The 72089-nt window shown below is 44.1% G+C and overlaps 1 protein-coding gene across 1 annotated transcript; it reads right to left on the reverse strand.

Annotated features, from left to right (window-relative positions):
* Nucleotides 1-12175: 12175 nt before the first annotated feature.
* Nucleotides 12176-43141, reverse strand: LOC143817161 (uncharacterized). The gene is made up of 12 exons (XM_077298324.1): nucleotides 43103-43141; nucleotides 26754-26904; nucleotides 25045-25078; nucleotides 24577-24664; nucleotides 23874-23919; nucleotides 23715-23785; nucleotides 22836-22878; nucleotides 22608-22739; nucleotides 22036-22165; nucleotides 20868-21075; nucleotides 19776-19942; nucleotides 12176-12536 (listed from the first exon to the last, which is right to left on the reverse strand). Exons 2-9 carry the CDS (start codon nucleotides 26888-26890, stop codon nucleotides 22150-22152), a joined length of 567 nt encoding a protein of 188 aa, XP_077154439.1. The 5' UTR covers nucleotides 26891-26904; nucleotides 43103-43141; the 3' UTR covers nucleotides 12176-12536; nucleotides 19776-19942; nucleotides 20868-21075; nucleotides 22036-22149.
* Nucleotides 43142-72089: the final 28948 nt, after the last annotated feature.

Raw genomic sequence — 72089 nt, forward strand, 5'->3', positions numbered from 1 at the left:
AGCGTTCGTGGCGGGGCAACATAGTCTCATCAGGGTCTGATTGTGGATCTGTACCCTGAGAGGGCAATGTGGTGGTCTGAGTCAAAGGAGCAGCATAGTACTCTGGCTGTGGCTGTGCATCAGTGCACTCCATGTCAGAATATACTTGTAATGGGCATGGCCTGTTAAATGTTTCACTTTCTAAGCCAGGGACGGTATGTGTAAAGAGCTCCATGGAGTGACCCGTTGTGTCGCCTGCTGCATCCTTCTCTCTTGTTGTAGTTTTTGCTGAGGAGGACAAGGAAGCGACTTGTCCCTGACCGTGAACATCCACAAGCGACGCGCTGCTTTTACATTTACCAGTTTCGGAAGAGGAGGCAAAAGAGCTAGAGGCTGAGTCTGCAATGTAAGCCAAAACTTGCTGTTGCTGCTCCGCCTTTAAAAGCGGTTTTCCTACTCCCAGAAAAGAGAGCGTTCGAGGCCTTGTGTAGCCTGACGACGAAACTGGCTCCACAGCTCCAGACTTAGGTGGAATATTTTTATCCCCACGACCACCTGATGCTCCACTACCACTACCATCATTACCAGCTGACAATGAACGCCCACGACGACCTCTTGCACCAGACTTCCTCATTGTTTTAAAATCTTAACCAAAGTAACTTTATTTGTTGCTATCAAACAACTTACACGGTGAGCTATAACTTCAGTATGATTTCAATATCCCTTAACAGGTTGGTGAGACCACAAGGAAAATCAGGCACAATGTTACACACTCTGTTTTCTGTGGCACAAAATCACAGAGATGACACACACGCAGGACTGTCACTCAAGCACTAATGTCAATATTAATCTCCCACCTAATTTATTTATTTTTTTTTCTCAGGGAGACTTTAGAAACCAAATAATATTAAAAAAAAAAAAAAAAAAGGCTTTCTATGGCCCACAATTAGAGAGAGAGAGGTGGCACAACCAGGAGTCAAGACTGGCGCACAAGCTGAAAGGGCAATATTACTCTCCCACTGTTTTTTATGTTTTTTTTGTTTTTTTCAGGGAGACTTTAGAAACCAAATAATATTAAAAAAACCAAAAAAAAAAAAGGCTTTCTATGGCCCACTGAATGAGAGGGAGAGAGGTGGCACACCCAGGAGTCAAGACTGGCACACAAGCTGAAAGGGCAATATTACTCTCCCACTGTTTTTTTAGGTTTTTTTTTTTTTTTCAGGGAGAATTAGAAACCAAATAATATTAAAAAAAAAAAAAATAGGCTTTCTATGGCCCACTGAATGAAAGGGAGAGAGGTGGCACACCCAGGAGTCAAGACTGGCACACAAGCTGAAAGGGCAATATTACTCTCCCACTGTTTTTTTATGTTTTTTTTGTTTTTTTCAGGGAGACTTTAGAAACCAAATAATATTAAAAAAACCAAAAAAAAAAAAGGCTTTCTATGGCCCACTGAATGAGAGGGAGAGAGGTGGCACACCCAGGAGTCAAGACTGGCACACAAGCTGAAAGGGCAATATTACTCTCCCACTGTTTTTTTAGGTTTTTTTTTTTTTTTCAGGGAGAATTAGAAACCAAATAATATTAAAAAAAAAAAAAAATAGGCTTTCTATGGCCCACTGAATGAAAGGGAGAGAGGTGGCACACCCAGGAGTCAAGACTGGCACACAAGCTGAAAGGGCAATATTACTCTCCCACTGTTTTTTTATGTATTTTTTGTTTTTTCAGGGAGACTTTAGAAACCCAATAATATTTAAAAAAAAAAATAAATAGGCTTTCTATGGCCCACTGAATGAGAGGGAGAGAGGTGGCACACCCAGGAGTCAAGACTGGCACACAAGCTGAAAGGGCAATATTACTCTCCCACTGTTTTTTTAGGTTTTTTTTTTTTTTTCAGGGAGAATTAGAAACCAAATAATATTAAAAAAAAAAAAAATAGGCTTTCTATGGCCCACTGAATGAAAGGGAGAGAGGTGGCACACCCAGGAGTCAAGACTGGCACACAAGCTGAAAGGGCAATATTACTCTCCCACTGTTTTTTTATGTATTTTTTGTTTTTTCAGGGAGACTTTAGAAACCCAATAATATTTAAAAAAAAAAATAAATAGGCTTTCTATGGCCCACTGAATGAGAGGGAGAGAGGTGGCACACCCAGGAGTCAAGACTGGCACACAAGCTGAAAGGGCAATATTACTCTCCCACTGTTTTTTTAGGTTTTTTTTTTTTTTTCAGGGAGAATTAGAAACCAAATAATATTAAAAAAAAAAAAAATAGGCTTTCTATGGCCCACTGAATGAAAGGGAGAGAGGTGGCACACCCAGGAGTCAAGACTGGCACACAAGCTGAAAGGGCAATATTACTCTCCCACTGTTTTTTTATGTATTTTTTGTTTTTTCAGGGAGACTTTAGAAACCCAATAATATTTAAAAAAAAAAATAAATAGGCTTTCTATGGCCCACTGAATGAGAGGGAGAGAGGTGGCACACCCAGGAGTCAAGACTGGCACACAAGCTGAAAGGGCAATATTACTCTCCCACTGTTTTTTTAGGTTTTTTTTTTTTTTTCAGGGAGAATTAGAAACCAAATAATATTAAAAAAAAAAAAAATAGGCTTTCTATGGCCCACTGAATGAAAGGGAGAGAGGTGGCACACCCAGGAGTCAAGACTGGCACACAAGCTGAAAGGGCAATATTACTCTCCCACTGTTTTTTTATGTATTTTTTGTTTTTTCAGGGAGACTTTAGAAACCCAATAATATTTAAAAAAAAAAATAAATAGGCTTTCTATGGCCCACTGAATGAGAGGGAGAGAGGTGGCACACCCAGGAGTCAAGACTGGCACACAAGCTGAAAGGGCAATATTACTCTCCCACTGTTTTTTTAGGTTTTTTTTTTTTTTTCAGGGAGAATTAGAAACCAAATAATATTAAAAAAAAAAAAAATAGGCTTTCTATGGCCCACTGAATGAAAGGGAGAGAGGTGGCACACCCAGGAGTCAAGACTGGCACACAAGCTGAAAGGGCAATATTACTCTCCCACTGTTTTTTTATGTATTTTTTGTTTTTTCAGGGAGACTTTAGAAACCCAATAATATTTAAAAAAAAAAATAAATAGGCTTTCTATGGCCCACTGAATGAGAGGGAGAGAGGTGGCACACCCAGGAGTCAAGACTGGCACACAAGCTGAAAGGGCAATATTACTCTCCCACTGTTTTTTTAGGTTTTTTTTTTTTTTTCAGGGAGAATTAGAAACCAAATAATATTAAAAAAAAAAAAAATAGGCTTTCTATGGCCCACTGAATGAAAGGGAGAGAGGTGGCACACCCAGGAGTCAAGACTGGCACACAAGCTGAAAGGGCAATATTACTCTCCCACTGTTTTTTTATGTATTTTTTGTTTTTTCAGGGAGACTTTAGAAACCCAATAATATTTAAAAAAAAAAATAAATAGGCTTTCTATGGCCCACTGAATGAGAGGGAGAGAGGTGGCACACCCAGGAGTCAAGACTGGCACACAAGCTGAAAGGGCAATATTACTCTCCCACTGTTTTTTTAGGTTTTTTTTTTTTTTTCAGGGAGAATTAGAAACCAAATAATATTAAAAAAAAAAAAAATAGGCTTTCTATGGCCCACTGAATGAAAGGGAGAGAGGTGGCACACCCAGGAGTCAAGACTGGCACACAAGCTGAAAGGGCAATATTACTCTCCCACTGTTTTTTTATGTATTTTTTGTTTTTTCAGGGAGACTTTAGAAACCCAATAATATTTAAAAAAAAAAATAAATAGGCTTTCTATGGCCCACTGAATGAGAGGGAGAGAGGTGGCACACCCAGGAGTCAAGACTGGCACACAAGCTGAAAGGGCAATATTACTCTCCCACTGTTTTTTTAGGTTTTTTTTTTTTTTTCAGGGAGAATTAGAAACCAAATAATATTAAAAAAAAAAAAAATAGGCTTTCTATGGCCCACTGAATGAAAGGGAGAGAGGTGGCACACCCAGGAGTCAAGACTGGCACACAAGCTGAAAGGGCAATATTACTCTCCCACTGTTTTTTTATGTATTTTTTGTTTTTTCAGGGAGACTTTAGAAACCCAATAATATTTAAAAAAAAAAATAAATAGGCTTTCTATGGCCCACTGAATGAGAGGGAGAGAGGTGGCACACCCAGGAGTCAAGACTGGCACACAAGCTGAAAGGGCAATATTACTCTCCCACTGTTTTTTTAGGTTTTTTTTTTTTTTCAGGGAGACTTTAGAAACCAAATAATATTAAAAAAAAAAAAAAAAAAAAAAAAAATAGGCTTGCTATAGCCCACTGAATGAGAGATAGCACACACAGCAGTGGCACACAAGCCCTGACTGAGGCCAATATTTTTCTCCCACTGATTGATGTAGTGTTTTTGTGTTGAGGTAGAATTTAGAACACAAATCACGGAAAAAATAAATAGGCTTTCTATGGCCCACTGAATGAAAGGGAGAGAGGTGGCACACCCAGGAGTCAAGACTGGCACACAAGCTGAAAGGGCAATATTACTCTCCCACTGTTTTTTTATGTATTTTTTGTTTTTTTCAGGGAGACTTTAGAAACCCAATAATATTTAAAAAAAAAAATAAATAGGCTTTCTATGGCCCACTGAATGAGAGGGAGAGAGGTGGCACACCCAGGAGTCAAGACTGGCACACAAGCTGAAAGGGCAATATTACTCTCCCACTGTTTTTTTAGGTTTTTTTTTTTTTTCAGGGAGACTTTTGAAACCAAATAATATTAAAAAAAAAAAAAAAAAAAAAATATAGGCTTGCTATAGCCCACTGAATGAGAGATAGCGCACACACAGCAGTGGCACACAAGCCCTGACTGAGGCCAATATTTTTCTCCCACTGATTGATGTAGTGTTTCTGTGTTGAGGTAGATTTTAGAACACAAATCACGGAAAAAATAAATAGGCTTTCTATGGCCCACTCAGTGAGAGATGGCACACACAGGGATGGCACTGTAGCAGAAATGCCAATCTTAATCTCCCACAAAAAAAAAAAAAAAAAAAAAAAAAAACTGTCCTACAATTACTATCTCCCTGCAGTAATGTAAGCCAGGTATGGCAGGCAGCAATAGGAGTGGACTGATGCACAAATTAAATAAAAAGTGTGGACAAACAAAAAAGATAGCTGTGCAGAAAGGAAGGAACAAGAGGATATGTGCTTTGAAAAAAGCAGTTGGTTTCCACAGTGGCGTACACACAGCAATACAGCTATCACGGAGCCTTCTAGGGCAGCCCAATGAGCTACAGCGCTGAGGGGAAAAAAAAAAAAAAATAGCTTCCACTGTTCCTGCACACCGAAGGTGGTGTTGGACAGTGGAAATCGCTGCAGCACAAGCGGTTTGGTGGTTAGTGGACCCTGCCTAACGCTCTCCCTGCTTCTGATGAAGCGGCAGCAACCTGTCCCTAAGCTCAGATCAGCAGCAGTAAGATGGCGGTCGGCGGGAACGCCCCTTTATAGCCCCTGTGACGCCGCAGACAGCAAGCCAATCACTGCAATGCCCTTCTCTAAGATGGTGGGGACCAGGATCTATGTCATCACGCTGCCCACACTCTGCGTTCACCTTCATTGGCTGAGAAATGGCGCTTTTCGCGTCATTGAAACGCGACTTTGGCGCGAAAGTCGCGTACCGCATGGCCGACAAGCACAGGGGTCGGATCGGGTTTCATGAGACGCCGACTTAGCCAAAAGTCGGCGACTTTTGAAAATGATCGACCCGTTTCGCTCAACCCTAGCGGCGGCTGCTTGACATTTTTTGTTGGATTTGCATAAATCACTTAGCAAATAATCAGATTCTAGCAAATCAGATTTTTTTTTTACAAAATGCAAAGTGAATTTAATTTGCATTGAATTGATTTGCTCATCTCTAAAAGATTTACATGGTGGTCATTCAAATTAGCCAGGGACTGAATCCACCGGAACCATGAAATATGTTTGTTTTCTGCAGTCCTATGGTCTGACCAGGAGTCTGTGCATATGATGTCTTTACGGTAGGTGCTGGTGTAGCTGCCGAGTTTTGCAAAAGGAAGATACTTCAGGAAATCGCCAGTGATGTTTTTCCTGAATTGTCTTCTTTGCTGTCTCTACAGTCATCAAGTGATGAGCCAGATGAAGAATGGTCAGGGCACTACTTTTAACCATTTCGCAGCTATGGAAACCTGAAGCTACTAAAAAAAAACCCTGAATAGGCCCAGTCAATCATTTTTACAGTGCAGTGCATATGTTCATTCTCTTTAGAGCTTTTTCAGGCAACTTTCGGAGGGTACACCCCTGAAAAAGCCATCATATACACATACCCTAAGAACCCATATATGTGAAATGTATGGCTGCTGATGGTTTTTTTTAACCCCTTTACGACCAATGACAGGCTTCAGTTTCCGCATCATGGCATACCATGTCCATCACAGTGACAGTTCTGTGTCGACAGCTGTCACTGGCATATGAGCAGCATGGGAAGAAGTGCGGGGACCCATGCCGTCGGTCCCCGCACTCAGTGAGTTGGGATCGGTCACCGATCACAGCATAATCACTCAGGAGATGCTGAAAAATGGGTAATGGTCGAGCTCCTGCAGTTTCTGGGGTGGCTGGGGGCAGATTTTTTTTTAGCCGAGGGGGGGGGGGGGCAATAACCATGGTCCCTCTCTAGGCTACTAATGTCCGCCCTCAGTCACTGGCTTTCCTACTCTGGCAGAGAAAATTGCGCGGGAGCCCACGCCAGTTTTTTCCGTGAATTAATACTTTAATTTAACACCTACAGCTCCAAAATTTTACACACACACACTACTAACATTATTAGTGAGGGACATAAATAAATCTAACGGAGATGCAATGGTTTACTGTATGTAAACCATGTCTCATATCCTGTCGGGTTCTGCAATGATTTAGCAAAAGCCGACAAATGAATTACCGGCTATTCTGCTATCTAGCTCTGTATGAAATATAAATATATCAATATATATATATATATACTGTATATATATATATATGTGTGTGTGTGTCTCACTGACATATATATAGACTGTATATATGTTTTCACGAATATTTGAGCCCATGTACCCATTATATGTCCATTTTGCAAGCCGGCGAGAAAATCTCGCCATATGGATGCCATACGGATGTCACATGGATACTTTGATGAGAAAAAATCGCATCCTCGCATAGCACACGGATGACATACGGATCACTGTTTGGGAACATTTCTGCAAATCTCGGCTGTAAAAAACGGACCGTATTTTTATACATTGTGTGTGACGCCGGCCTTACAGACACAAAATATGTCTGTTATTTGCTGATTTGTAATGTTTATTATTTTTTTTTTTAAAAAATGTGTTAATAATGACATTATTTCAAGTGTTTTTCATTAATTTTTAGTAATTTTATAGGTTGAAAAAAATCGTTTTTATTCTCCCCCTAGAATACAAATACATAGAAATACCGGAGAGACTCACAAAAAAAAAAGAAAAATTACATTTTTTGGAATTTCTTTTTATTATTTTTAGTAGTTTTATAGGAATAAACAAAGCTGACTTTTTCTTCACCTCTAGTATACAGTGAACATAGAAATACATTGTTATATACAATGTAGCTCTATGTATAATCTGCTTCTGGTTTCACTGTCTGCCAAACAGGTCAAGACTATCAAATTCTCTAAAGTTTATCAAAGTAACCTGTAGCTCATATATACTGTAGAGTAGCAGACTGTGAACATGGAGATGCAAGTTTGAGTCGCTGGGAGACCAGATCACAGAAGAAATGAATAATTTAATTTATGGACTGAGCAGAGAGATGCAGTCCCAATCCCCGAGGAGGAGTAATGTAGCGATGAAGATGTCAGAGAGGTGAGTATTAGAAGTCGGGACAAAGCCTTGGCATGGCGGGACTGAGTCCTCAAATTGGGACATAGCTGTCTGTGTCGGTTAGCAGCTATGCCTAATGGAAAAGAGAATAATTAGCTGGGTAGAAAGGCAAAATGAGTAATTGTAAGTACACAGTGCTATATAATATGATGATTACAATATATTAGAATTATGAAAACTTTGATGGGAGGAGGATTGCTTCTTTAAGGGGGCGGCAGAGGCAGAAGTCACCCAACAAGTAAAAAATTGACCGATTTATAAATGACACCTGGCAGGTTGAAGATCTTGCTAAAGGTGTTATCCTTGACTATTTAATTTATTTACTATGGGCCTAAGAAGTAGCAGGCAGGTAGGTATTTGCAGCCTGTTCTACACGATGCCGGCTCAGAGCGGTCATAGTCTGTTCCTGCTGATGATTCTGCAGCTTCACGTCAACAGAGCAGCTCTTCCTCTTCAAGCTGCTCTCCCTGCGATCAGCGCAAGCAAGGTTCAATGTTGAGTGTTGTAGTCTGCTCCTGCTGTCTATATCAAATGTAAAATAAAGAATAAAATAAAAAAACACATTATACTCACCTTAACCTAATCGCCTGAAGCCATTTTCCCCTGTAATAAAGCAAAAATAAAAAACAATATCACTCACCTGTCAGGAGTTGAAAGAATCCAGAGTGTTCCACGCTGTAATCCATCTGTGCAACATTTGCTCTTCAGCATGAGTGGTGGCCAGGGGCTACCGCTCATGCTGAAGAGCAGGAGAGAATGACTCGCTGCAGGGAAACCAAGCCCATGAACTGTGTTGACCTCAGAGAGATCATCGCAGTTCACTGCTCACTGAGGTCAGTGCAATTCATTGGCCTGCTCTCGCTGAAGCGAGTCATTCTCCAGTGTTCTTTAGCATGAGCAGTCGCCTCAGGCCACCACTCACACTGATAAGCAAATGTCGCACACAGATGGATTACGACAAAGGGACAATCTGTATTCTTTCAACTCCGGACAGCTTAAGGATATTGTTGTTTTTATTTCTGTTTATTTACAGGGGACACTGGCTTCAGGGGATTAGGTGTTAAGCTAAGTATAATGTGCTTTTTAATTTTATTCTTAATTTTAATCTTGATGTAGATAGCAGTGGCTGACATTGTGCCTTGCTGATCTCAGGGAGAACAGTGGACAATGAGGAGAGCTGCCTCCAGCAGCCGGCAATGGGGATCAGCGTGAATAGTGCTACTAATTCCAAGGTGCTGCTATGTGTCACACAGATGACACAAGGATGTCATCTGTGGGTCATCAGTGTGCATGTCTGCATGACGTTTTTCGGCCCATGCAGCTGATAAAAAATGGATATGTCAATTTATTTTGCCTATAGACACACAGTCCATGTAAACACACTGGCATGTGCACAGACCCATTTAGTTGAATGAGTCTATGTGCCTCCGTTACTTGTGAAAACTGTCACCACACACACTGGAGATACTGACCTGTGAAGGAGGCCTAACACGAAGTGAACTGAACAATCTTGTTAGGTTCCAGGCTACACCAATAGAATTTCCTATGGAGCGTTCAGATTTTTTTTGTTCCACAACCATGATAAATACCATCATAAATATCTTGCCCAATACTTCTTCATGGAATATTATATTGTGGCATGCAACAACATCAACAGTTTAATGGCAGCTCTGAACATAAGTCATAATCAAGAAGAATGGAGGCTTTATATCGATTCATCCAAAACAAGCCTAGAAGTCGTCTTGCTGCATAATGGCAATGCGTTACCTTCAATTGCAGTTGGTTATACAGTCCACGTGAAAGAAATCTATGACAACATGAAACAGCTGTTGAGGTGCCTGAACTATGACCAACATTTGTGGCCCCTTTGTGGTGACTTAAAGGTGGTTGCCCTCTTACTTAATCTCCAGGGTGTATACACAAAGTACTGTTGCTTTCTGTGTGAGTTGGAGAGTCATGTAAGAGAATATCACTACAATAATGTAAACCGACCTCTCCGACATTCACTTTAGTCAGGGAGGAAAAATGTCCTGCATCCAGGACTTGTTGACCCAAGTAAAATTTTGTTTACTTTTTGGTATTTTGAAGTGTTCCAAGAAGGACTCCTTGGATTTGACAGTGCTTCAGCCTTGGGTAATGTTAACCCTACCCTTCCATGAGGTGCTGTGAGCTAATGTTTATTTAATCGAAGTGCACCTCTGTTTCGTCATCCTCTGAGATGTACTGCGATGATCTGCTGACCGTGTGCACTAGCTCTGCCACGTATACAGTGGGTACGAAAAATATTCCTACCCCTTTAAATTATTCGCTCTTTGTTTCATTGCAGCCATTTGGTAAATTCAATAAAGTTCATTTTTTTTCTCATTAATGTACTCTCTGCACCCATCTTGACTGAAAAGCCCCCCCCCCCTCCCCCCAGCCATGCAGTAGCATGACGTGGGAAAAGGTTGAAAAGTTCCAGGTGGCCGAATAATTTCGCAAGGCACTGTATATCTTTATGCAATATAAAGATATATATATATGTGTGTGTGTCACTGATTATATATATATATAAATATATATATATATTCACTCTTTGTTTCATTGCTGCCATTTGGTATTTTCAATTAAAAAAAGTTCATTTTTTTCTCATTAATGTACACTCTGCACCCAATCTTGACTAAAAAAAAACCCAGAGATGTAGACATTTTTGCAAATTTATTAAAAAATAAAAACTGAAATATCACATGGTCATAAGTATTCAGACCCTTTGCTCAGTATTGAGTAGAAGCACCTTTTGAGCTAGTACAGCCATGAGTTTTCTTGGGAATGATGCAACAAGTTTTTCACACCCGGATTTGGGGGATCCTCTGCCATTCTTCCTTTCAGATCCACTTCACTTCCGTCAGGTTGGATGGTGAATGTTGGAGGACAGCCATTTTCAGGTCTCTCCAGAGATGCTCAATTGGGTTTAGGTCAGGGCTCTGGCTGGGCCATTCAAGAATGGTCACAGAGTTGTTCTGTAGCCACTCCTTTGTTATTTTAGCTGTGTGCTTAGGGTCATTGCGTTGTTGGAAGTGGAACCTTCGACCAAGTCTGAGGTCCAGAGCACTCCTGGAAGAGGTTTTCATCCAGGATATCTCTGTACTTGGCCGCATTCATGTTTCCTTCAATGACAACCAGTCATCCTGTCCCTGCAGCAGAAAAACACCTGCATAGCATGATGCTGCCACCATCTTGTTCCACTGTTGGGATTGTATTGGGCAGGTGATGAGCAGTGCCTGGTTTTCTCCACACATACCGCTTAGAATTATCACCAAAAAGGTCTATCTTCGTCTCATCAGACCAGAGAATCTTATTTCTCATAGTCTGGGAGTCCTTCATGTGTTTTTTTTTAGCAAACTCTATGCTGGCTTTCATAAGTCTTGCACTTCCGTCGGGACACACTGTCATAAAGGCACGACTGGTGGAGGGCTATGGTGATAGTTGACTTTGTGGAACTTTCTCCTATCTCCCTACTGCATCTCTGGAGCTCAGCCACAGTGATCTTGGGATTCTTCTTTACCTCTCTCACCAAGGTTCTTCTCCCACGATTGCTCAGTTTGGCTGGACGGCCAGGTCTAGGATGACTTCTGGTGGCCCCAAACTTCTTCCATTTAAGGATTATGGAGGCCACTGTGTTCTTAGGAACCTTGAGTACTGCAGAAATTGATTCTCATTTAGTCTGACATGCACTATGCGCTGTGAGGTCTTATATAGACAGGTGTGCGCCTTTCCAAATCAAGTTATATCAGTTTAATTAAACACAGCTGGACTCCAATGAAGGAGGAGAACCATCTCAAGGAGGATCACAAGGAAATGGACAGCAGCATGTGACTTAAATATGAATATCTGAGCAAAGGGTCTGAATACTTACTATCATGTCATATTTCAGTTTTTCTTTTTTAATTAATTTGCAAAAATTAATACATTTCTGGGGTTTTTTTCAGTCAAGATGGGGTGCAGAGTGTACATTAGTCAGAAAAAAATTAACTTTTTTTGAATTTACCAAATGGCTGCAATGAAACAAAGAATAAAATATTAAAAGGAGTATGAATACTTTCCGTACCCACTATATATCATCAAACATAAAAAGTGGTTGGGCATCAGTGCACTTAGTCTCTTCAACTTCTGGGGCAGGGACAGTTGGATGGGCCATGGAACCCCAGCTAGTAGAGTCATCAAAACGCAGAAGAGGCTGCTGTATGACTTTGGATTCAGACTGCCTGGCTGATTTGCAAGGAGGAAGTGGAAAATAGATGCCCATGGTCCTCAGGCCCAAGGATGCCCATTGACTGCACTGCAGCCTTTCAACAAACTTTATTAGGCTGACGAACCTGAACAGTAAAACTAAATTCCGATTGGGAGTCTGTGTTCGGTATGTAAACTGTACTTTACTGTACGGATTCACTAATCCCTACTCAGCAGTTATGTGATCAGCACACTGAGCAATCATGGGAGCAAGGCTTCAATGTTATTTCCAATATGTTGAATAAGACTATCATGTTCCAAGACCAGAGTTTGGATGGGTTCCACCAATTGTGGGAACTTTGTTGCAGAGAATTATTTTTGATGTTTTCATCAACCTTGCTGGGTGATGTCCAGGCTTGGACTGGCACACAGGAGAACAGGAGAATCTTCCGGTAGGCCCCTGTGAAGAAATGATAATGTGTAGTGCAAAAAAAATCATCTTATCATTGATTAACAAGCTAGCCAAATTAATATTGCATAGTAACAAAAGTAAATATTTTTTCTAGAGTCAGTATATTTTTTTCTAGGGTCAAATATACAATATTTGCATTTAGCTGAACAGTGGGTCCCAAGAATCACAGTTACTGGTGAGCCTTTGCCCATCCAGTCCAACACTGGTGATGCCTGATGCCGAGTTACTCAATGCTGGGAAGCTTTTTAAAAGCTCGGTGTCCACCTGCTAGAAGGTGATAGGAATTTATGATCTGTGTCACCCTGATGTTGTTGTCCAGCTATGTGAATATTTTTTGCAGTCAGGGGGAGAATGGTAAAATTGTAGAGCACCAGGTTCAGAAACTTAGGAGTTACTCTTATAAATGATAAGTTTTCTGTTTGCCTTCTGGAACAGATGAGCTCTAATCATCATGAGATTGGTGGGAAAGTAATGAATCAGGTCGTTTAATACTTCATTCAGCTCAGATGTTAAACTTTATTTTATTTTTAATACTAAAAACCAAGAGAACCAAGAGTCCAAAATACGCCAAAATTAAATGATTACATATAGTTTTATTTAGAATATTACCAAAAAAACAAGTATTACAAACAGGTAGTCAATAAAAGACAAAAGTGAGTGATCCACAAGTACAAACAATGATCCGGGATCAGGGATTAATAACAGCTAGAACATTACTAGACATGCCAGGAACAAACACACCTGACTAAATGCAGTCAGTATATCGCCAATCTGTAAGGCTGTATAAGGCAGGTGGTGATTTTAATCGTAGGTTGCACAATCGCTACCAATATTGTCACCGCATGTCTATGCAGTACTAAAGCATAATGTAAACATGGGATTAAGGTTAATTACCCATATGTGTAATAGGTCCCGTCCAGATCCCGGTCAGCTACCCCAACGCGCGTTTCGCGTGTAATGAATCCCGCTTCCTCAGGGGGCGTGGCCTAATAGTGATCTCCGTCCGGTTTAAACATAGGTCCCCACCAATCAGGTGATGAGACTAAAAATTACAAGTGCGCATGCGTGGAACGCAAGTGAACGTCAATACTGCGTTCCAGCCTTCATGACCAGTCAGCAGGTCGCAGTCACATGAGCGGGTGAGCGCTACACCCACACCACGGAACTTACGACCGCCCCCGGACCATGAGCTGGAAGTGCAGAGATATTCATAACAGTGAATAAATAAGATTAAAGTGACGTGTGCCAAGAAGGTATATATTATGCAGAATATAGTGCAGAGATAACAGAAATTTACCATTGCCGAGTCCTGACACAATGGGGCACATCTCCACCCGCGGGGTCCAGTCAAACCCATACCCCTTAAGACCGAAACCCCGCAATGAGCGGATAATGCCCCAGGGCAGAACAATGGTAGGCTAGATGCATAGTGTTAATAAAGTGACAAAGTGCAAGGTCGACTAACTGTAATGGTAAAACATAAGACAACTACAATATATATAAAACATAACTAAGTATATATATCACAGTCTAAATGCCGTTATCCGACGTATAGGGGTAATGATGAATAGAGTAAAGAAATGTTATATACAAAAAATGAAGGAATAAAGGTTAATATATAATTGCATTAACAAATAAATCACTGAGGCGACAAAATCCATGAAATTCATCCGCATCAAATTATATTTGACTGCTTCTTTATAATTGTCCATCATGTTTGCTGTTGTTTTTATACACTTCAAATTTCAACGCCAAATAATTCCTCCATCAAAGATGATTGGTGTTTAGATTCTTGTTTACTGGTCACATAAATCACCTCAACCTCGGAACGCGCACAGACTGGATTATGATACTAGCACACTAAAAACAACTAAAACAGATACAAAATTAAAACCGATGGTCAAAGGCAGGGATAAGAAAAAGAAAATCCCCAGCAACAATCAGAGAAAGGATGAGAAGCCTTGTGTCTCATTCAGGCCCATGGGGGTCATGGTACCCAAAATGGTGATCCAGCGACATTCCCTCTGTGCTAGTATCTGTTTAACATTTCCCCCTCTTATACCACATTGGACATGATCAATTCCTCGTGCTAGAAAGGATTTAGGATTGCAGTCATGGCACTGTCTGAAATGACGTGGTATAGTTTTCAGAAGTGCCATATCAGTCACACTTTTGGCTGCCACTATGTCGCGCACATGTTCTCGTATGCGAGTACCCAAGCGAAGTGAGGTTAATCCAATGTAAATTTTAGGGCAACTGCAAACCGCATAATATACTACCTGGGTTGTGTTGCAATTTATATGATAGTTGATGGAGTAGGTCCTTTCTCCACCAACTGAATCAAAAGTAGCAATGCGACTGATGTTCGGGCATGTTATGCAGTTGCCACATGGAAAGCAACCATTGGGTGGTCCACTAGAACTAAAGTTATACTTATTCCCCCTTGGGGCATAATGGCTTGAAACCAAAAGGTCTTTCAAGTTTTTGCTTCTTCTAGCAGTCATTGCAGGGTGCTCAGTGAGACATTTAGAAAGCAATGGGTCACTCTTGAGGATGCCCCAATGTTTTTGGAGACAACTCCTCATAGTGGCCCATTCACCATTATAGGTGGAAATAAATCGAATGATGTTCTGTTGTTCCCCATTTTTTCGATTTATGAGACCGGGGCAGAGTAGTTCATCACGTGAGGCATATTTGGCTCTCATATATCCCCTTCTGATGCTCCTATTACTATACCCCCTTGTTTGAAACCTCACTTTAAGATCTGCTGCTTGGGCCTCAAATTTAGTGGTGGAGGAGCAGATCCGCTTCAACCTGAGGTGCTGTCCAATTGGGATGGCTTTGATGGTACTATATGGGTGGCCCGACTCAGCATGCAGAAATGAATTGACCGAGGTGGACTTCCTGAAGACATCGGTCTGCAGATATAGATTCTCGTCTACCTCGATTTTTATGTCCAGAAAGTCCACCTCGGTCTTACTTGTTTGATACGTCAGTTTGATATTATAACCATTATTGTTTAACTCCTGCATGAATTCCTGCAAAGTATTATCGGGCCCTTGCCATATAATGAAAAGGTCATCAATATAGCGCAGCCAGCACTGCACATGGTCCGCGGCCTGCGGCCCCCCCCACCAAATACCTCACTCTCCCAATAACCCAGGAAGAGATTGGCGAAGGAGGGCGCACAGGCCGCGCCCATGGCAGTGCCGCGCTGCTGCAAATAAAAAACATCCTTAAAGACCAAAAAATTTTTTGTCAAAATAAATGTCAAAAGTTCCATGACCAGATCACAAATGGCACCATCCCAATTGCTACCATCAAGGAAAAAGCGGACCGCCTCCAAACCATCCCTATGGCCAATATAAGTGTACAGCGACTGCACATCAGCAGTCACTAGACACATATTTTCCTCAAGTTGTATCCCATCGATCCGACGGAGTACGTCCGACGTGTCCCTGACATAGGAGGGAAGCGACTCCATAAGTGACTTTAGATAATAATCAACAAATTTGCATATAGGGTCATGCCAGAGACTATCGGGCGGCCCGGCGGCCCGGCGGATCGATGGGATTTTTGTGAATTTTTGTGATAAAGTAAAGGGTAGGCACCCTCGGGAATTTGGTAAGTAAACCACCGCTCACCCGCTCATGTGACTGCGACCTGCTGACTGGTCATGAAGGCTGGAACGCAGTATTGACGTTCACTTGCGTTCCACGCATGCGCACTTGTAATTTTTAGTCTCATCACCTGATTGGTGGTGACCTATGTTTAAACCGGACGGAGATCACTATTAGGCCACGCCCCCTGAGGAAGCGGGATTCATTACACGCGAAACGCGCGTTGGGGTAGCTGACCGGGATCTGGACGGGACCTATTACACATATGGGTAATTAACCTTAATCCCATGTTTACATTATGCTTTAGTACTGCATAGACATGCGGTGACAATATTGGTAGCGATTGTGCAACCTACGATTAAAATCACCACCTGCCTTATACAGCCTTACAGATTGGCGATATACTGACTGCATTTGGTCAGGTGTGTTTGTTCCTGGCATGTCTAGTAATGTTCTAGCTGTTATTAATCCCTGATCCTGGATCATTGTTTGTACTTGTGGATCACTCACTTTTGTCTTTTATTGACTACCTGTTTGTAATACTTGTTTTTTTGGTAATATTCTAAATAAAACTATATGTAATCATTTAATTTTAGCGTATTTTGGACTCTTGGTTCTCTTGGTTTTTAGTATTATTATTGGAGTCGCCAATGGTAATTATTAAGAATTTATAACTGATGTTTGTTGTATAAATATGTTTATTTTATTTTTTATGCTTTGCATATATAGGGCCATGAGGGTCATACTGGCCCACCGGAGAACCGGAGGATTCTCCGGTGGACCCAGGCACTGACACCTGCTGGCATACTGGCCAGCAGCTACCTAAGGCCCTCACTGCTCTAGGGGCCCCCAGCCAGTGGCTATGGGGCCCTTGAATCAAGGGGGCCCACCCAGTGCCAGGTGACAGGAAGCCACGCCTGTCTCCGCTGCTAAAGGGAAATGAATATTCATGCTTCCCCACACCCCCATGGGCGTGTAGAGGAGTGAATACCATTTAACTTTAATAACGGGCAGCGTTAGTCGCAAACTGCAGCTAACACTGCCTGCATGTAAAGCCTCACCACAACCGCACCACTCTCTCACACTCACACACAAAGGACCACACCACATACGCACACGCACGCAGAGAGACACACAGCACCACTCACCTCTCGCAGCACATCCCGGCGTCCTGCTTCCTGCCCGGCGCTTCCTGTCTGAGACAGCACAGCTGGATGACATCATCATTCAGCGCGCAGCTGTTTCAGACAGAAAGCTGCCGACGGGGAAGAGGCTGCCGGGATGTGCTGCGAGAGGTAAGTGGTGCTATATGTCTGTTTGTGTGCGTGTGTGTATGTGGTGCGATGCGGTGCTTTGTGTGTGTGTGAGAGAGTGGTGCAGTGGTGTGTGTGTGTGAATGTGGTGTGCTGCTTTGTATGTGTGTGAGTGTAAGAGAGTAATGTGGTGCTGTGTGTGTGTGTGTGTGTATGTGTGCGTATTGGAGATGTGTGTATTGGAGATTGGCAATGATGGGGTGGTGGGGAAGGACAATGGGGGGGGTGGGGAAGGAGGCAATGATGGAGGCGGTGAAATGGGCAATGATGGGGGTGATGAAATGGGCAATGATGGGAGTGGTGGAGGAGAAAGCAATGATGGTTGTGGTGTAAAGGACAATGATGGTAGTGGTGGAAGACAATGTTGGTGGTGGAATGGGCAATGATGGGGGTTGAGGGGGAGAAGGCAATGATGGTGGTGGAAAGGGCAATGATAGGGGTGGTGGGGGAGAAGGCAATGACGGCGGTGGAGGGGAGAACAATGATGGAGGTGGAAAGGGGCTGCATTATACCGTATAAGGGGGCTACGGTATACTCTATGGGGGCTACATTATATTCTGTGATAGGGCTACATTATTCTCTCAGGGGACTACATTATATTCTGGGGGGGACTACATCATACTATATGAGGGGGGCAGCATTATGCCCCATGAGGGGGCTACAGTATACTCTATGGGGGGCTACATTACACTATATGAGGGGGGCTGCATTATACCCTATGAGGGTGCTACATTATATTTTATGGTGGGGACTGCAGTATACCTTATGAGGGGGTTGCATTATATTTTGTGGGGTGCTGCATTATATTCTATGAGGTGAGCTGCATTCTGCATTATATTATATGAGAGGGGCTGCATTATATTCTGTGAGAGGGGCTGCATTGTATTCTTTGAGGGGGGCTACATTATTTTATAAGGGGGGCTGCATTATATTCTATGAGGTAGGCTACATTATATTCTATGAGGGAGGCTACATTATATTCTATGAGGGGACTACATTATATTCTATGAGGGAGGCTACATTATATTCTATGAGGGGGGCTACATTATATTCTATGAGGGGGCTACATTATATTCTATGAGGGGGGCTACATTATATTCTATGAGGGAGGCTACATTATATTCTATGAGGGAGGCTACATTATATTCTATGAGGGGGCTACATTATATTCTATGAGGGAGGCTACATTATATTCTATGAGGGGGCTACATTATATTCTATGAGGGGGGCTACATTATATTCTATGAGGGAGGCTACATTATATTCTATGAGGGAGGCTGCATTATATTCTATTAGAGGGGCTACATTATATTCTATGAGGGGGCTACATTATATTCTATGAGGGAGGCTACATTATATTATTTGAGGGGGCTACATTATATTCTATGAGGGAGGCTACATTATATTCTATGAGGGGGCTACATTATATTCTATGAGGGAGGCTACATTATATTCTATCAGGGCGGCTACATTATAATCTGTGAGGGGTCTACATTATATTCTACGAGGGAGGCTACATTATATTCTATCAGGGCGGCTACATTATAATCTATGAGGGGTTTACATTATATTCTATGAGGGAGGCTACATTATATTCTATCGGGGGCTACATTATATTCTATGAGTGGGGCTACATTATATTCTATGAGAGGGCTACATTATATTCTATGAGGGAGGCTACATTATATTCTATCAGGGCGGCTACATTATATTCTGTGAGGGGTCTACATTATATTCTATGAGGGAGGCTACATTATATTCTATCGGGGGGCTACATTATATTCTATGAGTGGGCCACATTATATTCTATGAGGGGGCTACATTATATTCTATGAGAGAGCGACATTATATTCTATGAGGGGGCTACCCCAACCCCTGCTACATAATTAAGACGTGTACTGCCTTATATTATACCCTGATATTAGCTTGCTTTACCACACAATTGGTGGTCTTGTATTTATTTTTATGTAGCTACATAGTGGGCCCCAAGAATTATTTTCTCTGGTGGGCCCAAGGTGCTCCAGTCTGACGCTGAGGGCCATCATGTTACACATTGTTGTTCACAATGTTAATTCCCTATCTGTATGTCTTTGGAGTGGTGAAGGAAACCAGAGAATCCGGAGGAAGCCCACACAAACATGGGGAGAACATACAAACTCCTTGCAGATTTTTTTGGCAAGATTGGAACCAAGAACCACAGAGCTGCAAGGCTGCGGTGCTAACCACTGAGCCACTGTGCTACCCCGAACTTGATTGAAGTAAGTTGATTCTGTTACAACATATTCATTCCTCACTTGTTCAGTCTTGTACTGTACAGTAAGGTGAGCGTTTTTCCTTGACTCTTCACCCTGAGTTACTCTTGTTGCTGTAACATCCTTACATGGCGGCCACTTGATGTAGTCGGCCACCACAGCAGCGGCAATAAGATTTATTATCATGTATTTTTCTAAAACGCCCGAATCTAGGAAGATAGAAATAATATTGGTTAACAGACTGGCAAGAATGTTGGTTGGTAACATGGATTGTATCAAAAAGAACAAATTGTAACAATACATTAAGAACAGGCCCTAATATACAAAATATAAAATGTAGAATCCGTAAAGGGGTGCGCCACTACTAGGATAAAACATTTTGATCAAAATGTTTGGCCCTCATAAAATAATAAAGCTTATACTCCCCTCCCATGCCGGTGCCGGTCCCACGGTGTCGGCACTTACTCTCCGCGGTGTTGTGACGGCTTCAGATGATCTCGGACTTCCTCTTCCTGCTCAGTTCCATATGTTTGGTCCTCATAAAGTAATAAAGCTTATGCTCCCCTCCCATAACGGTGCCGGTCCCACGGTGTCGGCACTTACTCTCCGCGGTGTTGTGACGGCTTCAGATGATCTCGGACTTCCTCTTCCTGCTCAGTTCCATATGTTTGGTCCTCATAAAGTAATAAAGCTTATGCTCCCCTCCCATAACGGTGCCGGTCCCACGGTGTCGGCACTTACTCTCCGCGGTGTTGTGACGGCTTCAGATGATCTCGGACTTCCTCTTCCTGCTCAGTTCCATAGGAGGTGGGGACAGTGGCGCCAGCACTGATTGGGCATCGGTGTTACATGTCACAACACTACACAAGGGCCCCGGGGAGCGCGAGTGCCGACACCATGGGAACTGTGCAAGCCCAGGAGGTGAGTATGAGCTTTATTATTTTATCAGGGCCAAGCAAGGAGTATGAGAAGAAGTTATCCAAGTAGCGGACAACTTCTTTAACCCTACTGCTTCCAGACGTTAGTCTATACAGAAAATAGTAAAATATAAAAGCATAATACCAACAGAACCACATCAGTGTCATTCCACAGTGATTGTGTTTCATGAGAAATTGAATGATCAGATTGACTTACCTGTTATCACATAAAGTACAATGATAGTAGACGTTATACTTTATGGTATAGTTGTGATACATCTTCACCTGTGGCAGCTCAGGATGGATATAAGTAATTCTTTTTGCATAAGCCTGCCATAACGGACCATGGTTGTCACACTGTTCACCATCGATCAACCAGCAGGCCACATGACACATCTTGTGTGCAAGTGTGGATCTTAATCGCTCTGAAAATAGAAGTGTTTATACAGACATGAGAAAAACTAAGTGCACCCTGTTTGTATTCTTTGCTTTTACATATCCGGACATAATAAAACAAATCTGTCCCTTAGAAGATCTCCAAGGCAGGGAAATACGACCTCAGATAAGCAAAACCGTACAATTATTTCTTTATCAAAAACGGTTTGAAAAGTTAAGTATAACATAAAAATCAATATTTTGCAAAGGAAGCAGGAGCTGCCAGCTTTCGGCCATGCAGGCAAGTCCAGAGCAATTACAGACACCACTTAGAGCCCTGGGAGCAGAGGCTGTGAAAACCCTGCAGCACCGACTGACAGCCACACTGAAATGTGTACTGTAGAGCTGGCTGTCAGTCACTGCTCTCAGTTGCTGCTCTCAGTACTGTGAGTAGTGACTGTAATTGCTATGAGTGTGACTGCATCACTGAGAGAGGTGGCTCCCGGGTAAAGTAAAATTCATTTTCTTCTAGGTGCCGCACTTTCAGTAAAGAGGCCTGATAGATTCATAACGTTATTAGCCTACATATTGACCCTATATCATGAGGCTAATACCACTATCGAACCTGATAGGTTCCCTTAAAGTCTATATTATGGGCAGAACATGACTGCTAATTCCCCTATTAATTCCTATTAAAGCAGAAAAGGTGTTCTTAATATTTCACATACAGGATTTGCATGTTGGCCTACTTTTTGACAAATAATGACACAGTGTTATTTATCATGAGTTCTTTTTGAGGTTGTATTTACCTAATTTTAAGACATTCTAATGCCCAATTATTTTTTATTTTGAATTTTACATAGAATTCAAAGAGGGTGTACTCATTTCTTATCATGAATGAATGTACATTGAGTATAAAACATGTATTACAACACAAATAGCAGCTTTTTACCATGTACATACGTTATTTTATGAAGATCCTATAAGCGAATTAGTAATATCAAACCTACCGGCAGAATCCAAGACTTTAACGGAAAGTTCTATCTTGGACGCATGTTGGTTATTCTCCACCAAGTTAGTGGTCTGAGCAGATGTTTTGGTCAGCCCCTTATTCCACACTATTTTTATTTTTGTAGGAAGCTAAAAAGGGTAAATAAATTCCATTATATCTGTAAACTCTTAGGTGCCAATCTAATAAAGTACCCAACTATCATGTCATTTACATTACTGGTCTTCATATATGAGGCATGGGGTATTTTGAGAAGTCCAAGTTGTGAGAGCAACAATAAAAGTAAACTTCATCTAAAATATCCAGATGTCAACTAAATTATTTTATTTATAAAAGTAAAAAATCCTTTGAACTTCACGCCAAAAATCGAGAATGTCTCTTCATGGTGGATCTCATGTAAGGTCTCCACTGATTCCATAGATAAGAAGAGGGTTTTCCTGACATTTTAAATAACGACATTTCAGAACAGTGACAAGAGGGTTAGGGTGCTCTCCAGAAAGCTAAAGCCACTTTTCTTGGACATAATTGTGGGAGGAGGGAGAAGATGGATAAATCTTGTATAACCCAGACAACCTTATTGCCGAAGATGGTTGGTACAGTCGCTCCACAAGCTCCACTTTATTCTTCTGGAAGTTGGTCACGTAGATGGAACCTGGTGATAAGATGCCTTCCAGGAAACAGGCAAGGAACTTGCACATTGGCAAACTGGGAAAAATAAGGAATCATCTATAAATTCACAGGAAACATTTTTTTCTTAATTCACGGTTTTATATATTGATCAATATGTGCAACACAACTCACCTCTCCTCAGTATCGGAGCTCTCCGTACTATCAGATGGTCCATCTGTACAAAAATATGAAAGAGTGAAAAGACTTTTCTAAGTTTTAAGCTCAAAATTGATGATTCTGCTGAGACATGTCAGTATACGGGTCCATGCTAGAGGAGCATCTATAAATATGGAGTTAATAGGACTACAAATATAGGATCAAACCAGAGTGGAATATGATGCTGATCAGACTGCAAGAGAACCATAGAATCCTACATTAGGATCATGTTCTCGGACATTTTAATGAGGTCCAAACACAATAGGACACTGAAGTTTTAGCAGATGTCTACCCCATCTATTGCTCAGTTATACTGTCCTGATTAGAAGTGAACATGTCCTAAGTAGCCGGAGGGTGGAACCTCAAAAACCTCAACCTGGTTGTCAGGAAATAAATGCAAGCTGAGATTATATGATCTCCAACTAGATATGGAAAGTTAAGTCACTTAATGTGTTCTTCACTACAAATGCAGGTAATACTCTCATATTAATTATTATTTATGGAAGAGTAAAAGGAAACGTAGAGATCTGTCCACTGGGTCCTCCATCTAACATGAAAACAAACATCCCATAACCTTATTTGCTGTGTCATGGTAGCTTCCATAGGTTTTTATGGAGATGTGGGAACAATTGTATAGGACTCTACTGATCTCTACGTGACTTACAGTAAAACTTAAGCAAATTCATTGCACTGCTGTAAGAAATTCTATAGAGACAACAGTAGCCATAAGTCAACATGGCGGTCAAGTATTTTGCCAAAATGTAAATGTCCATGACCTGAGACAGCACAGAAAACAAAGAATTGTTCTTTATAGAAAAACATAAACCAGAATTTTATCTAGAAATTTTTATTTACTTTTATTTGTGGAAGTTTCTCCTTCACTAAAATCCTCATTATCACTAATAATAATGGTGTCATCATCGGTTCTGTGAAATAAATGTAAGAAAATATGAGTCCACCATTAATCATTAATCCCCATGAAGTATCTAGTAAGAGATAAGATGTATGTCTTACCTGGTGGTATTCTCCAAATCACTATCTGAAGATAGTACTTTCAGATCTGTGGAAGCAAAAAAGAATAAATCTCTTTTTAGAATATTGTATTAGTAATGATGGACAGGATGGCAGCCAAGATGGAAGACATTAGTACTGGACGGGGCAGAACAGGGACATTATTGCAGGATAAGAGCCAGAATGATGGACTTTAATACTGGATAGAGGTCAGGATTGGGAATGTTATTACAGGATGGCAGTAAGATGGAGGACAATATTACAGGATGGTGTTAGGATGGGGGACATTATTGCAGGATGGTAGCCAAGAGGAGGGGAATTATTACGAGATGGGGGCCAAGATGGAGTACATTATGACAAGACAGGGATGAGGAATACATCATTACATGATAGGGGACATTTTTTCAGAACAGAGGACAGTATTATAGGATGAAGGCCAGGACGGTGACATTATTACAGGATGGGAGCTAGAACAGCAGACAGTATTACAGAGGCCTGTATATCTGACCAATATGCTTCTGATGTAAGACCTCTAAATTTTATCCCAGGGCCCTTTGGACTCTAATTACATCGCTGCTCATTATCATAGGCATACAATATAGATATATCCAAACCCTTACTAAAATGTGCACGGAAGCTGCACCCGATGATGACTACAATGACAGCTATCAATATATCAGACCCTTTTCTGTATCAGAGACAGTACCTGGTTTACTCGATGATGAACTGCAATTGAAGCCCCTGGTATCATTCAGGCTTGGGGACCTGGGAATTGGCCGCTTCCTTGGATGAGACTGGAATAATATCAAACATGTCAAATAAACTCAGTAAATATGAATATGCCCAATTTATAATCTTATCCCATATTCCACTGGTTTCCATTTAGACACCTATATGAATGTGTTCACCATTGGCCTTGGCTTATTTCATGTCCAGAGTCTGACAGATGTAGGAAATACTTGTGATTAGGATATAGATAGGGATGGTGATGACATTTACTTGTCTTCATACAATATTTTTATGTATCCTGTACATGGACAAATTGTCACAAGTACCACAACCGAGGGCAATCTTTACCCTGCAAACTAATCTAACCTGTCACCCCAATGTAGTTGTTTGGGATGTTTATCCTAAGTGTATTCTAATTAATTAACAATATCAAATTGGAAGTTACCTGATGGAAGTCTTCATCATCATGACTGTCCTCGCTGTCAGAGAGAACAGTTATTCGCTTAAAGCGCTTTTTTTTCATCATATTTGAAAAAACTCAAGAACTCACTTAGAACACTCCTTTCTCTACAAACTCCTACAAACACCCTCAACGGAACTTTGGATGATGGCGTGTTCTATATCGTTCTGTCCTTTGAGACATCATTAGAATGACATTTTTCTTTTATCTTCTGCTAACACTTTATTTAAATATGTATTTAAAACAACGAACAAAAATAAACCAGACAAAAAGAACAATCCCTTTAATTTTCCCGATCCCACACATTTTCAATTGTTAAGAAAAATAAACATAACCAACATTAAAAAAACAACATACTGATAAATTGGCAGAATCATCAATCTTACCCCAAGAGAATAAAAAAGAGTGCGAGTAACACGGCACTGCTGAAGAATCGAAAGTATCCAGGGAATCCTTACAAAGACTTTTCTTGAGATTCATAAAAAAAACAGGACCACGCGTTTCGGCACTGAACCAGTGACCTCCTCAGGCCTAGTGCCGCAACAAAGATGAGGGATCTATATTCAAGATAGGAAATGGAAATTATATCACAAATATTGGTGAAAGCTCACAATACCAGTAAGAACTAAAAATAAAATCTATAATTGATAAATAACACGTAGTTGGGTTTGAACCCAGAGCTCCAAAGTTAGGAATATCCCAGTGTTAACCACTGAGCCACCATGCTGCCCGAAGTAAGTGGTCTAGCAGTATAATAAAAATTAATATGTATAAAAAGGAGACAAATAATAAAAATAAAACGGGATCGCTGGCAAATGAGTGTGATTGATGAAAAGTCTTATAAAACCGTAAAAGGAATCTCTACCACCTCATTCAGGCAAATTAGAAACAGTCACGCCAACTTATATGTCTGATAAGCCTCACACTGCTTGATCCGCTGAAACCTTACTGGAGCTTCATTTGGCGCCTGCTCAATAGGTAAAATAGATACAGTATATGGCTGAAGTCAGGACTGTTTCACTGGAAAAGTATCTAAAAACATCATATTCCAAAATTCATTTTAACATATTGGAGCCGTGTATGTTTATGTGCAGGTGTATGATTTGTGGAACAATGCCACTCATCATACATTTGATGACCGAGGGTCATCACTAGAGATGAGCAAACCTTTCAAGGTTCGGTTCGATTTGAAGAATATTTAAGGTACGTTCCCACGGTCAGAAAGCGCTGCGGGTTGAACACTGCATACATCCGCAGCATCCAACCTGCAGAGTCCAGATGTTGCAGCATAGGGGATGGGATTTCCAGAAATCCCATGCCCACTATGCATGCACCGACTCCTCCAGATCAACTGCGGAGACGGACATGCGGCGCGTCTTTCCAGACCGCAGCATATCAATTTATGTAGTGGAGACGCTCAATCTCCGTCAGATAAATGTCACCCGTACAATGTATGGTTCAATGAAAACATGCGGAATCTCCTGCGTTCAAATGCCGGCAGCGCTTTGGACACAGTGGACATGTGCTGCGTTCAAAGTGCTGCCGATTCCTGACCGTGGGCACATACCGTTAGACTTCGCCGAACGTACCCGAACCTCATTAGATTCAATAGAAGGCCAAATACACAACACCTTGAAGTGAACCTGTCAGCAGGATTTTGCACAGTGACCTACAGACACTGAATAAAGTGATACCTTGGTTGATGAAATCCATCTTGTGGTTGTTTAATCTTTATATTCAGTTTTGAGTTAATGATATGCTCATACTCCGGGGTGGGGCTGCGCTGGAGCATGATCACATATATAATGTTTATGTAATCCTTTTCTTTCATGTTTCCATAAATTCCTAAAAAAAAGAAATAGCAGTCTGAAAATGGGGCCAGCCACACCTGCCTGTGGCACCATCTTGGAAGAGGCAATTTTTTTTCTTATTTTTCTTTAAGGGAATCTGTCATATACATTTTTAAAATGACCCATAATACCACATACAAGAGAAAAATACTGTCACACCGTTGCCAGACCTCATATTACCACCACATAGTGACCAAATAATACTAATACAAGGAACAAATACCACCACACCATGAACAGACCACATATTACAACCACCTAGTGATCGAATAAAGCTATCCACATGGATCAAATACGACAACACCATGGCTGGACCACAAATTACCACCACATAGTGAAAGAATAATATCACATACAAGGGACAAATGCCACCACACTATGACCAGACAACATAATACCACCACATAGTGACTGAATAATACCACATGCAAGGAACAAAATACAGCCACACCATGACCAGACCACGTTCCCTTTAAGGTCCACAGCATGTACTGTATAGCTTTTACTTTTATAATATTAATTTGTCTGTATTATTTTATTTAGTAATGCAATAAAAAAGCAAAAATAAAATTAAAAGCAATTTGTTTTACTTTTTTTTTAAATATAAAGATATAAAAGTAATAGTTACAAGGCAAAACTATTATTTCCTAGGTTTAAAAGGCCTCGGAATAAAATAAATACATATTCTTTATAAAGTACTTCTTTTAATCTTTGACCAAAGAAGAGAACATTCACTGGAAATTTGACATTTCATGAAATCTAATATGTGTACCTTTTATTTCTCAAAAATAAAGACCAAAAAAATAAATCTTTCATTCTCTTCCGGAAATACATTGTCCATTATTTATGTTATATGTATAAGATGGAGATGGACTCTGTAAATCCATTTTTTATGCGATGGGCTCTGGTAGAGCATTCTTTAGGCTACGTATTTTATTTGAATTGAAATGTTGATAGCAGCTTCATATTATACTCTGCTCAAAAATTGTGCGGCACGTGTAGCATGGCGAGGCAGTTTGACCACGTTCCTGTCCAAACTCCAATCCACGCCCATTTAACCTTTTTCTTTCTACCCTGGCAGGATGAGATGTCAGAGGGTCAGTGGCATTCAGCAGACGCCTGAGACTGGGTGACCAGAAAAATGCCCACAGGAAAAATGCCCACAGGAAAAACGCCGACAGGAAAATTGTCCACAGGAAAAATGCCCTCAGGAAAATTGTCCACACGGAAAATTGCCCACACGGAAATTTGCCCACACGGAATATTGCCCACATGGAAAATTGCTCACACAGAAAATTGCCAATTGCAGCATCACAAAGTTTCAGATCTATGATATTTGAGGTGCAAGGTGAGGATGTTCACATGATATGTGAAAAAATGAAAAAATGCCCACAGAAAATTGCCCACAGAAATGAATACCCACAGGAAAACAGTAGAGAGTTATAGGTGAGATGCTCTGCATTACAGAGAATAGCATAGATCTGTAGGTTAAATGCTCTACAGGACAGGAGGATAGTATACAGGTATACGTGAGATGCTCTGCAGGGCAGAAGAATAATATAGAGTTATAGGTGAGATGCTCTGCAGGACAGAGAATAGCAAAGAGATATAGGTTAAATGCTCTGCAGGACAGGGGGATAGTATGCAGGTATACGTGAGATGCTCTGCAGGGCAGGAAAATAATATAGAATTATAGGTGAAATGCTCTGCAGGACAGAGAATAGCATAGATCTATAGGTTAAATGCTCTGCAGGACAGGGGGATAGTATGCAGGTATACGTGAGATGCTCTGCAGGGCAGAAGAATAATATAGAGTTATAGGTGAGATGCTCTGCAGGACAGAGAATAGCAAAGAGATATAGGTTAAATGCTCTGCAGGACAGGGGGATAGTATGCAGGTATACGTGAGATGCTCTGCAGGGCAGAAGAATAATATAGAATTACAGGTGAGATGCTCTGCAGGACAGGGGGATAGTATATAATTATAGGTTAAGTGCTCTGCAGACCAGGGGGATAGTATACAGGTATAGGTGAGATGCTCTGCAGGGCAGGAGAATAAGGCCAGCGTCACACTAGCGTATGGCATTGGATGTGATATGCTAATGACCCTCGGCTCCTGCTCTGCTGCGAACGGGAGCCGAGTGTCATGCGACTATGCTCCGAGCCTCTTGCACAGCTGCGGAGGAGGCAGAGAAATACATTTCTCCATCTCCTCCATTGCCGGGGTCAGCGTATATGGCACCACACTCAGATGATATCCGAGTGATGTGCGTTGTGTCGGTTCCCTGAAAAATGCCCACAGGAAAATTGCCCACAGGAAAATTGCCCACAGGAAAAATGCCCACAGGAAAATTGCCCACACAGAAAATTGCCCACACGGAACATTGCCCACATGGAAAATTGCCCACATGAAAAATGCCCACAGGAAAAATGCCCACAGGAAAATTGCCCACACAGAAAATTGCCCACATGGAACATTGCCCACACGGAATATTCCCCACACGGAAAATTGCCCACAAGGAAAATTCCCCACACAGAAAATTGCCCACATGGAAAATTGCCCACAGGAAAATTGCCCACACAGAAATTTGCCCACATGGAAAATTGCACACATGGAAAATTGCCCACATGGAAAATGCCCACAGGAAAAATGCCCACAGGAAAATTGCCCACACAGAAAATTGCCCACACGGAACATTGCCCACACGGAACATTCCCCACACGGAAAATTGCCCACAAGGAAAATTCCCCACACAGAAAATTGCCCACACGGAAAATTGCCCACAGGAAAATTGCCCACACAGAAATTTGCCCACATGGAAAATTGCCCACATGGAAAATTGCCAATTGCAACATCACAAAGTTTCAGATCTATGATATTTGAGGTGAGGATGTTCACATGATGTGTGATCAACTTGTGATTTACAGCTGACCTAGTGCAAAACTGCAAAAATGATGATCTGTGGTTTGCAGCAGTCTGTCATTCTCAGCAATAGATAGATCTAGTCTGCTCTCCTCTCTCACTGATTCTGCCTTACTCCTCCCACCAGCCCAAAACAGCAGCACATGCAGAAACAGCAGCAGTATGATCCAGAGGAGCCATCACTGCTATCAGTACCCACAAAAGAATCACTGTATTATCTGTGGAGTTACATGGGACTGCAGGTCAGATCTAATACATTATCATCTCAGTGGGAGCCCACCAAAAGCAGGGTGCTGCTGGCTGAGATAGATGGTCCTGGAAGCCCAGAAGGCACAGCAGAAAAGTGAGATTCTGTCACTTGTACCACCTTGTGTTCTTGCTGAGAATGTATGATATGGTTTTGCAGTGGTGTAATTGGAGTCTGATGGGCCCCAGTGTGAAATTTGGACTTGCTCAACACCACACACATCACGTTGGTCAGATGTATGGGCCCCTGTAACGTTCTAAATTCTATAAAGACTAATGAAGTGCTCCCCTCAACCCTTCATTATGTAATAATGTCCCCCATCCTGGTATATATGCCCATCATTCTGGTGACTATGTTCGCATCCTGGTATACATGTCCCAATGCTGGTATATACGGCCCCCATCCTGGTTTGTATGGTCCACATGGTCTCCACCCTGATGATGATAATGTATTAGATGTGACCTGCAGTCCCATGTAACTCCACAGATAATAGAGTGATACTTTTGTGAGCAGTGATAGCAGTGATGGCTCCTCTGGATCACACTGCTGCTGTTTCTGCATGTGCTGCTGTTTTGGGCTGGTGGGAGGAGTAAGGCAGAATCAGTGAGAGAGGAGAGCAGACTATATCTATCTATTGCTGGTAATGACAGACTGCTGCAAACCACAGATCTTCAGCATTTTTGCAGTTTTGCACTAGGTCAACTGTAAATCACAAGTTGATCACACATCATGTGAACATCCTCACCTCAAATATCATAGATCTGAAACTTTGTGATGCTGCAATTGGCAATTTTCCGTGTGGGCAATTTTCCGTGTGGGCAATTTTCCATGTGGGCAATTTTCTTGTGGGTAATTTTCCTGTGGGGATTTTTCAGGGAACCGTTCTGAGCATTACCTCTATGTAGCAGAGGCGATTACGCTATGGCAGCTTCTAGCCTCCTATGGAGGCTATTGAAGCATGCCAAAAGTAAAAAAAAAAGTGTTTAAAAATATATAAAAAATAAAAAAACATAAAAGTTCAAATCACCCCCCTTTCGCCCCAATCAAAATAAAACAATACAAAAATCAAACACACATATTTGGTATTGCCGCGTTCAGAATCGCCCAATCAATAAAAAAAAATTAAAATGATCGCTAAATGGCGTAGCGATAAAAAAAAACAAAATGCCAGAATTATGTTATTTGGTCGCTGCAACATTGAATTAAAATGCAATAACGGGCAACTAAGAGAACATACCTGCACAAAAGTGGTATAATTAAAAACGTCAGCTAGTCCCGCAAAGAATAAGTCCTCACACGGCCATATTGAGGGAAAAATAAAAAAGTTATGGCTCTGGAAAGAAGGGGAGCGAAAAACGAAAAATCGAAAAAAGCTCCGGTCATGAAGGGGTTAAAAACCTTATGTGATACAGACTTTTGGAGCACATATTCGTGTTCAGCATATCAAAATCTATAAGATCCAATAAAATTTTCTCAGGGGACAAGAATTTCCCTGAAATTTGTTGCGCAGTGTTATCAGGTGCAGCTATCCTGTGCATGGAAGTTGTGGAGATAAATAGGAGTGAGCAGATTCTGAATAATATTTAGAAGGAGGGAACAGAGAAGAATTAGGTTACTGAGTTCAGGTAATAGGCTTGTTTAATGAGATGTGTTTTTAAAGCACACTTAAAAATGTGGAGGCTAGGTATCAGTCGGATTGTCTGGGGTAGAGCATTCCAGAGAACTGGCGCAGCACTGGAGGAGTCTTGGAGGCGGAAATGTGAGGCTCTGAATATGGAGGATGTTAGTATTAGGTCCGTTTCGGAATGGAGAGAACGTGTAGGGCGATAGACAGAGATGAGGGAGGAGGTACAGGGTGGTGCAGAATTGTGGAGAGCTTTGTCAGTGAGAGATATGAGCTTATATTGTATTCTGTAGCGAATGGGTGACCAGTATAATGACTGGCACAAGGTGGAGGCATCGGTGAAGCGACTGGACAGAAATACGACCCTGGCTGCGGCATTCAGGACAAATTGGAGAGGAGAAAGTTTGGTTAGAGGAAGACCAATCAGAAGAGAGTTGCAGTAGTCCAGAAAGGAATGAATAAGGGCGAAGGTAAGAGTTTTAGCAATTTCAAAGGTGATTAAGTAGTTGTGTGATCACAAATTTGGTGGCTCTGAAAACATTTTTCTAATGGTTATGGATAATGTACTAGCAGCTATTACTGATATTTGTAAAGCTTAGTCTCTAGAATTAGTTAGCTCCTAATGCGACTGTAAGGGTGGTTTCACTCTGCGCTTTGTCCCACGTTTGGTGGTCTCATCGGGATTATGTCCAAACCCTCCGAAAAAACAGAATTCGGACATAAGCCCCAATGAGACCAACGAACGTGGGACAAATATTAAATATTACACATTAAGATACCATGTGAAAGTTCTTTTTCCCAATATGACACGATAAAAGCTTCCACTAATTATAATGGACTTCCATTCGTTTTAACACTGGTGATGCACCGCAATTTAGGCCACAAACCAGGTTATGTGATCAACGGGCACTCAATGTGGCTGCTACATGGCAGCAAAATGCAAATGAAGGGTGTTTCGTTGTGACCTACCAGATGACGCGACTGTGACCAGCTGGTCACAAATGAATCAAACAGGCTCTGGCTTTTTGCAACTTGCTTGTCGTGGTCCTCTGCGGGTTGCAACGCGACCCCATTCACCTGTATAATGCTGCGATATAGTAGTGGCATACGGAGATCTTTGGCCACAAATCCTTTGTAGCCGGAGCCAAATGGTTCTGCAGGTAGGCCAAGCAATTACAAAGCAGATCCGTGAAGCTCAATCTAAAATCCCCCACACAAAAAGTTTGACGAACCAGGCAATTTTGGCAGGACCAGACAACTATCTTACGTGCATGGGGACCTCCCAATTATCTCGACAGGCGATTTTGAACTTCCTCGCCACATCTTCCTGTTCTCAGTGGAGATAAGATGTTGACAGAGGTGCTTACTCCCCGCTCGCTATTGAAAATACATGACGGCTTTGGTGAGCGTACGTATGGGGGAAGGTTGACAGGAACAGAGAGTTAACATTTGTACTAAAGGATCGATAAAATATTCAAACTGCAGTCACTGTAGATTCTTGGTTCTAATGACCCACTCACTTTCTCTGACATGGGGTTAATTCTGAAATTGTGATCGCTCCAACACCAGGACAACCCGCGGCACTGGAATTTATGCTGAGTGTTCTGTTTCAAGATTTAATCAATATAATCATTAGGGCAGAGACGTTATAAGTTCTGGTGCTTGCAGCTCTCCTATCGATCCACTTTCTAACTACTCATGCATAGCACTTTATTCTCTTAAAGGAACGCTTAATGTGTAGTCATCAGCTAATAAAAGTGCGGATTATAGAAAGAGCTGATAATATCATCCACACTTGTGTATGTAAAGGTTTCTGTGAGATAAAGAAATTACGTTTCTCTGTTCTTCCTATTCGTAATTCCTTGGGGATCGGTATAGTTATTCTTTCTCCATTGCTGACTGCTCGAAGGGAAAGAGACTGCCCAGTAAATTAGGAAAAGATATTCAGAACATTTTGACTAGCCGTACATTAGGGTTTAAGACAGATGTTTCTGAACGACGTTTATGTTAAAGATGATCTGCCTTGACCTGCCACCAAGCCTGGGATGTCACCTTTAAAGACTGCTCAACTACAAAGCCATAAAATAACCTAAAAAATCCATGACGAATTCACTTTTCAACAGATCATTCATTCATCTAGTAAACTTGTTTTTACCGTGAACAGGCGCTGAAAATGGTCTAAATTGGTCTTTTTAGTCATGCAAAATATCTACGGCTGCTTTTAGTGTCGATTTATCTGACATTATCTTGTCGTCACTGAATCTTCTTCACATTGTTTCATCTAAATGATACAGAACAAGGCTATTAACAATGAGTCAACTATGCCTATCCGCGAGGGGGCTGAAAATTGCACACAGCTTGTGACATGCATGCTGCTGCACCTGGCACATTACGTATCCTGTCCTGCACCCGGAGAATTAAAGCTCCAGAGCCCCAAAGCAAACTCAATAATAGGACATCCAACTTCGGATCTTATGAGCTAGTCTGAGACAGACTTACCATAATTATCTCTTTCTTGTCTCTTTGCAAACAAAATGGATAAGGGTACTGTCACACTAAACGATTTACCAACGATCACGACCAGCGATACGACCTGGCCGTGATCGTTGGTAAGTGGTTGTGTGGTCGCTGGGGAGCTGTCACACAGACAGCTCTCCAGCGACCAACGATGCCGAGGTCCCGGGTAACCAGGGTAAACATCGGGTTACTAAGCGCAGAGCCGCGCTTAGTAACCCGATGTTTACCATGGTTACCAGCGTAAAAGTAAAAAAAAAAAAACAGTACATACTTACATTCCGGTGTCTGTCCCCCGGCGTTATTGCTTCTCTTCACTGTGTCTGCGCCAGCCGGAAAGCACAGCGGTGACGTCACCGCTGTGCTCGCTTTCCGGCCGGCCGGCGCTCACAATGCAGAGAAGCAGAACGCCGGGGGACAGACACCGGAATGTGAGTATGTACTGTTTGTTTTTTTTTACTTTTACGCTGGTAACCACGGTAAACATCGGGTTACTAAGCGCAGAGCCACGCTTAGTAACCCGATGTTTACCTTGGTTACAAGCGAACGCATCGCTGGATCGCTGTCACACACAACGATCCAGCGATGACAGCGGGAGATCCAGCGACGAAAGAAAGTTCCAAACGATCTGCTGCGACGTACGATTCTCAGCAGGGTCCCTGATCGGACACAGCGATATCGTATGGATATCGCTGGAACGTCACGGATCGTACCGTCGTAGCGATCAAAGTGCCATTGTGTGACAGTACCCTAACTCTTCAACTGAAAGTCTGATAATTGGGCATTCCTTTTGTAGGTTGTCTTATCTCATATGCTACTTTTTTATTTTGTGTGTTCTATTCTACAAGTGTTTTCATTTGATTATATCATTTAAATGGGTATTCCAGAAATAGCATGCGATCTGCGATGGATATGGTCACTTCCTAATTATGGGGGTCCTGTCCAAACATTGTGCAGAGACCTACGACTCGCTGATGGGAAGGAGTTGTAATACTCTGCACATTGATGGTGATCCAACATTGCAACATGGCAATCAACCAGAGACACCATCCCTTAGCAATATTGATCCTATACAAAAAATGGAGTAACAGTCCACAAAAAGTTACTAATATTAGGCAAGTTTATTCAAACATTAAGGCATAATACAAATAACAGAAAATGTAAAAAAGTAAAAAAAAGCAAAAAAGATTCAGGTGTGAAGGACATCACTTCATCAAATGTGAATCAGGGTAGAGAGACTCTGGGCCAGTAGATCACCACCATGATGTCATGATTGTATGAATAATTCAAGTGCTCAGTGCATACAAAGTGCGGCTGTGGTACCCTACAATTGTAATATGTGTGCAGTGCCCCAGGGTCCTGGTCGTTGCAGTAATATCGTCTCCTCTAGGGGGGAGTGATGTTATGTTTAAATGCAATAAAGGAGATCTCTTTACCAGGTATCACAAACCATGCAACACACTTCACACTCCAGTCCACCAGGGGGAGCTATGCTCCTATTTATTAGGGCACTCTTCTCAATTAGGTAAAACTGGTGGCCTGGATAGGAAGTTAGGCAGTTCCTGTCAGACAGACAGAGGGGAAGGAGGAACATCTGATAGCTGCTGACAGAGTGGGTCCCTGACGGGTGGGATCCTGTCAGAGGCCTAGACAGAAGGCCACGGAGCTGCGCCTGCCCCACGTGCGGCAGCATCCTAAGGAAGAGACACGAACAGCAAATTGTATTGTAGAGGGTGAGAAACGAAGTCATAGCAAAAGGAGAGGAAACCAGAAGGAGTTCTGCCCTGCTAAGGCTGCCTCCTTCTGAGGCGCAGGACCGCTAGCTTGAATACCGAGGGAGCAAAAGTCTCTATGCCTTGCTCCAGAGACCGCCAGGACAGCTAATTCCAAGTTACTGATCCGCCCTACACCCAGGAGGCACGGTGGCAACTAGTGGGGGCCGGGGCGTGCTAGAGTCCCTGTAAAAAGCCTCAGGCCATCAGTCATACGGGTTTGTCCTATCCTTACCATCAGGGGGACAGAGAAAGAGTTATAACATCTAGAACATCTACAGCAGTTGTGAGGACCTTATGAGAGGCTCAGCAGTAAGGTACTACAACACCCAGGCGCTAGAGGAAGGCTACTGATTTCCACCTGGATAAGGGGACTCTGGATTTGCCTTCAGACCGGGCGGACTCTGCCTGCCCTGTGATCTGGTGCTCTGGACTGTGGATGCTGAAGCCTTCAGTAAAAAGGTAAAGAGACTGCAACCTTCTGTCCTCCTTCTTCACTGCACCTTTCACCATCCAGCACCTCCACACTGGGAAGCCCTGGGGTTACACTTCACCTGTGGGAAGGTATACCATCTAGCTGCCATAACGTCACCCCAGCGGACCCCTTACAGCAGCGTCGGTCACTCTGACCGAATACAACAGGTGGCGTCACGAACATTTCCCCTTTAAAAACCTTTCCCCCCTTTTATTATGGACGTCCCTAGGGCCACGGACCGGGTCAGCCACCGTGACATCCACCTTGAGAACCGAAGGACCCGAGTACCCCTAGCCCTTGGGGGTGCTCCAGATGCGTGAGATAGGGGAAAGATGATGAGTTTGGTTTTGTCTACATTGAGTTTTAGGAAGCGAGAGGTGAAGAAGGAGGATATGGCTGACAGTCACTCCAGGATTCTGGACAGCAGAGAGGTGACCAGTTGTCCAGCTATTGCCACATATCGCTGCCTTCTGTTCACCTCCAAACTCCTTTAACAGCACGCCCATGCTGAACTTTCCTCCCACCTCTCATCTAACTCTCTACCCGGTACCGAGTACCCATAGCCCTTGGGGGCGGTCCAATTTTGGCGTCACGAACAGGATCTACTTAAGCCTGAAAATCAGGTCATGTGCGCCTAGAGACTGTGCCAGAACTGTGCTTGAACTGTTTGTGCTGAAAGACTGTGTATTGCCATTTGCCGCCAAAATTCCCGCCAAAACTGCTGACATTACAGCGCCACGAGGAGCGTAAGAACAAGAGGGGCGTGTCGTCATGGGCATGAACTGACTAAGAGCGCGAAGAATAATGGCCGCCCAGTCCAAATTTCTCTGTACCTTGAGGACGTGTCCGTCAGCAGCCGAGATCTGCCTCCTGATCCTCAATGGCAGGCGGAGACAAAGAAACAGAAACCGCCCCCAAGGAAGAGAGCAGGAAAAGGGCAAAGAAGAAGCGGACATGGCGACCCCCAGGTACCTGAGTAGAAATGATTCGGCCCAGCGCAAACCCCTGTCAGCGGAGGAGTATCCAGGCATGCCACCGCTGGAGAGTATGGACCTCTCAGAGCTGTCCATGGAGGAGTCGCCGTTCATGCTGCCTTCCTCGGAGGAGTGGAACGGCGTCGGTGGAGTCACCTCATGTGCAGGTACCAGACACAACCGCCTCCCGGGGATCTGCCTGCCCCCCGCGACTGCTCCTTCCCCCGCTACGACCGCTGGAACTCCGACGGCCCCACTTCCAGGCCCCGGACTGCAGGGGCACGACCTTAAAGTCCTCCCCTGGGGAGAAAACCAACAACATTTAATATCACAGTGGGAGGAGGAAGCAGAACAAGAAGCCCGGGGTGACTTGCTGGACGACCTTCCACCTAAATGGGGTGTTGTGGTATTTTTCCATCTCCAGAAGGGGAAGGGTTTCATCCAGGAGATTGGATTGCCAGTGCGTGTCCACGTCACCCGAGATGAAGTGGAGCCCTGCCTCAGAGAGGAATAATAAGACCCAGACTTGTACCCAGGGGATGCCGTGACCTACATCCGGTACCGGAAGGGAAATGGTTGGTGGGCTCGGGATGTTCAGAGATGCGCAGCCCTTATAGCGTCACCTAGGGCCCAGGAAAGCGCACCTACCACTGAGCCAGCAGCTGCAGCCCCTGTTGTAGCGACGGCCCACAACCAAGCTACCCAAACTTCCATTGCGGCCCATGATCTCACGGTTCATGAGAGACAGACCAATGGGGTTTATCTGGCACCGGGTGTAACCCTGGACCCTACCCTTCCTAGGTCCGGAAGGATTATGTGCCAAGTAAAGCCCTGGAAGTCGTCCAACTAAGCATTGAAAACTGAATGTAAATAGTTCACAAACTTTCTCTTTACTACTTTCAAATACTAAACCGGTCCAGGGTTATTTCTTAAAGGGGTCCTCAGTTCCAGGAGGATCCCAGGAGTTTGCACCAGTTTTGCACAAAGTTTATCATTGCTCAAAGAACTGTGAATCATGAACTGCGCATGATCAGAAACTGTCCTTTGTAAATAGTTTGCACCTTCTTAAGGGTGCTTCCTACTGGTTTTACAAAGGAGGCTTTTACAGAGACTGCCTCTAACAGAAACTGCTACTAATCTAGTTGTAAAAATTACTTTGCTTCACAGACCTGAAGAAAAACCCATTGGTGCGGCAGAATTCCGGGTCAGGATACACGTCTTGTAGCTCACCCAAGCCCAACGTTGGGGGTTTGTCACGGGTCCCTCGTATCACGTCACTCATGTTGCTAAAACTGACTTGAATATTGTTGATGTGATTGATACTTTGCACTACCTCAGAAAAGACTTGAGTTCACCCTTAAAGGGATGTTAAACTGTTGTATTTGAAAGGGTTAATATGATAGAAAGAATTAAGTTTACATAGTCGATAGTATGTAGCCAAAATTATAGAGTTAAAGTTAGATAGTCTAATATGATGTACTCCGAATAAATTGAAGAAAATGCAGTAAGCACGTGGGGGTTGGTTGATCATTTTGCACTTAAAAGAGAATAATAGTTTTGCACTTGAAGGAGAATAACAGCAATAAAGAAAATGTTAATTTTCATTTTGAGGTTCTACATTAGTACACCCTTAGAGGGTACTTGCACTAAATAGATAGTATACCTGTATGGGTAATTGTGTTTCATAGCTAGTTAATAACTGTTTCCTACTTGAGTTAAAGTTGCGCGCATAATGTAAATATGTTTTTGTTTGCAACGTTCAAGTGTTCTCACCTCCCATAAAGGGAAGCACAGTTAAATTAACTTGTTTTATAGCATCTTAAAAAAAATTGCATGTCTTTTTTCTAATGTATTGTTGTTTTCTTTTCTCAGTCCGGGAGTACTGAATTTAACGGGGGGGGGGGGGGGGGGGGGTGCAGGGCCCCAGGGTCCTGGTTGTTGCAGTAATATCGTTCTCTTCTAGGGGAGTGATGTTATGTTTAAATGCAATAAAGGAGATCTCTTTACCAGGTATCACAAACCATGCAACACACTTCACACTCCAGTCCACCAGGGGGAGCTATGCTCCTATTTATTAGGGCACTCTTCACAATTAGGTAAAACTGGTGGCCTGGATAGGAAGTTAGGCAGTTCCTGTCAGGCAGAGGGGAAGGAGGAACATCTGATAGCTGCTGACAGAGTGGGTCCCTGACAGGCCTAAAGGCCTAGACAGAAGACCACGAAGCTGCGCCTGCCCGACGTGTGGCAGCATCCTAAGGAAGAGACACGAACAGCAAATTGTATTGTAGAGGGTGAGAAATGAAGTCATAGCAAAAGGAGAGGAAACCAGAAGGAGTTCTGCCCTGCAAAGGCTGCATCCTTCTGAGGCGCAGGATCCGGTAGCCAGAACACTGAGGGAGCAAAAGTCTCTATGCCTTGCTCCAGAGACAACCAGGACAGCTAATTCCAAGTTATTGATCTGCCCTACACCCAGGAGGCACGGTGGCAACTAGTGGAGGCCGGGGTGTGCTAGAGTCCCTGTAAAAACCCTCAGGCCATCAGTCATACGGGTTTGTCCTATCCTTACCATCAGGGGGACAGAGAAAGAGTTATAACATCTAGAACATCTACAGCAGTTGTGAGGACCTTATGAGAGGCTCAGCAGTAAGGTACTACAACACCCAGGCGCTAGAGGAAGGCTACTGATTTTCCACCTGGATAAGTGGACTCTGGATTTGCCTTCAGACCGGGCGGACTCTGCCTGCCCTGTGACATAAGAAAGGAAGGACAGCATCCAGTCCAGGTGAAAGTGTTCAAAAACGAATTCCTTTATTTGCCACGGTGCGACGTTTCGACCCGGATGGGTCTTTATCATGCTTGATAAAGACCCATCCGGGTCGAAACGTCGCACCGTGGCAAATAAAGGAATTCGTTTTTGAACACTTTCACCTGGACTGGATGCTGTCCTTCCTTTCTTATGTGGTATGTGTATCTTCCATGGGGGTCCAGTGGAATTAGGACGTGCATCTACCTATCTGTTGTGCTGTCGGTCAGCTGCTATATTTCTAAGTCTGCCTGCCCTGTGATCTGGTGCTCTGGACTGTGGATGCTGAAGCCTTCAGTCCTTCAGTAAAAAGGTAAAGAGACTGCAACCTTGTGTCCTCGTTCTTCACTGCGCCTTTCACCATCCACTGGGAAGCCCTGGGGTTACACTTCACCTGTGGGAAGGTATACCATCTAGCTGCCATAAAATCACCCCAGTGGACCCCTTACAGCAGCGTCGGTCACCCTGACCGAATACCACAGGTGATGTCACGAACATTTCCCCTTTAAAGACCTTTCCCCCCATTTATTACGGACGTCCCTAGGGCCACGGACCGGGTCAGCCACCGAAGGACCCGGTACCGAGTACCCCTAGCCCTTGGGGGCGCTCCATGTACATACACCCAAATTATGGATGTGAAATTGGCAAAGACCAGTGCCAAAGTTAGCAGGGTGTAGTACTCAGTAACTAATGGAAAAATGCACATAGAACATAAGGAATATCAACAGCAGGATAGAAGTAAAGGTGAGCAAAGTAAGGCCAGCTTACCCATACTAGTGCCTGTGTGATGATATGTCCAGTGCAGCCCCGGCGCGTGTTTCGCATGTGCTTCTTCAAGGAATTAGCAATATGCCCTCGCTTGTTATTACTGGAATACCCCTTCAGGCTATGTTCACACTAGGCATTTTTGCAAAGTTTTTTTTAATGCGTTTTTTAATGCAAATTTTCAGCCCTGCTTTACAGTACCAGCTAAGTCTATGAGATATCAGAAATCTCCTGCACACTTTTGGCTTTTTTGTCATCAGGATTTTGCGATTTGCATGGGTTTTTTTGCACAATGGAGCATGTCACTTCTTTCATCACTTCTTCATCTTTTTTTTTGCATTTTTCACCCATTAAAATGAACGGGTGGTCAAAAAACGCTGAAAAAAATAGACTAAAAATGCAAGTATCAGGTTTTGCTGTGTTTTTTGTGTCAAAACCCGATTCTATAGAATAGGACTTTTTTTCAAACACTAATCTTTATCAGCATCCACATGAGACAAATCTAGCATACCAAAACCACAGAAAAAATGCAGCAAAAACATGCTTTTTTGCAGCTTCTTTCCTGTCAAGAGGTCAGGTTTGGCTGCAGAAAAAAAAACGCTGAAAAAACGCTCAGTGAGAACGTACCCTAAATAGTTAACATGCCTTGGATTGTCACCCCCTGCACTACCCAGGATGAGTCCTTACTGATCTATTTTGAATGTGTTCTCTCACCCCTCACAATACTTGTATTCAGCGGGACCAACAATTTACAATTAACGCTTATTGTTTAGTGTTGGCAATAGCTGGTAACTATGGAAATGAATTATTCCATTCACTGTTTGATTTCACTGCAATTCATGGTGTGTGTTTTTGCTGGTGGCAGCACATTTGCCGACAGACTGTCGAATGTAAACAAAGTGCGTTATTAATTATTTCTTAAAAAAAGCAAGTTATTAATATGTCAGTGATTATTTTACATCAGCATTATGCACATTGTAGATTAAGTCAAAAGTAATACTCTAGTCTAGTGCACGACACAAACCGAACAGATCAGATAGCTCTGACCCCAACAAACATCCAACTTGCCCAATCCTGGTTTCTACTCTTGCCTCTTCTCTCCTGACCCCCTTTATTTTGCTGACCACTTTCAAAGACTTATCCCATAAACAACAATCACTACTCCGCAGAATAAATGATGAACATACGATAACTGAGGGGTCCAGCTGTTGAGACCCCCCACAAAGTTTAAGAACAGGGTGACCAAAGACCCCTGTGTGAATTGGGCGGAAGTGTCCATGTGTGACCACAAACTCTATAAACAGTGAATTGAGGAGTTGTTGTAAATTCTCACTACTACTTTTCTTCTCGCTGGGGACTTCAAGACCCCTGTGTTTGTGATCAATGATCCCAGGTAGATTGGTGATATATGTTGATTATGGACAACACATTTACCCATCCTAACCTTTCATTAGAAGCATATGTAACCAGTATTGAGTTGTAGCTACCCAAGTTAAATAAAGCAAGATGATGATCTCTTACTAGATAAATGGACACTATTACAAAATCATGAACATGTTAATGGGATGCTTGACTATCCAAAGAACTTCATTATTGTCATCATCAGAAGTGTAAAAACATTGCTGTCCATTCATCTCCTCTGTCTATATCCACAGGCCTACTGCATCTGATATTAAATCTAGCCCTGATAAAAGACATTTAAACATACCAGATCCTTTTGTTCTTAGGCGAGATGACCAGCTGCCATAATTCTCTAGCAGGAGAACATCTACAGTGTGTGACCATATGGACAAGCCAGGCAGGCAACAAATCATAGAATGTTTTACCAATCCTATAGAAAGCTTCTTAAATGTAGGAATTGGAGAGAGAATTCTGGTTGTAGCTAAAATCCTTTAAGGAATAAAGGATAAGACATGTTGAAATCTTACAGCCACATCATTTATCCCCCTATGTCTACCACCTGAGGACACCACTCTAGATATGGTCGGTTGGTTCCACCTCAATCCTTAAATTTATCTTCAATTTTTTTCTGTCCATTTCTTAAACTTTACACAAAGTGTCATTGTGGTTAAAATTTAGAAATAGCATATACTTACCTTCTGACCCCCACTGATTAGCTGAAGCAGTCACATGCTGACCCTGCCGGAAATGAGGGAAAATGATCAGCAAGGCGGAGGAAAGATATATGCTATTTCTTAGTTTTTGCCAGATTAGAACCAGATGTAAAGTTAAAAAAAGGAGTGGAGATCCATCTTTAATAATAGCCTTTTGTCATCATAAAATCAATCATCCATGATGGTGTTCATTCAGTGGAATAGCTATTAACATGCCCAGAGATTACATAACTTGATACTTCAAGTTCCCATCAACTTGGGAAGGTTTTATAAGGCTATTTCCAGACAATTTGGGAGAAGTCAATTATTCTACAGTGAGAAGCATTACTCGCAAGTGGAATCATTCAAGACAGTTGACAATGTTCCCAAGAGAGGACTTTCCAGCTAATTCACCCTAAAGGCCCCGTCACACATAGCGAGATCGCTAGCGAGATCGCTGCTGAGTCACAAGTTTTGTGACGCAACAGCGACCTCAGTAGCGATCTCGCTATGTGTGACACGTACCAGCGATCAGGCCCCTGCTGCGAGATCGCTGGTCGTGTCGGAATGGCCTGGACCTTTTTTTGGTCATTGAGGTCCCGCTGACATCGCTGAATCGGTGTGTGTGACACCGATCCAGCGATGTCTTCACTGGTAACCAGGGTAAACATCGGGTTACTAAGCGCAGGGCCGCGCTTAGTAACCCGATGTTTACCCTGGTTACCAAAAAAGCCAAACACTACATACTCACCATCTGTTGCCCGTCAGGTCCCTTGGCGTCTGCTTCCTGCTCTGACTGCTGCCGTAAAGTGAGAGCACAGCACAGCAGTGACGTCACCGCTGCGCTCTGCTCTCACTGTACGGCAGCACACAGTCAGAGCGGGAAGCGGACGGCAAGGGACCTGACGGGCAACAGATGGTGAGTATATAGTGTTTGTTTTTTTTGGTAACCAGGGTAAACATCGGGTTACTAAGCGCGGCCCTGCGCTTAGTAACCCGATGTTTACCCTGGTTACCCGGGTGCTGCAGGGGGACTTCGGCATCGTTGAAGACAGTTTCAACGATGCCGAAGTCGTTCCCCTGATCGTTGGTCGCTGGAGAGAGCTGTCTGTGTGACAGCTCCCCAGCGACCACACAGCGACAAAACAGCGACGCAGCGATCAGCATCGTTGTCTGTATCGCTGCAGCGTCGCTGTGTGAGACGGGGCCTTAAGGTCAGACTTCAATGTCCAGAGAAATTACAAAAAAACAAAGAGCTACAGTTCAAACTCTAAAGGTCTCATCATGTTAAATGTTGAAGTTCATGACAGAAAATTAGAGTTGCTGCAGTTGCAGATCACATTAATGAAAAATTTCTCCTACATTACAAATCAAAGAATTTATTTCTGCAGTCACGGGACAACCAACTCCACACAACCTTCAAGATCTATTTCCTCAGAACGTGGGATGCACTAAAAGAAGTAAAATTTTTAAGCAATTTACTTATTCCCTGAATCACTATGACAGATCCTCAGACATTTCATCTAAAAGAGCACCGGTCCCCAGGGATTATATTATATATGCCATATTAGCTCTTTTAACATTTTTGTTTATATTATTTATGTTAGACATTTATCTCGATTGTTTTATCTCTCGATTGTTTTATCTATAATGTTACCAAGAATTAATAGTGCTAAACAAATGCCTATGATTAATTGTTCATCAGCAAGTGTGACAGAAGATGATGTTTTGATAGTTTGCTGGTCTGGAGTATTCAGGCATGTTAATATAATTCCATAGAGGAAAGATATCAGCACTGATTTTACAGAATCAATTGTTGCTGCCCATCAATTTAGGAAGGGTTATGAGGCCAAATCCAAACTATTTGGAGTCCATCATTTTACAGTGAGAAAGATTATGCAAGACAGTTGACAATCTTTGCAGAAATTGATTTCTCAGCATACTCGACATAAAATTAACCATTCAATGCCCCAAATATTGCAAGAAAACCCCAAGAGCTACAACTCAGACTCCAAAGGCCTCTGTTAGCATGTGAAATGTTCAAATTCATGACAGTACTATTAGAAAAAGACTGAACCAGTATGGAGTGTTTGGAAGGGTTGCCAGGAGAATGCCTCTTCTTGGCTAAAATTTGAGAAGTTGCATATGAGCAAACCGCGAGACTTCTGGAACAATTTCCTTTGGACAGTCACGTCCAAAGTGGCCATAATGCCCTGTGTTAACGTTTGGCGAAGACTAAGCACAGCATATCAGCAAAAGTACCACATACCAATTGTCAAACACATTAGTGGAGGGATGATGATTTTGGCTCATTTCCCAGGCACATGACCTGGGCACTCTGCAGTCAATGGGTCGACCATGATTTCTCTGTTTACCAAAGTATTCTAGATACAAATGTGAGGATATCTATCCAATAGATAAAGCTTGGCGGAAACTAGGTCATGCAACAGGGTAATAATCCCAAGAAACTGTCCTGATATGTCACTGGCACCGGCAGCAAGAGCTTCTATATAATGAGGAATTGTTCTCCCATGACAGAATCATATTCTTTATTTAATCTAGGTCATGGAGTAAAGTTGCCGGCAATGATGCGTATGTATTTGTATGTGTTTCTGAAGGCTTGGATCAGTCGTACGTACAGATATGACTGTAGTTACATTTGACAGCTCATGGCTTCTCATAATGAATTATCCTTAAATGAACTGAGCAATTGGAATAATACATTGTTCTGCCTGGGGCTACATGTCCCTTTGATTAATTCAGCCATTACTATAAATATTATACTGTGGGTATGGATTTACTCTACATACAGCGCTGGCAAAAATTAGGAGACCGCCACATCAAAACCCTGTCATGGGCATATTAGGGTTGAACAATTAATAATAATGTTCAATTCTCTAGTTGCCTACTCCTGGCCTAATGGATATTGATCATGTGCACTAAAGAAATACACCAGACACAGTCAGCTGTAACTCTCCTTGATCAATGTGTGGCTCAGCTCCAAGAAGGGAAGTTTATTAGTCAAACACAAGTTTATATATCTCCTGTAAGGGGGCTCGGTTAGCTCTAAAATGGGAGTGATCGGATGTATTTCATTGGTTAGTGGGTTGGGCATGAGCAAGTCCATGGGCGGATCCATGAGGTCATCAGGGTGGGTTGGTCCGTGAGGTCATCAGGGTGGGCGTCGCTGTGGGTGGATCCATGAGGTCATCAGGGTGGGCATCATCTTGGATACCAGAGCACACGGTCTGCTGACACAGGAAATGGCGGCCATCTTCAGTGTCTTCATTGTTCATCTTGGATACCAGAGCACATGGATCTGATACAGGAGATGGCAGCCATCTTCAGTGTCTCTCTTTGTCTGAGGAAAACTTATGTAAGGTTAAACAATACATGTTATGGGTTGCTCCTCTCAATTACCTGATGTGTTGAGGTTAATTAAGTATTTGATCTTATGGCTCTCCTCAACAGTCCCCCCTAAATACTTTATTAACCTTTTCTTTTATCTTGATCCCACCGTGGTTCCCTAACCCACCAATGTTAAGTGTTATTATGACATCAGAAGCTTCATGACAATATGGATGCTACTGACACCAGATAATGTGTGACCAATTATGGGTATACTGCGGAGGTATATTGGTGCGCGTTACCCATGTCCTCGGGACTTCCCTACCTGTTGGATCTATTACTCTCCAATCTCCCATCTCCATGGTTACTTACAGTAAAATACACATGTGACTAACCCTGATGTACACATCCTAGATCTGACCGTCTTGCCCGGGAGGGGGAATTGGAGTTTTCACCAGTTTGAGACAAGTTTTCCCTTGTGGAAAACCTCCCTTTGTAGCTGGACTTTGACAAGCAGGTCAGATCCTACTCTGTCCCTAACTGTCTAACAAATTTATAATGTGAGAGATGGATCCAGGAGGCGCTCAGCAACCCTGACTGAAGTAGGAGTAGTCAGGAGCACTTGGTAGGGACCCTCAAATCTCGACTCCAGGGATGTCTTTCTGATGAACGTCTTTACCAGCATGTAGTCACCAGGTTAGAAAGTATGGGTACCGTCACTGGAATCTGGACCTGGAATGGATGATAAAACTTGTACATGTGTTACTGACAGTTCTTTAGTAACAACAATTACATAATTTACAAGAGTATCACTTCCTAAGGCTAGCTGTTGTGGAAAATATTGACCCAATCTTGGAGGCCCCCCAAAAAGAATCTCGAATGGTGTGAGTTTAGTAGAACCCCTTGGAGTGTTTCTGACTGAGTATAAGGCAAAGGGCAAAATGTCTGTCCAAGTCTGACCTCCTAACTGGCTTTCAGTATTTTATTTTTGAAGGTGCCATTCAGTGTTTCTATTTTCCCATTGCTGTGTGGGTGATATGGAGTATGTAAACCCAAATAACCAATGTTCATAGTTCCTTAGACAGTGCTGCAATGAATGCGGGTACTTGGTCACTCTCAATTACCTCTGGGACCCCATATCTGCAGACTACTTCAGTCATCAGTCTCTTAACAGTCACTCTGGCAGTCATGTTGGTTACTGGATAGGCTTCGGGCCATCCTGAAAACATGTCAGTCACTACCATTACATACTCGCACTTCCCTACTTTTGGCATTCGAATGTGGTCAATCTGAATTTTCTGAATGGGATAAAGTGGTTTAGCCAAATGTTTCTGAGTAACTTTCTGAGGTGGTGCTGGATTGCATGCTGCACACACAAGGCAGGACTTGAAATAATTTTGGGTGACAGTAGAGATCCCAGGTGCCATATAAATCTTCCAATCAGGTCATTCATCCGATTCTTGCCTCTGTGGGTGATACCGTGTGCCCATTCTGTCACTGAGGGGTACAGATTATGGGGTAAACAGACCTTTTTTGTTCATCCTCCAGACTCCATCTTCATCCTTTTTAGCTCCTCCTTCTTGCCATGACTTCTTTTCATCATCTGATGTCTTGCCTTGATGTAGATTGATAATCCTCATAAGAGAGGCTTTAGTCCCTTCTTCAGTGTCTTGTGTCACGTACACCGCTGCTTTCTCTTTCCCAAATGGATCCACAGCATAGGTCTTTGCTGTTTTGTCAGCAAAGAAGTTCCCCCTTGCTTCTGGAGAATCCAGTCTCCCGTGAGCTTCGATCTTGATCACTGCAACCTCCAAAGGTAGATTCAGAGCGACCACAAGTTCTTGCATGGTTCCACTGGACATTAGGTATCCTCTGGCTGCCCAGATACTGCCGAAGTTATGAGCCACTCCAAAAGCGTATCTTGAATCCGTGTAGATGTTGACCACCTTCTCCGTCGCTTCCTGACAAGCCAACGTCAAAGCTTTAAGTTCCGCTTCTTGTGCAGACATGTGCGGTGGTAGCGATCCAGCTGAGATGATCAGGTCATGTGTAACCACGGCATATCCCGTATGGAACCTTCCTGTTTCATCTGCAAATCTGGAACCATCAGTGAAGAACGTCAGGTCAGCATGTGGGAGTGGGTCTTCAGACACGTTTTTCTTGGAGGCTGCTTCTTCCTGCATTTGTTTGAGACAGTCATGATCCTCTGAGTGTGTAGAGGCATCTTCTCCGAGAGCATCAGTATCATCATCCACATCCCCCCTGGAAAGAGGAAGCAGCGTGGACAGTTTGAAGATGCTGCAGCGGACAAGAGTGACATTATCCAGAACCAAGAGCGAACATTGGAGTCTCATATGACGCTGCACCAACAGATGTTTAGGTTCCAAGAATAGCAATTATGTCATGTGGAGCCATTAAGAGAACTGGATGTCCTCAGATGATATCAGGATTTGTGATTCCAAGAGCTGGTGCAGACTGTATGGCCTGTTTAAGAGCGTAGAAAGCTTCCACTGATTTTGTTCATAGTGGAAACGCTGACGTCTTGAGGTCATCGTACAATGGCTGCATCAGCTTTGAGGCATCTGGAAACCTTTGGCAACAATAATAATTGATAGGTCAGCCAACTTATCCGAGGCCCTTGTCTTAGGTTCTTGGCAGAACTCAACACCAGAGTCCCATGTCTCGTCATGCTCCTGTAGAAAGGCATCGGCTGTTTTTCTGGATCTAGAACTTGGTTCAACAGAGTAGCAGCTTGCTGGGGTGTAAACTTGACACAGATGGTGGGCTCTTCAGACATGAGCATCGGCACTGTTGGTAGGTTGGCTGCATCGGTATTATTTGCACCTGTGTTGTTTGCTATCTTTACTTGGGCCTGGTGCACCCTGGGTAGTGCAATTGTTGGAGGCCTTGAACAGGTAAGCATGCCTGTGTTCTGGTGTTTTTTTTGAGTTTAGTGGAGGTTTTCCTCCAATGGTGTTTTTTTAGATTAGGACTGCCAAGATACAAGGACCCTTGACGTGGGTTGGCAGCTTCAATATTGTGGCCATAATATCAACCAATACCTTGCATACATTGTTATGTTTTTGGTGCACTGTACATTTTTCCAGGGTGCGCCTGGGCCCTAGATGGCTCTGTACACTGTGGCCTCTGTTCACACAGGATGCATCATGGTTAGCCCGCTATATTTATGGCGTCATTAATAGGCTTTTCACCATATACTTTGCAGTCCTGTGTGAACATGCCACATACAGACTATTTTTTTGCATGGGTGCTCCAAGCAGCCAATTCCTGATTGTAGGTTGGCTGCATCGGTATTATTTGCACCTGTGTTGTTTGCTATCTTTACTTGGGCCTGGTGCACCCTGGGTAGTGCAATTGTTGGAGGCCTTGAACAGGTAAGCATGCCTGTGTTCTGGTGTTTTTTTTGAGTTTAGTGGAGGTTTTCCTCCAATGGTGTTTTTTTAGATTAGGACTGCCAAGATACAAGGACCCTTGACGTGGGTTGGCAGCTTCAATATTGTGGCCATAATATCAACCAATACCTTGCATACATTGTTATGTTTTTGGTGCACTGTACATTTTTCCAGGGTGCGCCTGGGCCCTAGATGGCTCTGTACACTGTGGCCTCTGTTCACACAGGATGCATCATGGTTAGCCCGCTATATTTATGGCGTCATTAATAGGCTTTTCACCATATACTTTGCAGTCCTGTGTGAACATGCCACATACAGACTATTTTTTTGCATGGGTGCTCCAAGCAGCCAATTCCTGATTGTAGGTTGGCTGCATCGGTATTATTTGCACCTGTGTTGTTTGCTATCTTTACTTGGGCCTGGTGCACCCTGGGTAGTGCAATTGTTGGAGGCCTTGAACAGGTAAGCATGCCTGTGTTCTGGTGTTTTTTTTTAGTTTAGTGGAGGTTTTCCTCCAATGGTGTTTTTTTACTGTTGGTGGTGGCACCTGAGGCGGGAGTAGAGATGGCACCGCGAGTACAGATGTAATCCCTTGTTTATGAGGAGCAGGAGGAGGTAACAGTCCTGGAATGAGGGGCCCTATTTGGGCAGCTCCAGTATCATGGTGTGGGGTCCAGGTGATGCAGGCAGTCTTAAAAGCTTTAACAGTCCTGTCCTCATTACTAATTAACCTGATTTCAGAGAGGCAGCAAATGCTTGGGGGGCTACACTTGTTTATTATAATTTCAACAATTTCCCTTGTACACGCATAAACAGGGAAACCGAAAATGCCAACACCAATGGCGGGAATTGTCAAGGTCTCAATGTGCTCACTAATATTTGCATACTCTAAAATGCGAGTTATTGCTGCACGAAGTTGTTGAGCACTAACGTCTGGATGAATAGGGTCATAAGTAGGGGTCACAGTATGTATGATCATTCTACATGGAAGATTGCCAGCTTTAGTCACCGCTATGTCCCCAACAGCTATCTGACCACGTGACTCAACAATGATATGACTGTCAGCTTGAATAGTCGCCCCTCCTGCTTCCACTATAGCTCTAGCTACACCTCCATTGTGCTCTAACCCAGAATTGGCAGCATTAACAATAGCGTCTGTCTCCATTGTTGTTATGTCACCCTTTCCCACCACTAACAAGGGTCCCTCAGGAAGTTCTTTTTCAAAAATAGGTTGCCAACATTCCCTCCCCTTTGTGCTTCCTGTGCTATTGGTATCCCCCCACATTGCGCCCCCCTTGTTACAGTTGCCACCGTCCCATACAGGTGTGCGCTTGGCTGCGAGACAGCCTGTGAGGTACTGGGCATAGGGTTATGTAGGCTGCGTGAGAGTGCTGTTGTGGAAGCATTGGGAGGAGAGGCCGCTGCTTGGAGCATCTCATGTGGGTGTGCGGCTAAATTGGCAGTGGAAGTGACAGTAGAAAGGGTAGGTGCTGGGGACGATCCAGGTGGGAGGACTGCTGGATTCACAACAGGAGTGATAGAGGAAAGGGTTGGTGCCCCATTGGAAACAACTGAGATAGGAAACATGGGTAAAGCCTGTTCACTTCCCGAAGGAATATAGTATTGGCCGTTAGTGGTCATTACTGGGTAACAAGGATTTGGTGATGTGGCGTGTAGCCTTAATCTGAGATGTTCACCACCAGGAGCAGCACATTCGCCATCCACAACATGGCTGCCGTCAGAATTATTTTTACCACCAACAAAATGGCCGCCGTCAGAATTATATTTACCACCAACAAAATGGCCGCCGTCAGAATTATATTTACCACCAACAAAATGGCCGCCGTCAGAATTATATTTACCACCAACAAAATGGCCGCCGTCAGAATTATATTTACCACCAACAAAATGGCCGCCGTCAGAATTATATTTACCACCAACAAAATGGCCGCCATTAGAATTATATTTACCACCAACAAAATGGCCGCCATTAGAATTATATTTACCACCAACAAAATGGCCGCCATTAGAATTATATTTAGCACCTGGCTCTAGGCCACCATTTTGGCTGCTATTACATTTAACACATTCGCCATCAACAAAATTGCCACCATTACATTTAGCACATGGCTCTGGGCCACCATTTTGGCTGCTATTACATTTAACACATTCGCCATCAACAAAATGGCCACCATTACATTTAGCACATGGCTCTGGGCCACCATTTTGGCTGCTATTACATTTAACACATTCGCCATCAACAAAATGGCCACCATTACATTTAGCACATGGCTCTGGGCCACCATTATACGGTGGTGGCCGCTCACAGGATATATTTTTGTAATACACATAAGTCAAAACTCTACCTCTTTTTTTCCTTTCCTCCTCTACCCAATTTTCTTTATACAGACTTTCAGAGACTCTTTCCCATGCCGTAGCAGTAGACAACAATCCATTATCTTCTAGGATACCTTTTCTTTCTTTCAAGACAAGCTTCCAGTTCAGGGGCTGCAACCTTCCCCCTTCTGGCATTCCACACAACTTCATAAGCTTTTTACATTGCTTAATATGACTCTTCCCTTCACGAGTTGCTACTAATGTGCATGAGTCTAACTTGCCATCTGAATTTGGCTTAGTGCCTATACGGCAGAACTGCATTAATTTCTCCATCTTTCTATAGATATACAGTATATATATCTATCTATCAAGATAACAAACACCAAACAAACAATAAGACGGGGGAGATGACTCAAACCTGAGATTCTAAAGGGAACTGAGTCTGCAGTACTCAGTTCCTATTGCTTCTTGTCACGTGGTCCCTGTCTGACTTCCGTGCTCCGTACTTTACAAACCAATTATTCCCTACTTTGTCAAATTGCTCCCTAACTTACCGGTCCCCGTGCAGAGTCACTCACTCGATGTCACGGGGCAAAAAAAAAAAAAAAGAAAAACTATAAATTTAATTGGCTCAAACTGAGTCAATCACTCCAAGCTTTGATGAGCCGCTCACAATTTATTATGCCCGAACTGAGCCAATTCGCTCCAAGATTTACCGGGCCCCCCTAGGCCGAGTCAATCACTCCAGGTCCTAGTCTCTCTTGTACAGAACTGAAAATCTTATCACAGGCGACAACCATATACCACAGACAAAAATTATTATTATTATTATTTATTTATTTTTTTTCTACTTGCTTGCTTTCCTTCTCTAAAAACAAACTTGTTTTTCCCGTCCTACCACATGCTTTTCCTTCTGTAAACACTTGCTTATTCTTTCCTAGAAATCTGTCCTGTTCCAAACACAATGCTTTTCCTAACTACCAGTCATCTCCTTCTGTAAAAACCTGTTTTTCCTGTTTTATCACTTGCCTATCCCTCTGTAAGTGAAAAAAAAAAACAAAACAAAAAAAAAACCTTGCTTCTTTTTAACTACTAGTCATCTCCCCTCTTCACAACACGTAACAGGCAGCAGGCAACTAAAATATGTGACGGTTCTTGCAATTAAATGACCAGCAGCAGAGAGACCCTTCTGCCGTCTTACATATACCAAGGAAACCGGACACGGTCAGGCAATCTGCACAGGATACCCCGAAGGACACAGGTAAAGACTACAGATTATAAAAATCAGCAGACTTACCGTGTTCTGTTAAGGAGTTGATCAGTCTCCAGGTTCAGGGTACTCAATGCGTCCAGCCGTTCCACTCGCCGGTTTTCAGGGTTCAGGGCTCTCTTCTGCTGGCCCCAGGTTGGGCGGCCAAATATTAGGGTTGAACAATTAATAATAATGTTCAATTCTCTAGTTGCCTACTCCTGGCCTAATGGATATTGATCATGTGCACTAAAGAAATACACCAGACACAGTCAGCTGTAACTCTCCTTGATCAATGTGTGGCTCAGCTCCAAGAAGGGAAGTTTATTCGTCAAACACAAGTTTATATATCTCCTGTAAGGGGGCTCGGTTAGCTCTAAAATGGGAGTGATCGGATGTATTTCATTGGTTAGTGGGTTGGGCATGAGCAAGTCCATGGGCGGATCCATGAGGTCATCAGGGTGGGTTGGTCCGTGAGGTCATCAGGGTGGGCGTCGCTGTGGGTGGATCCATGAGGTCATCAGGGTGGGCGTCATCTTGGATACCAGAGCACACGGTCTGCTGACACAGGAAATGGCGGCCATCTTCAGTGTCTTCATTGTTCATCTTGGATACCAGAGCACATGGATCTGATACAGGAGATGGCAGCCATCTTCAGTGTCTCTCTTTGTCTGAGGAAAACTTATGTAAAGTTAAACAATACATGTTATGGGTTGCTCCTCTCAATTACCTGATGTGTTGAGGTTAATTAAGTATTTGATCTTATGGCTCTCCTCAACAGGCAGCCCAATCTCCAGACCTGAACCCCATTGAAAACCTCTGGAATGTAATCAAGAGGATGATGGATAGTCACAAGCCATCAAACTAAGAAGAACTGGTTACATTTCTGCGCCAGGAGCAGTGTGAAAGACTGGTGCAAAGCATGCCAAGACGCATGAAAGCTGTGATTAAAAATCATGGTTATTCCACAAAATATTGATTTCTGAACTCTTCCATAGTTAAAACATTAGTATTGTTGTTTCTAAATGATTATGAACTTGTTTTCTTTGCATTATTTGAGGTCTGAAAGCACTGCTGTTGTTTTATTTTTTTTGACCATTTCGCCTTTTCCGAAAAAAAAATACAAAATAAAATTGCTTGGAAATTCGGAGACATGTTGTCGGAAGTTTAGAGAGTAAATGAGCAATATACATTTTACTCAAAAATATACCTATAAAGAGAAAAATCAGACAAACTGAACATTTTGCAGTGGTCTCTTAATTTTTGCCAGAGCTGTATATATTATTATCATCAAAAATAATAATTTAAGAGGTCATCCAAAATTAGAAGTAGGTACATTGCTAATCCTGGATATTTGCAGTGTCTAAAATCGAAGAGGAGACGAGGATAGTTTCCAGCACAACCAACTTCAACCTCCCCCCCTCGTCCATTCACTTCCCCTGTCTTATATTGTAGCTCAGTCCCATTTACTTGAATTGAAATATTGGATACTTTTATCATTAATTTTAGCCAAAAGACAGATGGTGGATCCTCTCTGTTGTTAGCATAGATTAGACCCTTAAGTAAGGTCTAATGGCACAGTCAGACGGTCTTGTGAATTGGAAAGAGATCGGAACACATTGAGCAGACTGGCCGACAGCTCTTCCAACCCTAGTGTGACAGTTTCATGTATTTTTATGCAGCGGTCACGCTCAGTGGAACCACCGACCAGTCCATGCACTGCGTTCCGATCATGGTCCGATTTATACGTCCGTATGCTTGCTCACTTTTATTGTCATCACAGAAGTATAGAATTACACAATGAGATTCACCAGATCGTTCTCTATAAAATTGTCAATATTTGCAAAAACATGATAGGCTGACTACCTGGAAAATTCATTGTGCAGTACTAATATCATAGAAGTTATGAGTAGAAAACAGCAAACACAAAGTAAAGTCATATGGAAACCCAAGTAGAGCCAGATATACTTAACTGAGATCACCCTTTGCAGATTAAATGCACAATAGTAAATTAAAGGGAAAGCAATAAGTGTTATCAGCAGGAGATAATTAGAGGACCAGGTGTCACATCCCAGACAGTCTAGCTAATTTGTGTAACCCAGCCCCATCCACTGATTGGCATCTTGTTGACAAAGTACAGTGTACACAGAAAGCTAACAATCAGGGGTGTGGGCAGGGTTATACACAGCTCAGCATTCATAGCTCTGCTAGATCTGCAACAGAGAAAACAGCCATTCTATCAAAACTGCACCAAGCAGTCTAGTAAGTGATACATCACTGGAATCAGGCTCTCTGCACCTACATCATGCTGCAAATTTATCAGAAGTGCATGCCTTGTGCAGGTCTAGATTTGGACTATAATTGACTCCAGTTGTTTTGGGGAAACGGGCCCCTGACTGCAAAATCGACCGTGAAGAAGCAAAGCTTGTGCTAATTTTCCCCAGGTTAGGCATTTATGAAAGGTTTTGTGGGCATTCATGGGCCGCTTGGGTTGGGTTTAAAAATGCCCAAGGAATTAGATATTTACATTTTGAGAACAACGTGAAAAGGTTCTAGTTTAGCTATTTCATAGGTCTGTGTCACTAAGAATGAATAATAGCTTGTTAAAACACACACAGAAATGGGTTGCCTAAATCCAGACGTGATACTTATTGTGGTAGATGTTGCACGCCAGAGCCCTGTTGTATTTGCCCCTTTCTGCTGTGTCAGATAATGGGCTCCATGGAGGTTCCTCTTGAGGGGCCAGTTCAACTGGTAATATTCATACTGAAGACCAGCTTTAAAATCACCAGTCTTATTAAATTTGGACCAAATGCCTGATTAAGAAACCACTTTTTGCAGGTGTTGGGTTAACCCTTGTTTTAGCCTCGTGATCTTGTGCTGAATTAAATATTTGGTAGGTATGCCATCTACATAGGTCAAAGTATCAAAGGCCAAAATATCAGATCCGAGGTGGGGGAACGGAGCCAGAATAGCACTGGTCTATTCACTGCGTAGTGTCATGGCCATTCCCAGGAAAAGTCACCAATAGAGTAAGGATGAAAACCCCTTTAAGTTCATACCATAAGGTGTATTGTAAATTATGGTATCCCAATATGTCAGAGAAGGCCGGGATAGATGGAACTTCTGTTCTTGGAATTATGGATAGTTCATTGGCACACATAGAACTCCTGTCTACCAGAACAGAGCACATAAGCCATCCTTCATTTTGGCAAAAAGCCCAGGTGGTGCCCCTTCTATGTAGAAAAAATAAGACAAGGAGAGCTGATCATGTCTGGCAGATGGTGCAAGCACCACTCCACCCCCATAGGCTGGCACTGCATAAATCTATTCATTCCATTCCACATTTTGCCAACACTACAAGTCTTCTGGGAAATGTAATTCGTCTGGACAGCTTACGTTTTAATTAGAACATATTTAGTAGTAGAAAATAAAAACCAAATCTTTGTCTGTGACAGCAGAACATGTGTTCACATTGAGTTTATCATCATTAAAGGGGCTTTACAAGGGTACAATAATATGGCTAATTTTTCCAGAAACAGTGCTACACCAGCCCATAGGCTGCATCTGGTATTGCATCTCAAATCCATAAATCAGTCCAGAACCAGTAAGGACAAACACAGGCAATCCCCGCCTGTTTTGTGACTGCTTAACAGCTGCGAAACATGCAGCCGTGGGGACTCTAACATTTCACTCGTGACACTTGGTGCAAACCGAGCATCCTAGGCAAATTTGAGTTACGATCACTTGCGCTCATCACTAATTTTCACCTCTTCTGCTGTTCATGCCCTGGCACAATTTAGTTATTTTTTCATACATGCGGTTTTGTTAGTTCTTAAGTTTTTCTGATACACAGTTTTATAAAAAAAAATAAAAAAGGAGGTAGAATTTTAAAAAAATATGTTTGTGTTTTTTCACATCTTTTTATAGTACAAAGTATGAATTAAAGGGGTCGTCCCCTTTAAGAAAATCTTCATCCCCAGCTGTTAGATATAGGCTCAGTAACTCTGAGTATTTCGTGTACACAGGTAATAATGCTGAGTTCACTGATTGCTGTTGACGTGACATCAACGTCGTATTCACTACCGAACATTTGGACCAGCCCCAGGGACTTGGCACTAAACCCAAGGGGTGAGCAAAGAGTGGTTTGTAATTTTATAACAAACTGCAGCCGGGGAACAAGTTTTTCTATAAGGGGACAATCACTTTAAATACATTTTCCTTTTACATTTCAATATATTTACATATAGCTGTGTGAAAAAATGTTTGTCCCCTTTTGATCTCTTATTCTTTTGCATGTTTGTCACACTTAAATGTTTCAGATCACCAAACAAATTTAAATATTAGACAAAGATAACACAAGTAAACACAAAATGCAGTTTTTAAATTTAGTTCTTTATTATTAAGGGAAAAAGAAATCCAAACCTACAGAGCCCTGTGTGAAAAAGCGATTGCCTCCTAAACTTAATAACTGGTTAGGCCTGTCTTAGCAGCAACAACTGCAATCAAGCATTTGCGATAACTGGCATTGAGTCTTCTACAACGCGCTGGAGGATTTTTGGCCCTCTCATATTTGCTGAATAGTTGTAATTCCGCCACATTGTAGGGTTTCCGAGGATGAACCACCTTCTTAAGGTCATGCCACAGCATCTCAATCGTATTAAGGTCAGGACTTTGACTAGGCCACTCCAAAGTCTTAATTTTGTGTGGTATATAAAAAAGCAAAGGAAGTGGGCAGCACTCAATAGCAAATTCCATGTGGTGTATTTAGTGGCTCACATGAACTGGTGGCAACGTTATTATTATTTATTTTTAGAGCGCCATTGATTCCATGGTGCAAACATGAGAAAAGGTTACATACAAAATATAACCTAGAGGGAACAAACTAACAACAACAGACCGGTACACAGGGGAGAGAACCCTGCACTTGTGAGATCACAGTCTACTGGATAATGGGGAAGGAAACAGTGGGTTGTGGGGGTTGCAGCAGCTCTGGTAATGGTGAGGTGGCAGGGGGTCATTGCAGGCTGTAAACTTGCTTGAAGAGATGGGTTTTCAAGATCCATCTGAAAATTCAGAAACTGGTGGATACTCGGACGTGTTGGGGTACAGAATTCCAGAGGATGGTGGATACTTAGGAGAAGTCTTAAAGATGATTGGATGAGGAACATATAAGTGTGGAGGAGAGAAGAAGGTCTTGAGAGGACTGGAGATTATGTGCTGGAAGGTAATGGGTGATTAGTTCGGAGATATATGGATGAGACAGATTATGGACGGCTTTGTAAGTCAATGTTAATACTTTGGATAGGTTGGGGAATTGGGAGCTATTGAAGGTATTTGCAGAGGGGAGAAGCAGATGAATAGTGAGGCGAGAGATGGATTAGTTGTGCTGCAGAATTAAGGATGGACTGGAGAGGTGTGGGAAAGTTATCAGGGAGACCACAGAGGAGGATATCGTAGTAATCAAGACTGGAGATGATGAGAGCATGCAGAAGTGTAGCGCCCCCACTGCCGCAGGGCCGAGGGGTACCCGGTACCGGGCCTCTAAGTCTCTGCTCTGGGGTTGTCACGGTGGCTAGACCCGGTCCGTGACCCTGCTGAGGGGCGTACAGTAACAGATGTGGATGGTGGTGATGTTGCGGTGCAGTGTAGGTCGTAGTAAATAACGAGGACACCAGGTTGCAGTCTCTTTACCTCTTTACTGAAGGTTTTAGAGTCCTCAGCCCAGAGCGCTGTCAACAGGGCTGTCAGAGACCGGGATGCAACCCTGCCTGCGTCAAGAGCTCTTTCACCCGACGGACCGCGGGGTCACCATCCTGAGTTTCCGCCCATCCATGATGGGGCAGGGGATTCAGCGTGGCATCCGGTTGGTTCCTGTGCCTGTTCTTCACATGATGAGAGTTCTGAGTGGCTTTGGGGCGATGGAATGCAGGCAGCTCCACCTCTTCAAGTGCCTCTGGGTCTTCTCCCGCTTCTGGCAAATTGGGCATTCGGGACAAGGCATCGGCATTGGCATTCTTGTGTCCTGCCCGGTACTTAATGGTGTAATCGTAGTTGGACAGCCGGGCCATCCACCGCTGTTCCAAGGCCCCGAGTTTGGCAGTATCCAGATGCGTTAGCGGATTGTTATCCGTGAAGACGGTGAATTTCGCGGAGGCCAGGTAGTGAATTTCGTGGAGGCCAGGTAGTGTTTGAACCTCTCTGTCACTGCCCAGACGATGGCAAGGAATTCCAGCTTAAAGGAACTGTAGTTATCAGGGTTTCTTTCCGTGGGACGGAGTTTCCTGCTGGCGTAAGCGATCACCCTTTCTTTGCCTTTCTGGACCTGGGACAGCACGGCTCCTAATCCCACATTGCTGGCATCTGTGTACAGCACAAACGGTTGGTCGTATTCGGGGTAAGCCAGTACCTCTTCTCCCGTCAGTGCCGACTTCAAACAAGTGAAGGATCCCTCCAGCTCCTCGTTCCAATCAAAGGGGGTGCTCCTCCCCTTGGTCCTCTTTGGGTGGCCCACCAACAGGTTTTGCAAGGGTGCGGCCTTCTTGGTAAAGTCCTTAATGAACCTCCGGTAATAGCCTACCAGCCCGAGGAACTGCCGGACTTCGTGAAGGTCACTGGGCTTTGGCCAGTCCTTGATCACCGTGACCTTGTCGGGGTCTGGGGCCACTCCTTCAGCGCTCACCACATGGCCCAGGTACTGCACTTTAGGTTTCAGCAGATGACACTTGGGCGGTTTCACCTTTAAGCCAAAGTTGGACAGGGCTTCAAACACCTCGGCCAGATGCTTCAGATGGTCTTCGTAGGTCTTAGAGAAGACAATGACATCATCCAAACACAGCAGCACGGTTTCGAAGTTCATGTGTCCCAGGCAGCACTCCATCATCCTTTGGAACGTCCCGGGAGCATTGCACAATCCGAAGGGCATGTAATTGAATTCGCAGAGACCCATTGGTGTCGTGAAGGCCGTCTTCTCTTTGTCCGCCTCCGCTACAGGAACCTGCCAGTACCCACTGGTGAGATCTAAGGTAGAGAAGTAGTTAGCAGATTTTAAGGCAGCCAGAGACTCCTCTATCCTGGGCAGTGGGTATGCGTCCTTATGTGTAATGCGATTCAACTGCCTGTAATCAACACACATTCTCATTGTACCATCTTTCTTTTTAACAAGGACTAACGGAGCTGCCCAGGGGCTACAGCTGTCTCTCACCACCCCAGCCTCCTTCATTTCCCGCAACATGTCCTTGGCACACTGGTAATGAGCTGGGGGTACAGGGCGATATCTCTCTTTTATGGGTCGGTGATCTCCCGTGGGGATATGGTGTTGGATCCCTTTCACCTGCCCAAAATCTAAGGGGTGTTTGCTGAATACCTGCTCGTACTCGTGTACCACCCTGTAGGCCCCCTGCTTTTGATGGGATGGGGTAGAGTCAGTGCCCACATGCAATTCCCGACACCAGTCTTTCGAGTGCTCTGCAGAACCGTTGTCCTCCGCCACGTTTGACGGGACCAAGGGTTCAGGTGTCTGTATCACACTATTATTAACGGTGAACAATTTGGCAAGCGTGGCATACTTGGTGAGGTGAACCTCTTCCTCCCCACAATTGAGGACACGTACGGGCACTCTCCCCTGGCGAACGTCGACCACCCCCCGGGCTGTCAGAATAGTAGGCCTATTGTCTGAATATACGGGTTCTACCAAGGCCTGGTAGTCCTTTCCCCTGAGGCCTATGGCTGCCCGACACCATATTAACATTTCACTCCTGGGGGGTACCGCGATGGGGTTTGAATCACTCACAGTGACACGACCAATCTCACCCCCAGTCAGCTCTACCTGCTGTCTCTGCATCAGAGCTCTGATTTCCTTCTGCAAGGCACGTTGCTCACTGTGGCCAGCGGTTTCTGCCACCTGTTGCAATAAAACAATAACTTCTGCAAGACAATTTTCTATAACATTAGTACCAAGAGTCATCATGGGATTACATTCTCGACGGTCAATATCAACAATCACAATCCCTTGGGCTTTCAATTCCACCCGCCCCACCTTGATGGTGACCTCCTTATACCCCACTTGTGGCAACGGCTGACCATTACTGGCTATTATGGTGAAATAATCGTCAGGGCCACGAGTAATATCGGTGTCCTCCCAATACCGTCTATAAAGCACGTAAGGTACAGTCGTCACCTGAGAACCGGTGTCCAGCAAAGCGTTCAAGGGGATTCCATCAACCACTACAGGGAGAACTGGTCGTCCTCCAATGTACTTGGTTCTCCAATGCTGTGGGCCTGACCATCCTACTCCTGGGGGTTGGCCCTTTGCCCCAGGGGTTGCTCGTTTAAAGGACAGTACCTTGCAAGGTGGCCCACCTGGTGACAGCGGCGGCAGATGGGTCTTCCGTCCTGGTGGAAGCGATCGTCGTTCCGGCCTCTGGTCGGCGGAGTCCTCCTCTGTCGCATCCAGGGGACATCCTCTGGTCTGGAGGCCAACTGGATCTTCTCCTTGGGGGCCTCCTGTAGGGACTGCACCGTCCGGGCCAGGGCAGCAACGCTCTTGGTTAGCTCCTGCATCTGGAGGCGAAGTCCTGCAGGGGAGTCGTCCTCTAGGCTCTGGGCATCGGTCTCGGCGGCGACTGGGGCATCCGACGCCACCCCCTTGTGGTATGTGAGAGCGGGGCGCCGGGGAGGTACTGCACGGCTGGGTTGTCGCTCCTGCAATGCCTGGATAGCTTTATCTTTGAATTGCGCAAAAGTCAAGTCTGGATTTTGCATGGCCAGGAAGTGCAATTGGCCCCGCTGGTGACTGCACAGGAGCCCCTCAATGAACCGCTCCTTCAGGAGTTTATCCTCATCCTGCATGCTGCCGGGGTCACTCTGCTTAATGGCCCGCATCGCCTCCTGGAGATTAAGGGCATAGTCCCGTAAGCTATCCTGCGGCCCCTGTTTGCATCCATAGAAAGTCAGTTTGATTTCTGTAGCAGTGCGAGTATCGAAGGTGGCTTTAAGCTTTGCAAAAATCTGCTGTGCAGTTCCCTTATCCTCGGCGGGCCAGGACTTCAATTCTCTCAGAGCCGCCCCAAAGAGTTGGCCAGTTATCATATGAACCTTCTGAGGCTCTGTCAGGGGATAGAACTCGAGCAGGCTGCAGAGCCCTTCCTTAAAGTCAGTGAATGTATGCGACTCCCCGGAGTATCGCGGGAGCCAGGCCGCTCCGGGCAGGTACGGCATAGAGAAGGGCATTATGGCTTTTGTGGTAGCGGCAGTGTCCGACTGACTGCTGGGGGCAGCGGGTTCTGCGGCAACCGGTGGTGGTATTAGGGCCGCGGCTTCGCCCGCTGCGGGGCCCGGAGGTGCCCCTGCGTCCCCGGTTGCGGCCTCCTCCTCCGCTCCTCCCGGCTCGGACGTGGCTGGCCCTTCCTCCACTAACCTGCTGGAGATCGGGGTTCCTCTTCTGGGATCGGCACGTTACCGCGCTTTCTCGTTCCGCGCTTCTTTTGGCCGGTTCCGCCCACGAAGCTGTGGCTCCTCCCTCCGCACACTGCGATGGCGAATCGTGGCGGGAACTCTTGGCGGCAATTGTCGACGCACAGTCTTTGCAATAAGTTACAGTCCAAGCACAATAAATCACAGTTCCAAGGCACACATGACCTGATTCCTCAGGCTTAAGTAGATTCTGTTTGTGACGCCAAGTTGTAGCGCCCCCACTGCCGCAGGGCCGAGGGGTACCCGGTACCGGGCCTCTAAGTCTCTGCTCTGGGGTTGTCACGGTGGCTAGACCCGGTCCGTGACCCTGCTGAGGGGCGTACAGTAACAGATGTGGATGGTGGTGATGTTGCGGTGCAGTGTAGGTCGTAGTAAATAACGAGGACACCAGGTTGCAGTCTCTTTACCTCTTTACTGAAGGTTTTAGAGTCCTCAGCCCAGAGCGCTGTCAACAGGGCTGTCAGAGACCGGCCGGTCCAAAGGCACATCAGGAGTTCCCTTTACAGGTGGGAATCAGTGTCTACCTTCTAGCGCTGGGTGTTTTAGTTCTTCCCTGCTGAGCACCCCGGGATAGTCCTCACAACTGATTCTGTCTGTCTCTGATGCTCGTCCTCTCCGTCCCCCAGGTGATATGGTAGGACGCATCCGTATGATGGGGTAGGCCTGGAGTTATTCTGGGACTCTAGAGTCGCCCCTCTCCCACACCTGCCTCCGTTGTCTGCTTACCTTAGGTGATTTGTGTGAGACAGCCAACCTATAATTGGCTGTCCTGCCGTGGTTTGCAGTAGTACTTAAAGTCTCTTACTTGCTCGGCGTTCCGGCCACCGACTGTTTGCGCCTCAGAAGGATGTTGCCTCGGTCTAACAGCACGACTCCTTCTGGTCCTAATTCCTCTTTACTGTATTCCCGTTGTTCACTGGTTAGTTCTGCTCTTAGGAGTCTGCCAGGATCCCATCCCTGACAGGTCCTCTCACAAGCTCTTCCCAGTTACTTCTCTCTCTCTCTCTTCCTGTCCAACCCCCAGTTTTACCAGAGTGTGAGGAGTGGCCTACTAGATAGAACCACCCCCCCTGGTGGCCGGAGTGTGAAGTGTAGTGTGAGTGTTACCTGGTCAGAGAAACTCCTTTAGTGTAATCAGACGTAACATCACTCCCCTTAGTGGCAGAGCGACATTACTGCAACGACCAGGACTCTGGGGCGCTGCACAAGCATTTTAGTAAATTCAGGGTTGAGGAAAGGATGGATTCTGGAAATAGTTGGAGGCAGCAGGAGGTAGCAAAAACTTTGATGTGCCCTTGGAAGGACAGGGCAAAGTCGGGGGTTACTCCGAGGTAGCGGATAGGCAGTACAGGGGAAAGTGTAATATCATATATTGTGATAGATAGATCAGGAAGGGAAGTTTGGTGAGATGGAGGAAAATGTTGAGTTCAGTTTTTTCCACATTGAGTAGGATGCATGATGAGAAGAAGGAGAAGATGGCAGATATACATTCAGAGATTTTGGAGAGCAGAGAGGTGACATCTGGGCCGGAGAGGTAGATCTGCATATCATCAGCGAATAGATGTTACTTTTTCTAAAGCCAAAGGTATAGATTGAGAAAAGTAAGGGTCACAGAACAGAGCCTTTAGGTACACAAACAGAGAGAGCACAGGATAAGGAGATAGTGTGGAAGTGGGAGACACTAAGGGTACTGTCACACTATACGATTTACCAACGATCACGACCAGCGATACGACCTGGCCGTGATCGTTGGTAAGTGGTTGTGTGGTCGCTGGGGAGCTGTCACACAGACAGCTCTCCAGCGACCAACGATGCCGAAGGCCCCGGGTAACCAGGGTAAACATCGGGTTACTAAGCGCAGGGCCGCGCTTAGTAACCCGATGTTTACCGTGGTTACCAGCGTAAAAGTAAAAAAAAAAACAGTACATACTCACATTCTGGTGTCTGTCCCCCGGCGCTGTACTTCTCTCCACTGTGTCTGCGCCAGCCGGAAAGCACAGCGGTGACGTCAGACGTCACCGCTGTGCTCGCTTTCCGGCCGGCCGGCGCTCACAGTGCAGAGAAGCAGAACGCCGGGGGACAGACACCGGAATGTAAGTATGTACTGTTTTTTTTTTTTTACTTTTACGCTTGTAACCACGGTAAACATCGGGTTACTAAGCGCGGCCCTGCGCTTAGTAACCCGATGTTTACCCTGGTTACAAGCGAACACATCGCTGGATCGCTGTCACACACAACGATCCAGCGATGACAGCGGGAGATCCAGTGACGAAAGAAAGTTCCAAACGATCTGCTACGACGTACGATTCTCAGCAGGGTCCCTGATCGCTGCTGCGTGTCAGACACAGCGATATCGTATGGATATCGCTGGAACGTCACGGATCGTACCGTCGTAGCGACAAAAGTGCCACTGTGTGACAGTACCTTAAATGTGCGGTTATAAAGTTATGAGGAGAACCAGGAAAGAGTGAGGTCTTTAACTTAAATGGAAGAGAGAGTTTGTAGTAGGAGTGAGTGGTCAATTGTGTAGAAGGCAGAGGACAGGCCTGGAAAGAGGAGTATAGAGAATTGTCCGATAGCTTTGGCAATAAGAAAGTCATTGGTCATTTGGTCAGGGCAGTTTCGATGGAGTGATGAGGGCAGAAACCTGATTGTAAGTTATCAACAAGTGAGGTAGATGAGAGATAGAAGAATCTGTAGCAGTAGGCAGTGGTCGACTGTGTCAAAGGCAGAGGACAAGTCGAAGGAGGAGGATGGAGAACTGTCTGTTAGTTTTGGCTGTGAGTAATTCATTAGTAATTTTGGTCAGGGCAGTTTTGGTGGAGTGGTGGGGGTGGAAGCCTGACTGGAGGTTGTCAAGGAGAGAGTTAGATGAGAGGTGGGAGGAAAGTTCAGCATGGGCGTGCTGTTCAAGGAGTTTGGAGGTGAACAGAAGGCAGCGATATGTGGCAATAGCTGGACAACTGGTCACCTCTCTGCTGTCCAGAATCCCGGAGTGACTGTCAGCCATATCCTCCTTCTTCACCTCTCGCTTCCTAAAACTCAATATAGACAAAACCAAACTCATCATCTTTCCCCTATCTCACGCATCTGGAGCGCCCCCAAGGGCTAGGGGTACTCGGGTCCTTCGGTTCTCAAGGGGAATGTCACGGTGGCTGACCCGGTCTGTGGCCCTCGGGACGTCCGGTGTAAAAAAGGGGGGAAAGGTCTTTAAAGGGGAAATGTTCGTGACGCTACCTGTGGTATTCGGTCAGGGTGACCGACGTTGCTTTAAGGGGTCCGCTGGGGTGATGTTATGGCAGCTAGATGGTATACCTTCCCACATGTGAAGTGTATCCTCAGGGCTTCCCAGTGTGTAGATGGTGGATGGTGAGAGGCGCAGTGAAGAACAAGGACACAAGGTTGCAGTCTCTTTACCTTTTTACTGAAGGCTTCAGCATCCACAGTCCAGAGCACCAGATCACAGGGTAGGCAGAGTCCAGCCGGTTTGGAGGCAAATCCAGAGTCCCCTTAACCAGGTGGAAATCAGTAGCCTTCCTCTAGCGCCTAGGTGTTATAGTACCTTACTGCTGAGCTTCTCATAAGGTCCTCACAACTGTTGTAGATGTTCTAGATGGATAGGACAAACCCGTATGACTGGTGGCGTGAGGCTTTTTACAGGGACTCTATCACCCCCCAGCCTCTCGTGGGTGCCACCTTGCCTCCTGGGTATAGGGCGGTCAGGTAACGTGGAATTAGCTGTCCTGCCGGTCTCTGGAGCAAGGCATAAAGGACTGTTGCTCCCTTGGTGTTCCGGCTGCCAGATTTCTGCGCCTCAGAAGGAGGCAGCCTTTGCAGGGCAGAACTCCTTCTGGTTTCCTCTCCTTTTGCTATGACTTCTCACGCTTTACAATAGAGTTCTCTGTTCGTGTCTCTTTCTGGAAGCTGCCGCACGTGGGGCAGGCGCAGCTCCGTGGCCTTCTGTCTAGGCCTCTGACAGGATCCCACCCCTGTCAGGGACCAACTGCCTGAGCCAGCTTCTGCCTTGAGCAAAGCTCAGTCAGCGTCTGTCTAACTTTCTATCCAGACCGCCAGTTTTACCTAATTGTGAAGAGTGCCCTAATAAATAGGAGCATAGCTCCCCCTGGTGGACTGGAGTATGAAGTGTGTTGTGTGTTGGTGTTACCTGGTAGTGAGATCTCCTTTATTGCCTTCAAACGTAACATCACTCCCCCTAGAGGAGAACGACATTACTGCAATGACCAGGACCCTGGGGCGCTGCACATCCCCCCAACCTGATCTATCTATTATGGTAAACGGCATCACGCTCTCTCCCGCACCTGAAATCCGCCTCGGAGTAACTCTAGACTCTGCCTGTCCTTAAAACCGCACGTCCAAACTTGCCACCTCCTGTCACCTCCAACTCAAAAATATTGCCAGAATCCGTCCCTTCCTCAGTCCACAATCTACCAAAACTCTTGTGCATGCCCTCATCATCTCCCGCCTCAGTTACTGCAACACCCTCCTCTGTGGCCTCCCCACTAACTCTCTTGCACCGCTCCAGTCTGTCCTCAACTCTGCTGCCCGGCTAATCCACCTCTCTCCTCGCTACTCCCCTGCTTCTCCCCTCTGCAAATTCCTCCACTGGCTCCCAATTCCTTAACAAATTCAGTTCAAACTATTAACACTGATCTACAATGCCATCCACAACCTGTCCCCTCCCTATATCTCGGAACTAATCTCCCAATATCTTCCCTCACATAATTTCTGATCCTCCCAAAACCTCCTACTCTCCTCCACACTTATTCGTTCCTCACACAACCGCCTCCAAGATTTCTCCTGACTATCCCCCATCCTCTGGAATTCCACGCCTCAACACGCTCGATTATCCACCACCCTCGGATCCTTCAGACGGAACCTGAAAACCCATCTCTTCAGGAAAGCCTACAGCCCGCAATAACCATTCTGCTGCCTCACCACCACCCGAGCTGCCGCCTCACCACCACCGGAGCTGCCACCTCACCACCACCAGAGCTGCAGCACCCCCGACCTTCTCTCTCTTCTCCATTATCCCATTGAATGTAAGTCCGCAAGGACAGGGTCCTCTCCCCTCTGTACCAGTCTGTCATTGTAAATTTGTTTACTGTAAATGATATCTATAACTCTGTATGTAACCCCTTTCTCATGTACAGCACCATGGAATTAATGGTGCTATATAAATAAATAATAATAATAATAACATAGAGGTTGGGTCCAGGGACTTGCCTTGCTTAGTCGACCTTATTTTTGAAATGTGAGGCGAAGATCTTCTGCAGAGATGAGGGAGGTCAAAAGGGGCACTGGGGGGCTGAGGAGGCAGTTAAAAGTGTTGACTAACTGTTTGGGGTTGTGGGATAAAGAAGATACTAGTGTTGTGAAATAGACCTGTTTAGCAGATGTGAGGACCGATTTGAATGTGAAAGTTGCTATTTTGATTGTGGTAAAGTCTTCTTGAGAGTGTGTTTTCTTCCAACTCTGCTCCGCATCCCTGGCCACTAGCTGATTCATTTTAGTGAGGTTATTGTCCCAGGGTTGTCTATGGATTCGTCACATTCTGCCATTCACGACCGAGTCAATAGCTGATGCCAGTGTAGTGTTTTAGAAAACGATGGTACTATCTGTGTTGTGGAGTGAAGATATGGAGGACAGCAGTAGAATAGAGTAGGAGAGCGTGTAAATGTCTGTGTGTGAGGTTTCTGTGGGGGGTGTGCTAGTTTTTGAACATGGGGGGCAGGAGAGGATTACAGGGATGAGAACGTGAGTAGATGGTGGCCAGATAGGGGGAGTGAGTGGCCAGGTAGGGGGAGATGTGAGGTTGTGAGGTTAAGGTACCTTCACACGAAGCGACGCTGCAGCGATAGCGACAGCGATGCCGATCGCTGCAGCGTCGCTGTTTGATCGCTGGGGAGCTGTCACACAGACCGCTCTCCAGCGACCAACGATGCCGAGGTCCCCGGGTAACCAGGGTAAACATCGGGTTGCTAAGCGCAGGGCCACGCTTAGTAACCCGATGTTTACCCTGGTTACCAGCGTAAAAGTAAAAAAAACAAACAGTACATACTCACCTGCGCGTCCCCCAGCGTCTGCTTCCTGACACTGACTGAGCTCCCGCCCTAACAGCACAGCAGTGACGTCACCGCTGTCACCGCTGTGCTTTCACTTTCACTTTAGGGCCGGCGCTCAGTAAGTGTCAGGAAGCAGACGCTGGGGGACGCGCAGGTGAGTATGTACTGTTTGTTTTTTTACTTTTACGCTGGTAACCAGGGTAAACATCGGGTTACTAAGCGCGGCCCTGCGCTTGGTAACCCGATGTTTACCCTGGTTACCAGTGTAAAACATCGCTGGTATCGTTGCTTTTGCTTTCAAACACAATGATACACGGCGATCGGACGACCAAATAAAGTTCTGGACTTTATTCAGCGACCAGCGACATCACAGCAGGATCCTGATCGCTGCTGCGTGTCAAACTAAACGATATCGCTAGCGAGGACGCTGCAACGTCACGGATCGCTAGCGATATCGTTACAAAGTCGTTTCGTGTGAAGGTACCTTTAGATAGGGAACAGATAAGATAAGGTGTAATGTATGTCGATCTGTGTGGGTGGCTGCGGGAACCAATGAGTAAGACCAAAATATGAAGCAAGGGACAGGAGCTTGGAGGCTGCAGGCTGGTGGGTGTCAGTAAAGTGTGTTGAAGTCACCCAGGATGATGACGGGAATGTCAGCATAGAGAATTGTAGAAGACAGGTTTTGGCTCAAGAGCGAATGACAAAGGCTCTTTGAGCACTTCTGGAACATCACTGGTCGGCAATGACAATGGGAAAAGACACCAGCGGATCTTCATGATTTGAAGCCCAAGTTTATTCAGCGCAGCAGAACATTCCTCTGGCAACCATTATTTACCTCATTGATAAATCGAATAAATAAATCGAGAGTTTTTGAAACTTTTGTTTCCATTTTTCACAATTTGCTTATCATGAATATGTCTATCGATCCTGTGATTTCCATTGTATACAATGTGTATATATACAGTGCGTTGAAAAAGTATTCACACCCGGTGCACCTTCCCACATTTTTTCACATTTCAAGTGTAATTTATTGGGATTTTATGTGATATACCAACACAAAAGAGCAAGTATTTGTGAAGTGTATAGAAAATGATATATGGTTTTCAAAATATTTAAAAAATATAAATCTGAAAATTGTGACATGGATTTGTACTGTATTCAGCCCCTTATAGTCTGATTTGTGCAATTTATTCTCACTATAATTACAGCTGTTCTGTGAAGGCCTCAGAGGTTTGTTTGCGAACGTTCGTGGATAAAGTTGTGGAGCAGAATACAGATTAAAAAAACCTCCGGGACTCTAAACATCTGACGGAGTACTGTTCAATCCATCATCCAAAAACGGAAAGAGTATAGCACCGCTGCACACCTACCAAGCCATGTCCATCCACCTAAACAGACATTTCAAGTAAGGCGAACAATAGAGAAGCAGCCATTTTTTATAGCAAACCATAAGAAGTCCTGTTTTAAGTTTGCAAAAAGCTATGTAATGGACACAGCTAATATGTGGAAGAAGCTGTTCTGCAATGAGACTAAAGTAGAATGTTTTAGACTAATTGCCCTGACACTGCATATTGCCCTGAAAACACCATTCCCACTGTCAAACATGATGGTGCTAATATCATGCTGTGGGGGATGCTTTTCTTCACCAGGGACAGGGAAGCTGGTTAGAGTTGATGGGAAGATGGATGGAGCTAAATACATGGCATTCCTGGATGAACCTGTTAAAGACTACAAAAGATTTGAGACAGGGGTGTAGGTTCTCTTTTCAGCAGCCAGAGCAACAATGGATGGTTTAGATAATAGAATATGCATGTGTGTGAATGGCCCTGTCACAGTCCAGACATAAATCCTATTGAAAATCTGTGACAAGACATGAAAATTGCTGTTCATCCAATCTCACTGAGATAAAGATTGTTTGCAAAGAAGAATGACGAAACATTCTAGCCTTTACATATGCAAAGCTTGTAAAGACATACCCCAAAGACTTGTAGCAATAATTGTAGCAAAAGGTGGTCCTACAAAAGTTTTGACTCACAGGGGGTTTATACAAATGTATGTCACAATTTTCAGATTTATATTTTTTAAATATTAATAAAACCATGTATCATTCCACTTCACAAATACTTGCTACTGTAGCTTTGCGTGGATTTCAGGTGCGGGAGAGAGCGTGATGCCGTTTACCATAATAGATAGATCGGGCAGGGAAAATACATGAGATGGATGAAAGATGATGAGTTTGGTTTTGTCTATATTGAGTTTTAGGAAGCGAGTGATGAATAAGGAGGATATGGCTGATAGACACTCTCGGATTCTGGACAGGAGAGAGGTGACATCTGGGCCAGATAGGTAGATCTGAGTGTCGTCCGCATACAGGTGGTGCTGGAAGCCATGGGAATTTATGAGTTGTCCTAGGCCAAGGGTATAGATGGAAAAAAGTAGGGGCTCCAGGACAGAGCCTTGAGGGACTCCAGCAGAGAGAGGGCGGGATGAGGAAGTAGTGTGGGAGTGGGAAACACTAAATGTGCGGTTGGAAATGTAAGAGGCGATCCAGAACAGGGCAAGGTCTTTGGTGCCAAGGGAAGAAAGAATCTGTAGCAGTAGGCAGTGGTCGACTGTGTCAAAGGCAGAGAACAGGTCGAGGAGGAGAAGGATGGAGAACTGTCTGTTAGTTTTGACTGTGAGTAAGTTATTAATAATTTTGGTCAGGTCAGTTTCGGTGGAGTGGTGTGGGTGGAAGCCAGATTGGAGGTTGTCAAGGAGAGAGTTAGATGAGACGTGGGAGGAAAGTTGAGCATGGGCATGCTGCTCAAGATGTTTGGAAGCAAACGGGAGCACTGATATGGGGCGATAGCTGGGCATAGCAGTTGGGTCAAGGTTTGTTTTTATGAGGATGGGTGTGATGGTGGCATGTTTGAAGGCAGAGGGGAAGATATCAGATGATAGTGATAGGTTGAAGAGATGGGTTAGGGCTGGAATGAGCGTGTTAGTGAGGTTGGGGAGCAGGTGGGAAGAGATGGGGTCAAGTGCACAGGTTGTGAGGTGTGATATGGAAAGGAGATGAGTAAGCTCTCCTTCAGTGATGT

Source organism: Ranitomeya variabilis, chromosome 3, assembly GCF_051348905.1.
Source record: "Ranitomeya variabilis isolate aRanVar5 chromosome 3, aRanVar5.hap1, whole genome shotgun sequence".
In the NCBI taxonomy this organism is placed as follows: domain Eukaryota; kingdom Metazoa; phylum Chordata; class Amphibia; order Anura; family Dendrobatidae; genus Ranitomeya; species Ranitomeya variabilis.

Bases quoted from the DNA above. Each gene is read 5' to 3' on its own strand.
- LOC143817161 (XM_077298324.1), bottom strand. From the start codon at position 26,890: ATGAAAGAAAAGGATTACATAAACATTATATATGTGATCATGCTCCAG. The intron at 24,665-25,044 runs GTAACTTCCAAT...ATATTATTCCAG, and splicing joins ATGATGAAGACTTCCATCAG to TCTCATCCAAGGAAGCGGCC. The intron at 22,879-23,714 runs GTAAATAAAAAT...ATTTTTGTACAG, and splicing joins AGAAACTTCCACAAATAAAA to ATGGACCATCTGATAGTACG.